Source organism: Phyllobates terribilis, unplaced genomic scaffold, assembly GCF_046119375.1.
Source record: "Phyllobates terribilis strain yellow unplaced genomic scaffold, ASM4611937v1 Scaffold_139__1_contigs__length_4784569, whole genome shotgun sequence".
In the NCBI taxonomy this organism is placed as follows: Eukaryota; Metazoa; Chordata; class Amphibia; order Anura; family Dendrobatidae; genus Phyllobates; species Phyllobates terribilis.
Window position 1 is genome coordinate 1,443,871 of NW_027362899.1, and position 72,089 is coordinate 1,515,959.

Here is a 72,089-nt window from a genome sequence, read left to right on the forward strand (position 1 = left end):
AGTCACCTCCAGAGCTGCTGTCACTATTCTGCTGTTACATCAGGTCTTATCCTCCATTCACCTCCAGAGATGCACTCACTATTCTACTGTTACATCGTGTCTTATCCTCCAGTTACCTCCAGAGCTGAATTCACCATTCTGCTGTTACATCATGTCTTATCCTCCAGTCACCTACAGAGCTGCACTCACCATTCTTCTGTTAAATCATGTCTTATCTTCCAGTCACCTCCAGAGCTGCAGTCACTATTCTGGTGTTACATCGTGTCTTGTCCTCCAGTCACCTCCAGAGCTTCACTCACTATTATGCTGTTACTTCATGTCTTATCCTCCACTCATCTCCAGAGCTGCAGTCACTATTCTGCTGTTACATCATGTCTTATCCTCCAGTCACCTCCAGAGCTGCACTCACTATTCTGCTGTTACATCGTGTCCTATCCTCCAGTCACCTCCAGAGCTGCAGTCACTATTCTGCTGTTACATGGTGTCTTATCCTCCAGCCACCTCCAGAGCTGCAGTCACTATTCTGCTGTTACATCAGGTCTTATCCTCCATTCACCTCCAGAGATGCACTCACTATTCTACTGTTACATCGTGTCTTATCCTCCAGTTACCTCCAGAGCTGAATTCACCATTCTGCTGTTACATCATGTCTTATCCTCCAGTCACCTACAGAGCTGCACTCACCATTCTGCTGTTACGTCATGTCTTATCTTCCAGTCACCTCCAGAGCTGCAGTCACTATTCTGCTGTTACATCAGGTCTTATCCTCCAGTCACCTCCAGAGCTGCAATCATTATTCTGCTGTTACATCGTGTCTTATCGTCCTGTCACCTCTAGAGCTGCAATCACTATTCCGCTGTTACATCATGTCTTATCCTCCAGTCACCTCCAGAGCTGCACTCACTATTCTGCTGTTACATCGTATCTTATCCTCCGGTCAACTCCAGAGCTGCACTCACTATTTTGCTGTTAAATCATGTCTTATCCTCTAACCACCTCCAGAGCTGCACTCACTATTCTTCTGTTACATCATGTCTTATCCTCCAGTCTCCTCCAGAGCTGCAGTCACTATTCTGCCGTTACATCGTGTCTTATCCTCCAGTCACTTCCAGAGCTGCAGTCACTATTCTGCTGTTACATCGTGTCTTATCCTCCAGCCACCTCCAGAGCTGCAGTCACTATTCTGCTGTTACATCAGGTCTTATCTTCCAGTCACCTCCAGAGCTGCTGTCACTATTCTGCTGTTACATCAGGTCTTATCCTCCAGTCACCTCCAGAGCTGCTGTCTCTATTCTGTTGTTACATCAGGTCTTATCCTCCGTTCACCTCCAGAGATGCACTCACTATTCTGCTGTTTCATCTTGTCTTATCCTCCAGTCACCTCCAGATCTGCAGTCACTATTCTGCTGTTACATCGTGTCTTATCCTCCAGTCACCTCAAGAGCTGCAGTCACTATTCTGCTGTTACATCATGTCTTATCCTCCAGTCACCTCATGAGCTGCAGTCACTATTCTGCTGTTACATCGTGTCTTGTCCTCCAGTCACCTCCAGAGCTGCACTCACTATTATGCTGTTACTTCATGTCTTATCCTCCACTCATCTCCAGAGCTGCAGTCACTATTCTGCTGTTACATCATGTCTTATCCTCCAGTCACCTCCAGAGCTGCTGTCACTATTCTGTTGTTAAATCGTTTCTTATCCTCCATTCACCTCCAGAGATGCAATCACTGTTCTGCTGTTACATGGTGTCTTATCCTCCAGTCACTTCCAGAGCTGCAGTCACTATTCTGCTGTTACATCGTGTCTTGTCCTCCAGTCACCTCCAGAGCTGCACTCACTTTTATGCTGCTACTTCATGTCTTATCCTACAGTCACCTCAAGAGCTGCACTCACTTTTCTGCTGTTACATTGTGTCTTATCCTCCAGTCACCTCAAGAACTGCACTCACTATTCTGCTGTTACCTCATGTCCTATCTACCAGTCACCTCCAGAGCTGCACTGACTATTCTGCTGTTACATCGTGTCTTATGCTCCAGTCACCTCCAGAGCTGCACTCACTATTCTGCTGTTACATCGTGTCTTATCCCCTTGTCACCTCCAGAGCTGCAATCACTATTCCACTGTTACATCATGTCTTATCCTCCAGTCACCTCCAGAGCTGCAGTCACTATTCTGCTGTTACATCATGTCTTATCCTCCAGTCACCTCCAGAGCTGCTGTCACTATTCTGCTGTTACATCAGGTCTTATCCTCCATTCACTTCCAGAGATGCACTCACTCTTCTACTGTTACATCGTGTCTTATCCTCCAGTTACCTCCAGAGCTGAATTCACCATTCTGCTGTTACATCATGTCTTATCCTCCAGTCACCTACAGAGCTGCACTCACCATTCTGCTGTTAAATCATGTCTTATCTTCCAGTCACCTCCAGAGCTGCAGTCACTATTCTGCTGTTACATCAGGTCTTATCCTCCAGTCACCTCCAGAGCTGCAATCATTATTCTGCTGTTAGATCGTGTCTTATCCCCTTGTCACCTCCAGAGCTGCAATCATTATTCTGCTGTTACATCGTGTCTTATCCCCTTGTCACCTCCAGAGCTGCAATCACTATTCCACTGTTACATCATGTCTTATCCTCCAGTCACCTCCAGAGCTGCACTCACTATTCTGCTGTTACATCGTATCTTATCCTCCAGTCAACTCCAGAGCTGCACTCACTATTCTGCTTTTAAATCATGTCTTATCCTCCAGCCACCTCCAGAGCTGCACTCACTATTCTGCTGTTACATAATGTCTTATCCTCCACTCACCTCCAGAGCTGCAGTCACTATTCTGATGTTACATTAGGTCTTATCCTCCAGTCACCTCCAGAGCTGCTGTCACTATTCTGTTGTTACATCAGGTCTTATCCTCCGTTCACCTCCAGAGATGCACTCACTATTCTGCTGTTACATCTTGTCTTATCCTCCAGTCACCTCCAGAGCTGCAGTCACTATTCTGCTGTTACATCATGTCTTATCCTCCAGTCACCTCATGAGCTGCACTCACTATTCTCCTGTTACATCGGGTCTTGTCCTCCAGTCACCTCCAGAGCTGCACTCACTATTATGCTGTTACTTCATGTCTTATCCTCCACTCATCTCCAGAGCTGCAGTCACTATTCTGCTGTTACATCATGTCCTATCCTCCAGCCACCTCCAGAGCTGCACTCACTATTCTGCTGTTACATCATGTCTTATCCTCCAGTCACCTCCAGAGCTGCAGTCATTATTCTGCCGTTACATCGTGTCTTATCCTCCAGTCACCTCCAGAGCTGCAGTCACTATTCTGCTGTTACATCGTGTCTTATCCTCCAGCCACCTCCAGAGCTGCAGTCACTATTCCACTGTTACATCATGTCTTATCCTCCAGTCACCTCCAGAGCTGCACTCACTATTCTGCTGTTACATCGTATCTTGTCCTCCAGTCAACTCCAGAGCTGCACTCACTATTCTGCTTTTAAATCATGTCTTATCCTCCAGCCACCTCCAGAGCTGCACTCACTATTCTGCTGTTACATCATGTCTTATCTTCCACTCACCTCCAGAGCTGCAGTCACTATTCTGATGTTACATCAGGTCTTATCCTCCAGTCACCTCCAGAGCTGCTGTCACTATTCTGTTGTTACATCAGGTCTTATCCTCCGTTCACCTCCAGAGATGCACTCACTATTCTGCTGTTACATCTTGTCTTATCCTCCAGTCACCTCCAGAGCTGCAGTCACTATTCTGCTGCTACATCGTGTGTTATCCTCCAGTCACCTCAAGAGATGCAGTCACTATTCTGCTGTTACATCATGTCTTATCCTCCAGTCACCTCATGAGCTGCAGTCACTATTCTCCTGTTACATCGTGTCTTGTTCTCCAGTCACCTCCAGAGCTGCACTCACTATTATGCTGTTACTTCATGTCTTATCCTCCACTCATCTCCAGAGCTGCAGTCACTATTCTGCTGTTACATCATGTCCTATCCTCCAGTCAACTCCAGAGCTGAAGTCACTATTCTGCTGTTACATCATGTCTTATCCTCCAGTCACCTCCAGAGCTGCTGTCACTATTCTGTTGTTACATCATGTCTTATCCTCCATTCACCTCCAGAGATGCAATCACTGTTCTGCTGTTACATGGTGTCTTATCCTCCAGTCACCTCCAGAGCTGCAGTCACTATTCTGCTGTTACATCGTGTCTTGTCCTCCAGTCACCTCCAGAGCTGCACTCACTAGTATGCTGCTACTTCATGTCTTATCCTCCAGTCACCTCAAGAACTGCACTCACTATTCTGCTGTTACATCATGTCTTATCCTCCAGTCACCTCCAGAGCTGAACTCACTATTCTGCTGTTACCTCATGTCCTATCTACCAGTCACCTCCAGAGCTGCACTGACTATTCTGCTGTTACATCGTGTCTTATGCTCCAGTCACCTCCAGAGCTGCATTCACTATTCTGCTGTTACATCGTGTCTTATACTCCAGTTACCTCCAGAGCTGCTGTCACTATTCTGCTGTTACATCATGTCTTATCCTCCAGTCACCTCCAGAGCTGCACTCACTATTCTGCTGTTACATCATGTCTTATCCTCCAGTCACCTCCAGAGCTGCAATCACTATTCTGCTGTTACATCATCTATTATCCTCCAGCCACCTCCAGAGCTACAGTCACTATTCTACTGTTACATCGTGTATTATCCTCCAGTTACCTCCAGAGCTGAATTCACCATTCTGCTGTTACATCATGTCTTATCTTCCTGTCACCTCCAGAGCTGCAGTCACTATTCTGCTGTTACATCAGGTCTTATCCTCCAGTCACCTCCAGAGCTGCAGTCACTATTCTGCTGTTACATCATCTATATTCCTCCAATCACCTCAAGAGCTGCACTCTCTATTCTGCTGTTACATCGTATCTTATCGTCCAGTCAACTCCAGAGCTGCACTCACTATTCTGCTGTTACTTCATGTCTTATCCTTCAGTCACCTCCAGAGCTGCAGTCACTGTTCTGCTGTAACATCATGTCTTATCCTCCAGCCACCTCCAGAGCTGCACTCACTATTCTGCTGTTACATCATGTCTTATCCTCCAGCCACCTCCAGAGCTGCACTCACTATTCTGCTGTTACATCGTGTCTTATCCTCCAGTCACCTCCAGAGCTGCAGTCACTAGTCTGCCGTTACATCGTGTCTTATCCTCCAGTCACCTCCAGAGCTGCAGTCACTATTCTGCTGTTACATCGTGTCTTATCCTCCAGCCACCTCCAGAGCTGCAGTCACTATTCTGCTGTTACATCAGGTCTTATCCTCCACTCACTTCCAGAGCTGCACTCACTATTCTGCTGTTACATCATGTCTTATCCTCCAGTCACCTCCAGAGCTGCTGTCACTATTCTGCTGTTACATCAGGTCTTATCCTCCATTCACTTCCAGAGATGCACTCACTCTTCTACTGTTACATCGTGTCTTATCCTCCAGTTACCTCCAGAGCTGAATTCACCATTCTGCTGTTACATCATGTCTTATCCTCCAGTCACCTACAGAGCTGCACTCACCATTCTGCTGTTAAATCATGTCTTATCTTCCAGTCACCTCCAGAGCTGCAGTCACTATTCTGCTGTTACATCAGGTCTTATCCTCCAGTCACCTCCAGAGCTGCAATCATTATTCTGCTGTTAGATCGTGTCTTATCCCCTTGTCACCTCCAGAGCTGCAATCATTATTCTGCTGTTACATCGTGTCTTATCCCCTTGTCACCTCCAGAGCTGCAATCACTATTCCACTGTTACATCATGTCTTATCCTCCAGTCACCTCCAGAGCTGCAATCACTATTCCACTGTTACATCATGTCTTATCCTCCAGTCACCTCCAGAGCTGCACTCACTATTCTGCTGTTACATCGTATCTTATCCTCCAGTCAACTCCAGAGCTGCACTCACTATTCTGCTTTTAAATCATGTCTTATCCTCCAGCCACCTCCAGAGCTGCACTCCCTATTCTGCTGTTACATCATGTCTTATCCTCCACTCACCTCCAGAGCTGCAGTCACTATTCTGATGTTACATTAGGTCTTATCCTCCAGTCACCTCCAGAGCTGCTGTCACTATTCTGTTGTTACATCAGGTCTTATCCTCCGTTCACCTCCAGAGATGCACTCACTATTCTCCTGTTACATCGGGTCTTGTCCTCCAGTCACCTCCAGAGCTGCACTCACTATTATGCTGTTACTTCATGTCTTATCCTCCACTCATCTCCAGAGCTGCAGTCACTATTCTGCTGTTACATCATGTCCTATCCTCCAGCCACCTCCAGAGCTGCACTCACTATTCTGCTGTTACATCATGTCTTATCCTCCAGTCACCTCCAGAGCTGCAGTCACTATTCTGCCGTTACATCGTGTCTTATCCTCCAGTCACCTCCAGAGCTGCAGTCACTATTCTGCTGTTACATCGTGTCTTATCCTCCAGCCACCTCCAGAGCTGCAGTCACTATTCCACTGTTACATCATGTCTTATCCTCCAGTCACCTCCAGAGCTGCACTCACTATTCTGCTGTTACATCGTATCTTGTCCTCCAGTCAACTCCAGAGCTGCACTCACTATTCTGCTTTTAAATCATGTCTTATCCTCCAGCCACCTCCAGAGCTGCACTCACTATTCTGCTGTTACATCATGTCTTATCCTCCACTCACCTCCAGAGCTGCAGTCACTATTCTGATGTTACATCAGGTCTTATCCTCCAGTCACCTCCAGAGCTGCTGTCACTATTCTGTTGTTACATCAGGTCTTATCCTCCGTTCACCTCCAGAGATGCACTCACTATTCTGCTGTTACATCTTGTCTTATCCTCCAGTCACCTTCAGAGCTGCAGTCACTATTCTGCTGCTACATCGTGTGTTATCCTCCAGTCACCTCAAGAGATGCAGTCACTATTCTGCTGTTACATCATGTCTTATCCTCCAGTCACCTCATGAGCTGCAGTCACTATTCTCCTGTTACATCGTGTCTTGTCCTCCAGTCACCTCCAGAGCTGCACTCACTATTATGCTGTTACTTCATGTCTTATCCTCCACTCATCTCCAGAGCTGCAGTCACTATTCTGCTGTTACATCATGTCCTATCCTCCAGTCAACTCCAGAGCTGAAGTCACTATTCTGCTGTTACATCATGTCTTATCCTCCAGTCACCTCCAGAGCTGCTGTCACTATTCTGTTGTTACATCATGTCTTATCCTCCAGTCACCTCCAGAGCTGCACTCACTATTCTGCTGTTACATCATGTCTTATCCTCCAGTCACCTCCAGAGCTGCAATCACTATTCTGCTGTTACATCATCTATTATCCTCCAGCCACCTCCAGAGCTACAGTCACTATTCTACTGTTACATCGTGTATTATCCTCCAGTTACCTCCAGAGCTGAATTCACCATTCTGCTGTTACATCATGTCTTATCTTCCTGTCACCTCCAGAGCTGCAGTCACTATTCTGCTGTTACATCAGGTCTTATCCTCCAGTCACCTCCAGAGCTGCAGTCACTATTCTGCTGTTACATCATCTATATTCCTCCAATCACCTCAAGAGCTGCACTCTCTATTCTGCTGTTACATCGTATCTTATCGTCCAGTCAACTCCAGAGCTGCACTCACTATTCTGCTGTTACTTCATGTCTTATCCTTCAGTCACCTCCAGAGCTGCAGTCACTGTTCTGCTGTAACATCATGTCTTATCCTCCAGCCACCTCCAGAGCTGCACTCACTATTCTGCTGTTACATCATGTCTTATCCTCCAGCCACCTCCAGAGCTGCACTCACTATTCTGCTGTTACATCGTGTCTTATCCTCCAGTCACCTCCAGAGCTGCAGTCACTAGTCTGCCGTTACATCGTGTCTTATCCTCCAGTCACCTCCAGAGCTGCAGTCACTATTCTGCTGTTACATCGTGTCTTATCCTCCAGCCACCTCCAGAGCTGCAGTCACTATTCTGCTGTTACATCAGGTCTTATCCTCCACTCACTTCCAGAGCTGCACTCACTATTCTGCTGTTACATCATGTCTTATCCTCCAGTCACCTCCAGAGCTGCTGTCACTATTCTGCTGTTACATCAGGTCTTATCCTCCATTCACTTCCAGAGATGCACTCACTCTTCTACTGTTACATCGTGTCTTATCCTCCAGTTACCTCCAGAGCTGAATTCACCATTCTGCTGTTACATCATGTCTTATCCTCCAGTCACCTACAGAGCTGCACTCACCATTCTGCTGTTAAATCATGTCTTATCTTCCAGTCACCTCCAGAGCTGCAGTCACTATTCTGCTGTTACATCAGGTCTTATCCTCCAGTCACCTCCAGAGCTGCAATCATTATTCTGCTGTTAGATCGTGTCTTATCCCCTTGTCACCTCCAGAGCTGCAATCATTATTCTGCTGTTACATCGTGTCTTATCCCCTTGTCACCTCCAGAGCTGCAATCACTATTCCACTGTTACATCATGTCTTATCCTCCAGTCACCTCCAGAGCTGCAATCACTATTCCACTGTTACATCATGTCTTATCCTCCAGTCACCTCCAGAGCTGCACTCACTATTCTGCTGTTACATCGTATCTTATCCTCCAGTCAACTCCAGAGCTGCACTCACTATTCTGCTTTTAAATCATGTCTTATCCTCCAGCCACCTCCAGAGCTGCACTCCCTATTCTGCTGTTACATCATGTCTTATCCTCCACTCACCTCCAGAGCTGCAGTCACTATTCTGATGTTACATTAGGTCTTATCCTCCAGTCACCTCCAGAGCTGCTGTCACTATTCTGTTGTTACATCAGGTCTTATCCTCCGTTCACCTCCAGAGATGCACTCACTATTCTCCTGTTACATCGGGTCTTGTCCTCCAGTCACCTCCAGAGCTGCACTCACTATTATGCTGTTACTTCATGTCTTATCCTCCACTCATCTCCAGAGCTGCAGTCACTATTCTGCTGTTACATCATGTCCTATCCTCCAGCCACCTCCAGAGCTGCACTCACTATTCTGCTGTTACATCATGTCTTATCCTCCAGTCACCTCCAGAGCTGCAGTCACTATTCTGCCGTTACATCGTGTCTTATCCTCCAGTCACCTCCAGAGCTGCAGTCACTATTCTGCTGTTACATCGTGTCTTATCCTCCAGCCACCTCCAGAGCTGCAGTCACTATTCCACTGTTACATCATGTCTTATCCTCCAGTCACCTCCAGAGCTGCACTCACTATTCTGCTGTTACATCGTATCTTGTCCTCCAGTCAACTCCAGAGCTGCACTCACTATTCTGCTTTTAAATCATGTCTTATCCTCCAGCCACCTCCAGAGCTGCACTCACTATTCTGCTGTTACATCATGTCTTATCCTCCACTCACCTCCAGAGCTGCAGTCACTATTCTGATGTTACATCAGGTCTTATCCTCCAGTCACCTCCAGAGCTGCTGTCACTATTCTGTTGTTACATCAGGTCTTATCCTCCGTTCACCTCCAGAGATGCACTCACTATTCTGCTGTTACATCTTGTCTTATCCTCCAGTCACCTTCAGAGCTGCAGTCACTATTCTGCTGCTACATCGTGTGTTATCCTCCAGTCACCTCAAGAGATGCAGTCACTATTCTGCTGTTACATCATGTCTTATCCTCCAGTCACCTCATGAGCTGCAGTCACTATTCTCCTGTTACATCGTGTCTTGTCCTCCAGTCACCTCCAGAGCTGCACTCACTATTATGCTGTTACTTCATGTCTTATCCTCCACTCATCTCCAGAGCTGCAGTCACTATTCTGCTGTTACATCATGTCCTATCCTCCAGTCAACTCCAGAGCTGAAGTCACTATTCTGCTGTTACATCATGTCTTATCCTCCAGTCACCTCCAGAGCTGCTGTCACTATTCTGTTGTTACATCATGTCTTATCCTCCAGTCACCTCCAGAGCTGCTGTCACTATTCTGTTGTTACATCATGTCTTATCCTCCAGTCACCTCCAGAGATGCAGTCACTATTCTGCTGTTACATGGTGTCTTATCCTCCAGTCACTTCCAGAGCTGCAGTCACTATTCTGCTGTTACATCGTGTCTTGTCCTCCAGTCACCTCCAGAGCTGCACTCACTAGTATGCTGCTACTTCATGTCTTATCCTCCAGTCACCTCAAGAGCTGCACTCACTTTTCTGCTGTTACATTGTGTCTTATCCTCCAGTCACCTCAAGAACTGCACTCACTATTCTGCTGTTACATCATGTCTTATCCTCCAGTCACCTCCAGAGCTGAACTCACTATTCTGCTGTTACCTCATGTCCTATCTACCAGTCACCTCCAGAGCTGCACTGACTATTCTGCTGTTACATCGTGTCTTATGCTCCAGTCACCTCCAGAGCTGCACTCACTATTCTGCTGTTACATCGTATCTTATACTCCAGTTACCTCCAGAGCTGCTGTCACTATTCTGCTGTTACATCATGTCTTATCCTCCAGTCACCTCCAGAGCTGCACTCACTATTCTGCTGTTACATCATGTCTTATCCTCCAGTCACCTCCAGAGCTGCAATCACTATTCTGCTGTTACATCATCTATTATCCTCCAGCCACCTCCAGAGCTACAGTCACTATTCTACTGTTACATCGTGTATTATCCTCCAGTTACCTCCAGAGCTGAATTCACCATTCTGCTGTTACATCATGTCTTATCTTCCTGTCACCTCCAGAGCTGCAGTCACTATTCTGCTGTTACATCAGGTCTTATCCTCCAGTCACCTCCAGAGCTGCACTCACTATTCTGCTGTTACATCATCTATATTCCTCCAATCACCTCAAGAGCTGCACTCTCTATTCTGCTGTTACATCGTATCTTATCGTCCAGTCAACTCCAGAGCTGCACTCACTATTCTACTGTTACTTCATGTCTTATCCTTCAGTCACCTCCAGAGCTGCAGTCACTGTTCTGCTGTAACATCATGTCTTATCCTCCAGCCACCTCCAGAGCTGCACTCACTATTCTGCTGTTACATCATGTCTTATCCTCCAGTCACCTCCAGAGCTGCAGTCACTAGTCTGCCGTTACATCGTGTCTTATCCTCCAGTCACCTCCAGAGCTGCAGTCACTATTCTGCTGTTACATCGTGTCTTATCCTCCAGCCACCTCCAGAGCTGCAGTCACTATTCTGCTGTTACATCAGGTCTTATCCTCCACTCACTTCCAGAGCTGCACTCACTATTCTGCTGTTACATCATGTCTTATCCTCCAGTCACCTCCAGAGCTGCTGTCACTATTCTGCTGTTACATCAGGTCTTATCCTCCATTCACTTCCAGAGATGCACTCACTCTTCTACTGTTACATCGTGTCTTATCCTCCAGTTACCTACAGAGCTGAATTCACCATTCTGCTGTTACATCATGTCTTATCCTCCAGTCACCTACAGAGCTGCACTCACCATTCTGCTGTTAAATCATGTCTTATCTTCCAGTCACCTCCAGAGCTGCAGTCACTATTCTGCTGTTACATCAGGTTTTATCCTCCAGCCACCTCCAGAGCTGCAATCATTATTCTGCTGTTAGATCGTGTCTTATCCCCTTGTCACCTCCAGAGCTGCAATCATTATTCTGCTGTTACATCGTGTCTTATCCCCTTGTCACCTCCAGAGCTGCAATCACTATTCCACTGTTACATCATGTCTTATCCTCCAGTCACCTCCAGAGCTGCACTCACTATTCTGCTGTTACATCGTATCTTATCCTCCAGTCAACTCCAGAGCTGCACTCACTATTCTGCTTTTAAATCATGTCTTATCCTCCAGCCACCTCCAGAGCTGCACTCACTATTCTGCTGTTACATCATGTCTTATCCTCCACTCACCTCCAGAGCTGCAGTCACTATTCTGATGTTACATTAGGTCTTATCCTCCAGTCACCTCCAGAGCTGCTGTCACTATTCTGTTGTTACATCAGGTCTTATCCTCCGTTCACCTCCAGAGATGCACTCACTATTCTGCTGTTACATCTTGTCTTATCCTCCAGTCACCTCCAGAGCTGCAGTCACTATTCTGCTGTTACATCATGTCTTATCCTCCAGTCACCTCATGAGCTGCAGTCACTATTCTCCTGTTACATCGTGTCTTGTCCTCCAGTCACCTCCAGAGCTGCACTCACTATTATGCTGTTACTTCATGTCTTATCCTCCACTCATCTCCAGAGCTGCAGTCACTATTCTGCTGTTACATCATGTCCTATCCTCCAGTCACCTCCAGAGCTGCACTCACTATTCTGCTGTTACATCATATCTTATCCTCCAGTCAACTCCAGAGCTGCACTCACTATTCTGCTGTTACATCATGTCTTATCCTCCACTCACCTCCAGAGCTGCAGTCACTATTGTGATGTTACATCAGGTCTTATCCTCCAGTCACTTCCAGAGCTGCTGTCACTGTTCTGTTGTTACATCAGGTCTTATCCTCCGTTCACCTCCAGAGATGCACTCACTATTCTGCTGTTACATCTTGTCTTATCCTCCAGTCACCTCCAGAGCTGCAGTCACTATTCTGCTGCTACATCGTGTGTTATCCTCCAGTCACCTCAAGAGATGCAGTCACTATTCTGCTGTTACATCATGTCTTATCCTCCAGTCACCTCATGAGCTGCAGTCACTATTCTCCTGTTACATCGTGTCTTGTCCTCCAGTCACCTCCAGAGCTGCACTCACTATTATGCTGTTACTTCATGTCTTATCCTCCACTCATCTCCAGAGCTGCAGTCACTATTCTGCTGTTACATCATGTCCTATCCTCCAGTCACCTCCAGAGCTGAAGTCACTATTCTGCTGTTACATCATGTCTTATCCTCCAATCACCTCCAGAGCTGCTGTCACTATTCTGTTGTTACATCATGTCCTATCCTCCAGTCACCTCCAGAGCTGAAGTCACTATTATGCTGTTACTTCATGTCTTATCCTCCATTCACCTCCAGAGATGCAATCACTGTTCTGCTGTTATATGGTGTCTTATCCTCCAGTCACCTCCAGAGCTGCAGTCACTATTCTGCTGTTACATCGTGTCTTGTCCTCCAGTCACCTCCAGAGCTGCACTCACTATTATGCTGTTACTTCATGTCTTATCCTCCAGTCACCTCAAGAGCTGCATTCACTTTTCTGCTGTTACATTGTGTCTTATCCTCCAGTCACCTCCAGAGCTGCACTCACTATTCTGCTGTTACCTCATGTTCTATCTACCAGTCACCTCCAGAGCTGCACTGACTATTCTGTTACATCGTGTCTTATACTCCAGTTACCTCCAGAGCTGCTGTCACTATTCTGCTGTTACATCAGGTCTTATCCTCCAGTCACCTCCAGAGCTGCACTCACTATTCGGCTGTTACATCGTGTCTTATACTCCAGTTACCTCCAGAGCTGCTGTCACTATTCTGCTGTTACATCAGGTCTTATCCTCCAGTCACCTCCAGAGCTGCAATCATTAATCTGCTGTTACATTGTGTCTTATCCTCCTGTCACCTCCAGAGCTGCACTCACTATTCTGCTGTTTCATCGTGTCTTATCCTCCAGTCACCTCCAGAGCTGCTGTCACTATTCTGCCGTTACATCGTGTCTTATCCTCCAGTCACCTCCAGAGCTGCAGTCTTATCTACTGTTACATCCTGTCTTATACTCCATTCCCTCCAGAAATGCACTCCCTATTCTGCTGTTACATCGTGTCTTATCCTCCAGTCACCTCCAGAGCTGCTGTCACTATTCTGCCGTTACATCGTGTCTTATCCTCCAGTCACCTCCAGAGCTGCAGTCTTTTATCTACTGTTACATCCTGTCTTATCCTCCATTCACCTACAGAGATGCACTCACTATTCTGTTGTTACATCGTGTCTTATCCTCCAGTTGCCTCCAGAGCTGCAGTCACTATTCTGCTGTTACATCATGTCTTATCCTCCAGTCACCTCCAGAGCTGCACTCACTATTCTGCTGTTACATCATGTCCTATCTACCAGTTACCTCCATAGCTGCACTCACTATTCTGCTGTTACATCCAGGGCTGTGGAGTCGGAGTCGTGGAGTCAGAGTTAGTTTTGGTTGGAGTCGGAGTCGGTAGAAATGTACCGACTCCAGCTTTAAAAAAATGTATTAATATTTCATAATTGAACTTTCATATGAATTTTATAAATGTTACTTAAATATATATGTTCTATCAAACTATGAACAACAGTGATAAGCAGTTCTGCTGGAGATAGAGACATTTCTTACTTCTTGTGTGTCACTGTTCTCCACTGCCCTTATCTAATCTTATACTTGGTTAACCTCATGCTGCCACAACCCCCCTACTTACAATGTATGAAACTGAAAGTGAAAATGTGTTGCAAATTCTTAGTAGTAAAGCTCCTCCTCTAGACTAGATGTTTACTAGGTGTGCATCTTCCAAGCATCTCACAGCTGCTACTCAGAAGAGGAAGACTGTAAGAAGTATAATCCTTTCAACAAACTTTGCATCAGTTAACTGTGAGTACATGAGGAATAACAGTATTACTGACCACTATATCAGTTGTACGACCTGGCAATAATTTTGTACAATTGTTTTTAGGAAAAACAATTGTCATTTGGATTGTGAAACGCAGAATTAAAAACCTGAGAATGTCAAAGAAGCGTCACATTAAATCAGCTGTATTTGAACATTTCACCATCACTCAAGATAGAAAACATTATGTCTGTCAGTGTATGACAAATGATCCAGACGAAAACAAATGCTGTGAAGCCAAGATCAGTGCATATTCAGACAAAGATAAAAATGCTCCTACCAGAGCTTCTAATCTAAAGAGACATTTACAGTGCTTTCATCCAGAAGTACTGAAAGCAGTGGATGAGAAAGACTGCATCCAAACCAATGAACCAGTGCCCAGCTCTTCCAGCCAAACAAAGGAGCAGAGAACTTTGCAGCCATCAGTTGCAAGATATTTTGTCAGTGACAAAGTTACTGTGACAATGACAGTAGATACATTTAAAAAAACAGATCATAGAGCTTGTTGTAAAGGATAGTGTGCCTATTTCATTATTTTCACGACCAGCTTTTATGTGTCTGAATGGGGAAATTGCCCGCAAGCTTGGTGTTTCTCTGGAGAGAGAGAGTATTAGAAAATTAGTAATCGAAGAAGCTTTTAAACAAAAGGAAGAACTTAAAAAAACTCTCAAGGGACGCTTTCTGCTTCTTAAAATGGATGCCTGCACACGTCACAGAGTGAACTATTTTGCCATCAATGTCCGATTTGTTTGTGACAAAAATGAAATAGTTACCAAGACATTGGCAGTAAAAGACACCAAAGCGCATCACACCAGTGAGTTTCTCCAGGTCTTGGTGGAAAAGGTTCTGCAAGACTATGAACTTAAAAAAGAGCAAGTTCAATGCTTCAAATATGATAAGTACTATTAAGCTAATGAATGAGAGTAATGATGGTGACCAGCAGCTAGAAGAACATTCTGGGTCCACAGACACAGAAATGTTTGAAATAGAGGAACACAGTATTGTAACTGAGGAGCAAACTGAAGTTGCTTCAGATGAACAGCAACATGATAGTTTAGATGATCTTGTTGAAACGGTGTCAATCCGTTCTTTCATTCATCACATGTGCTGTGTTGTGCGTACGCTACAGCTGGCTATAAGAGACAGTCTGCAAGAAGGACATGCTGCTGCACTGATTGGCAAGGGGAGAAAATTGGCTACTGTTGCCAGAACCCCTAAAGTTGACTCAATTTTGAAGAGACGTGCTGGAAAAGGGGCAATTATTGATCAAGCCACACGATGGGGCAGTACTTACTTAATGATTCAGCGCTTGGTTGAACTGAAAACCTTTCTTGTAGACATGGCTAACCCTCAACTGACGCTAAATGAAAGTCAGTGGAATCAGGTGACTGAGCTGGAAAAATTGCTAGAGCACCCATTTACAGTGACTAAAAAATGACAAGCAGAGGACTTAACTCCAGGTATTTTCTTAAAGGAGTGGAAGAACCTGATGTTTCGCCTGTCCCAAAGAGGAGGGTTAATTGCAAGTGGCATTGCTACATCAATGAAACGGAGAGAGGAGCTACTATTACAAAACACCATTCTTTTGGCAGCTGTTTATGTAGACCCAATGCATCGGATTCTTCTAGATGATCAACAGCTAACTAAAGGAAAAGAAGCTCTGTTTGAAATAGCAGTAAGGATGAAAGGGTTGCAGAACAGTCAGGAGGAACAAGAAGAGCTTGGTCGTCCTGCCACATCTTCACCCTCATCATCAACTGATGAAGAATTTAATTTCGAAAAATATTTGAATCACAAGGACCGTGCAAAGCGTTCCCGTATAGAAGAAGAGTCATCCCCATCAAAGAACACAGCCAGTGCATTTCAGCAGAATTTTTCATGTGCACTAAAAGAAATTGAGAAATTTGACCGTTCATCAAAAATAACAGTGAAACAAGCGATTCCTCTGTATCCTGACATTGTCAGAGATGTTGCCCGAGTGGTTACTGCTTTGCCACCAACCCAAGTTAGTGTAGAGAGGTTGTTCTCAGCTCTCAAAATAATTAGATCAGATTTGAGGGCATCCATGAAGGAGGATCTGACAGAGGTAATACTTTTTCTGAGGACAAATTTATAGATTTCTTCTTATTAACTGCATAACAGTGTTTATTGCATATTTACTTACAAGAGTTTAGAAAAGTTTATAAAAGTTATTTGCTATATTCTAATTGTATTCTAATAAATATAGTTTTTGCTCTAAGTGGTCTGATTACTTATATGATGGTGAGAAACTGAATAAGCACGATGTTAATATTTTACAACAGTAAATTTATTGTTACGAATTGGCCATTTATGAAGGAGTCGGAACCTGATAAAATCCAGGAGTCGGAGTCGCAACTGTGGCTTACCGACTCCACAGCCCTGGTGAGCACGCAGCCTAAGTCTTCAAAGGTGTTGTCCATGATTAGAAACTTGTGTTTTTTGTCTAAAAACAGCACCACAACCTGTCTGCAGGTTCTGTGTGGTATTGCAGCTCAGCTCCATTTATTTCAGTTGAGCTGAAGTCCAATGCCAGTCACAATCTATGGACAGATGTGATATTGCTTTTGAAAGAAAACAATAATGTTTTTCTAATCCTGTATGTGAAGATCTGAGGTTGTGGGTTGCAATAATCACCTAGACAAGTTAACGATGCAACAATAGTTTATCTCTTACATCCAAGGTTTTACTATAACTCTAGGTAAATGGCCAAAATACATTGCCCCCAGTGCACAAGATACCCTTCCTGGGGCGGTAGTTCAACTGCCTTTGTACCAGGCGATACTCACTGTTTCCCAACTTTTGGTTGGCTCACAGATTTCGTATCGCCAACCAGTATAGTTTGTATTCACATTCCTCGCTCCTCCAGACGACAAGATAAAACAATAGAGACACAGGTATCCAGTAGCAACAGTCCTTAAGAAAGTTCATCAAATCCAGTCGACAGATTCCACAACTGTAGCACATTTATCCAGCCCAGTGATCAACCGATCTTCAAACTCCATAGGCCATTCATCCATGGGTCCAGGACCTCAGCCTAGATCCTTTCCCTTCAACGTCATTTCACCAACTTCCTAAACATGGGGCTTTTTTTCCTCCCTTCATGGGAGCATTTGAGGGTCATCAGAGAGGTTCACATACAGCTATTTGAATTGGTTTTAAAAATAATATTTTTCTTTCATATATTTTCACGCTTTGGGTGCAGTTTTTGTTTATGTCCTAGATCATATTTATGTCTTTTTAGCATTGTATAAATAAAGGTTACATTTTATTATTAGATCCCTTTATGATTTCTGACTTTTTGAGACCTCTATATACATTTGACCATTAACCTGCAGATTAACTGCATATCTGCAGGTTAATAGCCTTTCTTTCACGTGACAGGTTCCCTTGTAGGGTTGTCGTATGAATGCAATCCTTAATAAACCCAATCCTGTCTATGCTATATATACCCCTGTCCAGATCTATATTATAAAAGTATACAGTTGACATCTATCTGATGGATACATTTTTTTGCCAAACCTGTTTTCTAGTTCGCCCGTTATATTCATGCTGCAGCGTGGACTTACTTTACAGAGTGTTTTTTATAGCAGCGTGCTTTAGTAGAGGCATTTCCATGGGGATTTTTCACTTGATGTGATATGCATGTAACATTTTACTGTATATGCCGTGCTGCCAATGTGGTTTTCTGTAAAAAGATGTAGTAAATTAATTATTAAAACACTGCGCTACGACAGCCATCAATTAGATCCCATAATGATACAATAACCAGTACAGTTCTATTATCCTCATTAGACAGCGGTGTACACAGTTTATTGTATAGACCTTTGCTGCACAATGGGACAGTGTTCATTTATATAAAATAATCCATAGATGTGGGACAGGTCCATAGGGATATGTACAAACACCCTCCATATAAATGTGCATATATAAGCTAACACTGCCCCCTACAGCTTCAGTGGCTGATCTCAGGTGCCCACAGGGAATCAGTGCCCGTGTATTGTTAGTAGACTTCCATTGTAGTCTTTATTAACACATCTACAACCCTTTGTATTATTCTGAACCTCCATAGAAGTGAATGGAGAAAGCCTATCATGCACAGCCACTTCTATGTTCATATTAACTAGAGATACAGCCTTATCTCGATAGCTGCGGGGGGCTACAGAGGTGGAGCCAACATCTATTAGCCATTTATGGCTTATTTGGTGGATATATCTGAGAGGGAAATAACCCTTTAATTGGGTTATCCACTACTAGACACCAACTATTGATGGGCCAAGGGAGGTGAGAAAACTAAAATAAATTGATATCTCCAGACCAGCGCTGCATACCCCACTGGTTACCTGAGGTTAACAACCAGTGGGGGCAACGCATGAGTGTTGCAGCTTCTGATTGGTTGCAGCATTCATATTTCATCTAAGCCAGAAGAAGTAGTGCTCACATGACACCCCTGCCAGATGTTGATGTCAGAATAATGGCGGGATACACAACAATGAGTATAAGAGGGCACTGGTTTGGGAGGTGATTTGGGGATTTTTTAATATTTTCCCCTTCCTAGGTCCACAAATAAGACCCTACAAGTTCCAGGGAACATAGGTACACAGAACACCCTTTTTGGGCTGTGCATCTTCTCTATATACAGTGGGGAAAAAAGTAAACTGCTCAAAAAAATAAAGGGAGCACTTAAACAACTGAATATAACTCCAAGTAAATCAAACTTCTGTGAAATCAAACTGTCCACTTAGGAAGCAACACTGATTGACAATCAATTTCACATGCTGTTGTGCAAATGGAATACACAATAGATGGAAATTAATGGCAATTATTAAGACACCCTCAATAAAGGAGTGGTTCTGCAGGTGGGGACCACAGATCACATCTCAGTACCAATGCTTTCTGGCTGATGTTTTGGTCACTTTTGAATGTTGGTTGTGCTTTCACACGCGTGGTAGCATGAGACGGACTCTACAACCCACAGAAGTTGCTCAGGTAGTGCAGCTCATCCAACATGGCACATCAATGCAAGCTGTGGCAAGAAGGTTTGCTGCATCTGTCAGCATAGTGTCCAGAGGCTGGAGGCGCTGCCAGGAGACAGGCCAGTACACCAGGAGACGTGGAGGGGGCCGTAGGAGGGCAACAAACCAGCAGCAGGACCGCTACCTCCACCTTTGTGCAAGGAGGAATAGGAGGAGCACTGCCAGAGTCCTTCAAAATGACCTCCAGCAGGCCACAAATGTGCATGTCTGCACCAACGGTTTGAAACAGACTCCATGAGGGTGGTATGAGGGCCCGACGTCCACAGATGGGGGTGGTGCTCACAGCCCAACACCGTGAAGGACACTTGGCATTTTCCACAGAACACCAGGATTGGCAAAGTCGCCACTGGCGCCCTGTGCTCTTCATAGATGAAAGCAGGTTCACACTGAGCTCATGCGACAGACGAGACAGAGTCTGGAGACGCCGTGGAGAGCGCATAGTGGGTAAACAACCTTACGTGGTGAAATGAGCTGCATCTGGATCTCGTCCACCTAAAGGGACTGTCAGCACAGAATGACTGTTCAAACTAAGTCCCAACTCTCGGTGCTTCGGGGCCAATCATTTATATACACCTTCCCACCTGCTTGTTTTCCCTCTATCCACACCCTCCTCTTCTTTGATTGACAGCTCTGGCTTCATAGAATCAGAGAAGGAAGGAGACAGAGGTAAAACAAGCAGGTTGGAAGGTGTATATAAATGATTGGCCCACGCCGTGATCCATGGAGCGCTTGTACTTGGTTTCAACAGTCATTCTGTGCTGACAGTCCCTTTAAAATCAGTGTTTCCCAAACTCCAGTCCCCACGGCCCCCCACAGGTCATGTCTTCAGGATTTCTATAGTATTGCACAGGTGAGAGAATTCCTGATTCCTTGATGATACTTTCATCACATGTGTAATACTGAGGAAATCCTGAAAACCTGACCTGTTGGGGGGAAAACCTGACCTGTTGGGTGCCATGAGGACTGGAGTTTGGGAAACACTGCCTTAAATGGAGCGGTGCTGCAGTTTTATTATTCAGCGATTAGCAGGATCCCCCAACAATTTCTTAAGCAATGAGAAAATGCAGTCCCTAATGATGTCCTCTGACAATAAGCGGATCACGGACAGCAGATGCATTGGGTTCTGCATTTCTTGGAGAATGGGATGGGGCAGCTTCTGTCTTATCAGTGATACAATCAGGAAGGAGATGCAGCGTGAGACAATCCCTGTCTAGATCTTTGATCTGATCATCAATACAGAGGGCTGATTGGGGAAGATAGAGGGAAAGGCTAATAAGATTATTAAAAAAAACTTAGTTTTTCAGCTGGTACTTCCTCTGGGGTCAGTATGCCAACCTCATTGACTTCATAGCACTTGCCAGAGTGGGCAGACACGATTTATTGCCTTTATACACGTCACCTCCACACAGGGCGATGCTGGCTACGACGCCTCTGTAGTGATCAAACGTTGAGTCAAACAGCAGGGCTTTAAGAGGGCTGCCCTTTTCAATCTTGGGACTAAAACACAAAAATAAGACATCCTGTTAAGGGGTATAAAGGTAAGTAAACCGCGTTCAGTCCGGGGTGATGAATTCCAAAAGACAAAGTTTATTCTGCCATCACATAACGTTTCGACCTGTTATAGGTCTTTATCAAGTATATACAAAGACATACAGGGATACTGATCCCCCTGGTCAGTGGCCAGAACCCTGTAAATTCCCATTAAATGGTCCAAAACTGAAACTGTGGGAACAATCGAATCCACTTAGGGTTCAGCAAACTTACAGTCAAGGGTTTGATAAAGTTATCTACACCCTTGTGTCTCCGGAAAGCATGGCGTACGTTCACGTGCTGAAAATGCCGACCAGTGCTGGAGTGAGCGGAGGTCCGCAGCTTGTGAAACTACAGATCCCAGCAGGCTGACGGTCTCTCATCAAGTTATGCTGGGAGCCGCAGTTTCACAAATAGTGCTAGAGGATCCATGTCAGAAATATGAGGCTGCCACTAGGGTTTCTCCCACAAATATGTAATCGGACGTGGAGCAGATCCGCACGTGGATGAGCCATATTCTCTATCTGTGAACATACTACTCTCCTTCACTCAGATTGTAAGTGGTTCTGCAGCGCATCTGTGCAGAGCAAGCTGTCAATCAAAATCCGGGCCAGGTTTACAGCCGTCACCTCCGATATAGTGAGCGGTGCTGTGATCCAAGACTGTAGCCGCTCCGTGCACAACGATGAGTGAAGGCCGGCAGCTGCAGGGAGGAAAGAAGTTAATTTTCTCCCGGTACCTGCATTATCAATAAGGCGGCCGGGCAACATTGTAACAATATTTATCTGCAGATTAACCCTATACCTGCAGGTACATAGCATTTTTCAAGGTGACAGGTTCCCTTTAATAAAGAGAAGATGGATAGAGCCGCATTAGTCCATACTCACGGTGGAAGCCTCCTGACAACTTCTTGAAGAACACTTTCCACATTTGTTCCAAGCTTCGCCGAGATCTAATAGAAATAAACAGAGAAATTAATTTCTTAATACAGTTTAGACCTCGGCTCCAATGAATCACAAGAAATGAAACCTGTTTGAAGCTGACAAGCAATCAAGCCCCTCCGTAAGCCACACAGAACATGGCTACTTATGTCATCTGCAGGTGATTAAAGGAACCTGTCATGTTGAAATGGAATAAGATCTGTAGGGGGATGTTGTAGAGCAGAGAAGTTGATCAGACTGATAGACATATCTGTGGGAAGAGAGTCAGTAAGACTTGCATTTTATGCAGAGAAAGTCCTGCCGTATGTACACTAGTCCAGTGGGCGGTCCTAAGTGATTGACAGTTCCCTGTATGACCATGCAGGCAAAGATAGCTGTCAATCACTAGCATGACCGCCCACTGGACTCATCTATACAAACAGCAGGATTCCACTGAATAAATTGATACAGGAAAAATATCTATCTTTGTACTGTGTTAGCGAGTAGATAGAAGAGTATTTAGATTTGAGTGCCTCAGTGGTTGATACCTTTTAATGGCTAACGGAAAAGATGGTAACAAATTGCAAGCTTTCCAGACTACTCAGGTCTCAGGTCTGCCTGATGAAGAGGCCTGAGCAGTTTGGAAAGCTTGCAATTTGTTACCATCTTTTCCGTTAGCCATTAAAGGTATCAACCACTGAGGACTCTCAAATCTAATGAATGAATTACAATTTATACTGAATCTTCTCCCACAAACCTATATATCGTTCTGCTCAGTTTCTCATGGGTAAAACCTGTAAGTCTGAATGGGGCTGTAATGTTATTACAATCATGTTGTAATGGGGTTTGGGAGGTGGAACCTCTGAGCAACTATACAAGGGGGCGGTCCTTGTAAGGAAGCGGGTGGCTCCCAGGGAAGACGGGCAGGTAGTCACAGCAAGTGACAGGGACAGTCTCTGGGTAGAAGGGCAGGTAGTCACGGCAAGTGACAGGGACAGTCTCTGGGTAGAAGGGCAGGTAGTCACGGCAAGTGACTGGGACAGTCTCTGGGTAGAAGGACAGCAGGCAGGTGGCTGGTGAGCGCTCCCAGGTGAGCAGGCGAGAGTCTCTGGACAGGCAGGTGGTCACGGCAAGTGACGGCAGAGCCTCCAGGTAGACTAGCAGACAGGTAGCAGGTGGACGCTCCCAGTTGAGCGGGCAAGAGTCTCTGGACAGGCAGGTGGTCACGGCAAGTGACGGCAGAGCCTCCAGGTAGGCTAGCAGGCAGGTAGCAGGTGGACGCTCCCAGTTGAGCGGGCAAGAGTCTCTGGACCGGCAGGTGGTCACGGCAAGTGACGGCAGAGCCTCCAGGTAGGCTAGCAGGCAGGTAGCAGGTGAGCGCTCCCAGGTGAGCGGGCAAGAATCTCTGGACAGGCAGGTGGTCACGGCAAGTGACGGCAGAGCCTCCAGGTAGGCTAGCAGGCAGGTAGCAGGTGAGCGCTCCCAGGTGAGCGGGCAGGCTGGTCCATAGACAGACTGACAGGTGTCGGAAGGCAGACCGTCGGACCGCAGTCTTGCAAGCAGGTAAGCGGATATCAGGCAGGTATCAAGCAGGAATCTGGCAGGTGACTGGCAGGCAACAAGCAGGAATCTGGCAGGTAACAAGCAGGAATCTGGCAGGTGACTGGCAGGTAACTGGTAACGGGACCTGAGGGCTGAAGCAGAGTGAAGACTTTGCAACAACATTGCTCGGGCACCTCCATTTTGGAGGAGGTACCTTATATATGGTGAAGTCCTCCGGCCATTGGCCGGGGACTCCTTAGGACGACGCACGCGGCCCCTTTAAGAGAGGGGGAGCGCGCCCGCGCGCGCCCTAAGCACCGTGGCCGAGAAGCAGCGTGCGCTGCCAGCAGAGCGGGAGGAAGACGCCGGGCACGGAGCGGAGAGGTGAGGGGAACAGCGTCCCTGCCTAGCAGGAGGACTACACATGTAAACGCAGATCACAAAATCTTTGAGATGATCTTTTTTTTTTAACACTCAAATCCCCTATGGATATTTATGTTTACTAAAGGATTCCTTACCCATTCTTCTGACAGCTCTTCTTTAGGTATGGACACATACCGGCATCCGGAATAAAGACATCTGGAGACTTTTCCTTTTTCTGTGGTATTGGATAATCTTGTTCATTTCTAACGCTTTAAATCTTCCAAATTCTTTCCGAAAAATGTATCATAAAGCGACTTCCTCAGGTCAGTTTTGCTTGTGGTTGTGTTACCATTATTTGTGCCAAATGTATCAAAGAGTTGCACGATGTTTGATAAATGTTTATGCAGCACTTCCATCTTTATTTATTCATTTTACTCACTTATATAGCATCAACCTATTCCGATGCGCTTTACAGACATTATCATTGCTGTCCCCATTGGGGCTCACAATCTACATTCCCTATCAGTATGTCTTTGGAGTGTGGGAGGAAACGACACAAACATGGGGAGAACATACAAACTTCTTGCAGATGTCGTCCTTGGTGGGATTTGAAACCAGGATCCCAGTGCTGCAAAGCACCAATGTTAACCACTGAGCCACCGTGTATCTTTATCCACTGAGCCACCGTGTATCTTTATCCACTGAGCCACCGTGTATCTTTATCCACTGAGTCACCGTGTATCTTTATCCACTGAGCCACCGTGTATCTTTATCCACTTTTAACGTCACCCGTCGTTCTTAGACCTGTGTAGCTTTCCAAGCCCAATTTCTAAAAGTTGCAAGAGTGCTGTAAAATAGGAAGCTGCACATTTTTGCGCAAAAATGATGCGTCACAAAATAGTTTCGTGTTTTTTTAACACCAAAAATTGATGTAAATTCCTCGCTACATTGCCCCTTTTCCAGCCAAATTTAGTAGAAAAAAAAAAAAAGACAAGGTACAGACAGCGAAGTTAAATTTGCCTACAGGAATGATTTTGATCTGGAGCGCATTGTACCCGGATACAGTCACTAGCGGGAATGTCAACCATCTTCTCAATTTGTTTCTCCACCCTCTCCGGATCTGCATTCTTCAAGTCTATCTAAAAGCAAAAGTATAAATACTAATTATTTATCAAAGCTGGACAAAATCTAGAAACCATATAATAAAACTGGCATAAAATATAGTGCTGAACAAGAGTTTAGGGAGAGATGTACAACTGGCACTGGCCTTTAGAAGGGATTGTGTAATCGCACAAAACTAGCAAAAATGTAAAGTGCCTGTAAAACAAGGAACGTGCAATTTACCTCTTAGTAAAAATCCTATTCTTTCTCAAGAACGGGAGGAATTTTAATTTCATAATTTTTTTAATCAAATCATTTTTATTGAAAAACTCCAAATACAAATTTTCCATCTTTCAAATAACATACATGACATAGTAATTCCATAGTATAAAACATGAACAAAGTATCTGAACTTCAATTCCCTAACCCACCCTAAACCCAAATCCCAACACTCCAGAGAGAACCATTTTCAGAGCAGTTCTAGAATAATGGACTACAGCATTCGTAGAAGGGGGAAGAAGATAAAAAAGTGACTAACAAAGGGATAGCAGCGTTTTAATTTTATCATTTACTGCTTGATGCCTGAGCCGGGAAGTGCACGCTTGAAAACTGTTGCAGGCTGCTGTAATCACAGGACACAAGCAAACAGCATGGCATTTCCTATCAGCAGGGAGGAAGTAAAGGGAACAGTAATGAAAGTCTCCTCCTACTCCGCTCCATAATGAAATGAACAGTGTGCATGCTATAAATGCGATGCATACAGCAAACAATTCATTTTCCATAAACAGATTTTGAGTTGACCACTGGATATACACATGTGTATAACTAATTACCAGAACTGGAAATCGAAAAAAAAGACGAGCAAGTTTGGGGTGAATCCTGCCTTCATTACTGCACAGCCGCTCATAGAGGGATCGGTACTAGGAACAGCAGGAGTGCCGGCGATGTTCACAGATTTACCTGCTGCGGGACTGAAGGAGTCTGATAGTGTTCGGCTCTAAGCTTTTTACCTTGTTTACGACAGGAATAATTGAAAGCTGTGCTTCAAAGGCGAGGAAGAAGTTGGTCACCGTCTGCGCTTGAATACCCTTAAGGGGGGAAAAAAATATATATACATATATACAAATACTGAAACATCTAAATGCATTAGAACATCAAACCTGGTGAAGCGGTAAATGACTTGTCCTCCAGGGATACAGGCTACTGTCATTCAGTAATTATTTCATAGGAATTTTACATTTTATGTGATCACCACGCTAGAATGTAAATGATGAAAACACAACACAACTCCTCACCATATGAAGATATTTTGTGTTTTATAGAACAGCATTTCTGTGGAATAACACGACTGATTTACTGTGTATGTGTAGCACCCTGAGGACTCGGCTGCTACAGGGGTATTGCACCTCAACCCAGAGGTGTGGTATTCCACTCTCGGGTAAGGATGGAGTATGGAACTGAGCTAGTAGGCTTTTCCCCCATTTCCGGGGGACAGAACAACGGTACTCCCACCAGATATATGTGCAGGTACGACAGCGTCTGTCCCTGGCTGGAGTGGGAGGGGGGGTGGAACATCCCAGTAGTGTAGGGGCAGATAGGAGGAGCAGCCTGGGTAAAGCTAGGAGCTCATTGGGTGCTGGTCACCTGAGCTCACACATAGAGGGAGTATATAAGGTGGGCACCATCTTAGATCAGGGTCAGTCGTCAGTCAGCCAGTCAGTCGTCAGTCAGACAGTCTGTCTGAGAGCCTGAGAAGCAGAGCAGAGGAGAAGGAAGAGAGACCCAGAGGCGCAGAGGGGACCCCAAGATCCCAGAATAAGGACAAAAGGGTGAAGGGTCGGCAAGAGGGTACCGGATCCCAAGCTGGCGGAGGCTACAGCACACCTTAGCCAGGAACCGGAGGTCGTGGGCAGGATCTGCCACGACCCTCACCAAATCCACTAGAAAGGCATACCAAGCATAGGGTCAGGGAGCCCAGAGGAGGCTTGACCACCAAGAGACCCGAGGGAGCCGGCCAAAAGTGGATCCCTGGTGGGAACGGCCAGAAGAAGGGAGAGTCAGAAAGGAGCTCAGGACCATACTCAAGAATTGCCCGGGAGTTGACCGAGTCCAGGACCTGGTGGACGCAGCACGGCTTGGGTGGTCACTGCTGTACACAGTGACCCGAGCAACACCAGTAAGTAAAACCCTGAACTGCATTTCATGCCTCTGAGTCTCCTTGCTGCACCTTCACAACCACCATCCTCCACGTCTGACCCCCTGAGGCTATACCCCTCCCGTTGGGGGTTATACTACCACAGCTGCACACACACCACCAGCCTCAGCGGACCATCCTGCAGCGGCGGCCTTTTGACCGCAAATCAACGGGTGGCGTAGTCGACACTAAGAACATCTGCAAGGACTGCCGCACACTGAGTTTGACACCCTAGGCACGGACTGGGTCACAGCCACTCGGAGACTACAACCCCCATCTGATCCGGCTCCGGGTATCCCCCAAACAACACTGGCCCAGGGGGCGCGTCATATGCACCATAGCCTTCATTTGATGTCACTTACTGTCACCTGTCACCTTGCCCCAACTCTGCAATCCCCAATATCAGTCCATGACCTCAATGGGGTCACTATAAAATTCTAAAGGGGACTGGTCAAGTCTCTATTAGAAAATAGATAAACTTAGGATAGAAACAATATGAGCATATACCCTGCTATAAGTAAGTAAAAAGCAATAGTGAATATATATAATATAGGGTACTTAGTAAACATGGTTTTTGATTTAAAAAAAGCCATCCCACCCGCACCAAGGTGTACCCAGTCAGTTATGTGAAATATATAATAAAATACACTTTAGTACAATATTAGTGTTTTGTCCCTTTAAATCTGCTGCTACTTCTGTCACCATGGTAACTGCATTCATACTCAGCCAATAGGATTGCTCGGTTTGAATTTGGGAAAAAAAAAAAAGTCCTATATCGTCAGTTTGTTCCTTCTCATCTGAGTGTGAAGACAGACACCTGCGATCAGCGAGAGATTTATAGGTATAAGACGTGATATAATATAACGGACGGAGCCACATCCCATCACACGCACTCAGTGACCACAACTCACAGGAATCAGCACATTTACCAGACAATAACTTATTATTCCCCAACACATGATATGCTGAGACACCAGTGGGGGGCGCCGCACTCGTTACATCTCCCATCTGGATGGATCCAGCGACGAGATCCTGATATTTCCCCCCAGCTCCGCTCCTCCATAGGGAATGGCCCAGATGCACGCAGAACGGACCGAAGTGTAATACTGCTAGAACTCTGCATGATATCACATCCTCCATATATACCACATAATAAAGGGGTGCTCCCACTGGGACAGGTCATCACCTATCCAGAGATCAGTGATAACTTGTTCCAACTAGACATCCCCTTTAATGGAAGAGATCACATCTCTAACAGTCAATACGCTATTCATTCCCAATCTTCCCTGGCCCCAGTAATGCCCCTGAGTATATCGCCAATATGAGCCAATCATCAAACCCTCTGCTGACTGTTCCCGATGTTTTATAGAGTTTGGAGACGTTGCTACAAGAGAAGATATCAGCGGACACCATGGGGGTGGAGTATTCTGCCAGCGATGGAGCAGGTAGTATCCACCAGTCTGTGATATCTGACCTTCCTCCATATTCTGCTCTTACATGCGTTTCTTCAGCTTTACCCCTTCCCGACATAACCAACTTATGTTTTTTTTCTGTTTTTTCCTCCGCTTTTTCCAACTTTTCTAACTTTTTGATATCTGTCCACATAGTGTGAGGTCTTGTTATTTTGTAGGATGAGCTGTCCTTATAAATGACACCATTCATTTACCACATAGTCCTAGAAAACGGGAAAAACATTCCAAGTGCAGTAAAAGTGCGAAAAAAAAAGCCTGACATTGTTTTTCTGGGAACGGTTTTAACGGCGCACATTGTGTGGTAAAAATGACCTGGTAATAGGATCCTACTCCTCAGTGTGATTACAGCAAGACCAAACTTCTCCAATAGTTTTGGCAAAAGAAAAAAACTTTCTTTTGATGCTGTCACCATTTTTTCTGAGACCCGAAACATTTTCAGTTTCGGGTTGATGGAGCTGTGTGGGGGCTTATTTTTTGAAGGGCAAGAGGACTTTATTGATAACATTTTGGGACACATATGTCATGGTCATCGCTTCTTACAGGATTTTCTGCAGTATTGAGGCGAACGAAAAAATGCAATTTTGTCTTTTTGAATTTTTTTCTGTGTTCACTGATCGTTTTTTTTTTTATATTTTGATAGATTGTATTTCTCTGAAAGAGACCAAACCACAAAATGTGTATATTTTTATTATCTTTATTTTTAGTGGGAGGTGAGTTGAACGTGTGGGGTTTTAATAAATATATATATACTTTTTTTCACTGTATTTGTATACATCATCTGATTGCTTGTGCTATATACAGCGATACCACAGTAATGCTCCATATAGCAAAACCACGGTCTTCTTTACAGCCCAAATGAAGCTTTATGATGACAGGCACGGAGGCTTCAGCAGACCCCCGGATGTCATAGCAGTCCATCGGCGCCCTATGATTGTGTCACAGGAGCGCCGGTGGGCGTATGGAACGAGGCGTCCCAATGCTGGCGCGCTGTTAATGCTGCTGTTAGAGATTGACAGCAGCACTGAACAGGTTAACAGTGGTGGGCAGATCTTCGCTCCACTCGCAGCTGTTAGAGGCAGGTCCTGGTTGTTTGTCACAGCCATTATCTGCCATGTACGGGGCGAGCTGACCCTGCTCCATACACCCGCTACTGACTTATACCATACATGTACGGCAGATGTTGGTAAGGAGTTAAAGCGGTTGTCCAGCTTTGGGGCCATTTTTTTTACTTTAATGCAAGTATTTGGGGCTAAAATTGATTTCTGTAATTGAGTTTCATTAAAAATGTTGCCTTCTGTAGCATCTGTGCTGCACTGTCTATTGCTGGCTGCAAAATTAGCTAACTGAGAATCTATCAGTGAGCTCCTTAGTCTTAAGGGAGAGTTTGTAGATCTTTAATCTGTTTTTTTTTCCTGAGTGCCTATTAGCTGATCTATGCCCAAAGAAAACACAAAACTTGAATGTGCAGGGAAACAATAAGTCTGTAATAGCCGGTGAAAAACACTTAATGAAACCTAAATGTAAAAAATTACTTTTAGTAGTAAATACATGACATGAGAAAATATACACTGCTCAAAAAAAGGGAACACTTAAACAACAGAATATAACTCCAAGTAAATCAAACTGCTGTGAAATCAAACTGTCCACTTAGGAAGCAACACAGATTGACAATCAATTTCACATGCTGTTGTGCAAATGGAAGACAATAGAGGGAAATTATTGGCAATTATCAAGACACACTCAATAAAGGAGTGGTTCTGCAGGTGGAGACCACAGACCATATCTCAATACCAATGCTTTTTGGCTGATGTTTTGGTCACTTTTGAATGTTGGTTGTGCTTTCACACTCGTGGTAGCATGAAACGGACTCTACAACCCACAGAAGTTGCTCAGGTAGTGCAGCTCATCCAGGATGGCACATCAATGCGAGCTGTGGCAAGAAGGTTTGCTGCGTCTGTCAGCGTAGTTCCAGAGGCTGGAGGCGCTACCAGTAGACATGCCAGTACACCAGGAGACGTGGAGGGAGCCATAGGAGGGCAACAACCCAGCAGCAGGACCCCTACCTCCGCCTTTGTGCAAGGAGGAACAGGAGGAGCACTTCCAGAGCCATGCAAAATGACCTACAGCAGGCCACAAATGTGCATGTGTCTGCATAAACTGTTAGAAACCGACTCCATGAGAGTGGGATGAGGGCCAGACGTCCACAGATGGGGGTTGTGCCCAATGCCAGACCTCATGTGGCTGGAGAGTGTCAGCAGTTCCTGCAAGATGAAGGCATTGAAGCTATGGACTGGCCCGCCCGTTCCCCAGACCTGAATCCCATTGAGCACATCTGGGACATCATGTCTCACTCCATCCACCAACGTCACGTTGCACCACAGACTGTCCAGGAGTTGGTGGATGCTTTAGTCCAGGTCTGGGAGGAGATCCCACAGGAGACCATCCGCAACCTCATCAGAAGCATGTCCAGGCGTTGTAGGGAGGTTATACAGGCACGTGGAGGCCACACACAATACTGAGCCTCATTTTGACTTGTTTTAAGGACATTACATCAAAATTGGATCAGCCTGTAGTGTGTTTTTCCACTTTAATTTTGGGGGTGACTCCAAATCCAGGCCTCCATTGGTTAATACATTTGATTTCTATTGATGATTTTTGTGTGATTTTGTTGTCAGCACATTCAACTTTGTACAGAACAAAGTATTCAATGAGAATATTTCATTCATTCAGATCTAGGATGTGTTATTTGAGTGTTCCCTTTATTTTTTTGAGCAGTGTGTATATATAATATAAACAATTACTGCAGCTTTAATGCTATTTATTACGTCTCAGGAGGAGGACGGAAGAGGAAGAGGACGGAAGAGGCGGAGGACGGAAGAGATGGAGGACGGAAGAGGCGGAGGATGGAAGAGGAGGAGGACAGAAGAGGAGGAGGACGGAAAAGGAGGAGGACGGAAGAGGAGGAGGATGGAAGAGAAGGAGGACGGAAGAGGCGGAGGATGGAAGAGGCGGAGGATGGAAGAGGCGGAGGACAAAAGAGGCGGAGGACGGAAGAGGGGGAGGACGGAAGAGAAGGAGGACCGAAGAGGAGGAGGACGGAAGATGAGGAGGACGTAAGAGGAGGAGGACGTAAGAGGAAGAGGACGGAAGAGGAGGAGGACGGAAGAGGCGGAGGACAGAAAAGGCGGAGGAAGGAAGAGGCGGAGGACAGAAGAGGCGGAGGACGGAAGAGGCGGAGGACAGAAGAGGAGGAGGACGGAAGAGAAGGAGGACGGAAGAGGAGGAGGATGGAAGAGGAGGAGGACGGAAGAGGAGGAGGACGTAAGAGGAAGAGGACAGAAGAGGAGGAGGACGGAAGTGGAGGAGGATGGAAGAGGAGGAGGACAGAATAGGAGGAGGAGGACAGAACTGCACCTTAAGATCCCTAGGGGGAAAGGGATGGTAGTAATATAGTGGTAGTATATCCATATTAGTGTAATATGAGTAATAATACTAGTGATAATAGTAAGAAAGTAATAAAATAACAGTAGTAATAGTAGTAGGTAGAATAGCAGTGTGATCCAGGGTCCTAGAACTGATCGCCTTTTCTCGGGGTCAAGAAGGAATTTTTCCCCTGTGACACAAATTGGCTGAAGGTGTCCTGGGGTTTTTGCCTTCTTCTGGATCAACACTGTAGGTATAGGGCAGTATTAGTAGTGATAGGAAAGAAGAATAATACTGTAATAAGATAGCACAATGTAATAATAACCATATCAAATAGATTTATAAAAACAAATTAAAATAACTCCAGTAGTACAATAATTAGTGTAATATTATATAACTTCTAATAACATTATTAGGTTTGATCCAGGGTCCTAGGACTGATCGCCTTTTGCCGGGGTCAAGAAGGAATTTTTCCCCTGTGACACAAATTGGCTGAAGGTGTCCTGGGGTTTTTGCCTTCTTCTGGATCAACACTGTAGGTTTAGGGCAGTATTAGTAGTGAAAGGAAAGAAGAATAATACTGTAATAAGATAGCACAATGTAATAATAACCATATCAAATAGATTTATAAAAACAAATTAAAATAACTCCAGTAGTACAATAATTAGTGTAATATATAACTTGTAATAACATTATTAGGTTTGATCCAGGGTCCTAGGACTGATCGCCTTTTGCCGGGGTCAAGAAGGAATTTTTCCCCTATGACACAAATTGGCTGAAGGTGTCCTGGGGTTTTTGCCTTCTTCTGGATCAACAGCTTTAGGCATAGGGATTTTAGTAATACCATTATTAGAATCACAAGATTAATAAAAAAAAATTAGAATTACATTTTTTTAATTAGTTTTATAACAGTTACAATTAATTGCATTAATGCAATAATAATAAATAGTAAAAATGGTGGTAATAATAATAATACAAAAAACTAGTCCCAGTTAGTAAGTTAGTGTAATGTTAGTGTAGGGACCCATCTGAAGAGGTCGCCTTGACGTTGGCAGATGGGCTCGCACAATTTGCTCAAAATGTGCGCTAAGAACCTCATATTTCTATGTACAGGAGATCTAGCAGTAATACCATTCAGGAGATAGATATCTGTGTACACACATTTTGTTATATACTTTTGTGCAGCACACAGGGCAGGCATACAGGTACAGGGCGAGAGTGTTACAGTGATATTATAACTCGGCCTTAAGGATAAAATGCTGATAACTACAGATCTTGGAAACACATCCGAAACTAGACCTTGTAAGTAACTGGTTCCCAGCTAGTGGTAAATATGTACAGGGCAGTCCGGTACCAAGACCTGCTCTATAGGACACATTATCATCAGGCAGGTCCTTACAAGATCTGCGGCAGAAGTGTGGCTGTGTAACACAGTCCTGCTCCTGCCTCAGCTGCCCACAGTGGAGCCAACCTTGATCCTGGCAGCTTAATCCATTGTATGACACAGTAGGGGGCTTCCACAGCATTTAGGCACTTTAGACAGGAGAGGGAGGCATGAACATGGTGCCAATGAGTTTCTATGGCAGCTGAGATCTAACAATGGACCCCATGACGGCCATCTTACTGCTCCTATTAGACCCCGGCTGAGGAAAGGTCTATGAGGACACCGGTCAGACTTATGTCGCCTGCTCTGCACATATTAGAAATACCTAGGGCTGATTAGTTTGCCATTTGTAAATCTGATCCAGCAGCGCTGGGCTACCACTGACGTGATCAGGGCTGTTGAGCTCCTAGATTGCGCAGAGGAGCTCAGTATTCAGCAGGAGCTGGCCGAGGAGAGCAGAGCAACTTGCATGGGGCTGCTGCACAAGAAGCAACTCACAAGGTGGAGATTTACCCGGAGACGCTGTGCTCGGGCTGTGATCTGCTGTGCAGGCTGCATAGTAGATGCCTCGAAGGACCCTAACTTCACCCCTAACAGGCACAGCAGAGCTCGGACGGCTGCAAGTGAACGGAGAGCGGCTGATTAGTAACTGCTGCATCTCCTGCAGCTCAGATAAGAGCCGCACAGAGCGGAGGTTCAGTAATGATGAATATGGGAAGTGTCCGCCCCTCACATGCCCTATATGCGGCCTCCAGAGGTAAAGTCTCCCCTGTAACCAGCGCCTCCTCCCACCTTCTCTGCTGGCATGCTCCATTACTTAAAGGGGATGTCTGAAGAAAACAAGTTATCACTTATCCACAGGCTCGGTGATCACTTACTGATCGTGGGGTCTGACCGCTGCGAGCCATCGTCTGATCGGGAAGGAGTGGAAAGTCAGGGATCAACTGCAGCTCCATTCATTCTCTATGGGGCTCCGGAAAAGCCGAGCTCAGCGCTTGAATGCCACATAGGGAATGAATGGAGCGGATCCTGGAGTAATAACATGTCCTCCTCTCCTCAGCTTTCTGTCTGTGTAAGTGGCTCAGCCCTTGTCTCCCCTTCTGCTCCGGCTTCTGTGCTGGTCCTTGTGAGGAAGAGGAAACCCTCTGCCCTTCTGCTCCGGCTTCTGTGCTGGTCCCTGTGAGGAAGAGGAAACCCTCTGCCCTTCTGCTCCGGCTTCTGTGCTGGTCCCTGTGAGGAAGAGGAAACCCTCTGCCCTTCTGCTCTCAGTCCTCTGCGACTTTTCACAATCGCTCAGTGCACCCATTATATGTAATAAGGATCATTCTTCATCCCTTGTCCAGCTTTCATCCCCCCCAGTCTGACCAGCGGACAAGATAATAAACATGTGAGTGGAAGGTTCACAATTATTAGATGTGTTGTGAATAGTCTCCACAGCATTATCCGGAGAAAACTGCAGGGTGACCGCTTGTGAAACCAGCACAAAATCCAGCGGACTGCGCTTCCCTGCCCCCCGCCGGTCTCTGTATCCTGGCATTCAGCTATTCCATTTGGTGCTTATTCTGGAAGGAAAACAAAAATGTGATGTTCTTACACAGACGCCTGAAGACGCAGCTTTTCATCATCCATGTTGGGCTGTTGTATGACGTGTGGATTACTCTGCTTGTTGGATTCTTGCATTACCACAAACACTGCCTTTATTTTGTGATTTCTGTGCCGCTTCCCACTTCTATTGGCAGTGTGATATATCAGCACGTGAGGGCTGCCACAATCATGTGTCAATAGGTTATTGCTGGAGGCCGTGATATAGAGACCATCCTGGACCAGGGAGGAGTTGGTACAGAAGCACCTAGAGAGGGGGGTATAGGGGCTTCATTTCAATTTTAAACTTAGCTGGATTGTGTTTAGCTACAAGAATGGAAAGTAAAATAATAAAATCTTTATTTTTTTTTTCTATTTGGCAAAATCGTCCATCAGAGGTTTGGCCACTACCGAAAAGTTTTTGATGAACTTACAGTAGTAGCTGGCGAAACCCAAAAAACTTTGTAACGCCTTTAAGTCTTGAATATAATACCAATCCTGTACCGTCCGGACTTTGGCCAGATCCATGCAAAAACGGTGAATGATAAGAACTAACCCTGAATGGAGAACATACATTTCTCTGGTTTGACAAATAATTTATTATCTTTGAGTATCTGTAAGACCTGCCTGACATGTACCTGATGTGACTGGAGGTAAATAAATTAATATGTAATCAAGATTGGTTTGTTGTGATCTACCTGCCAGATGACTAAAAATGTCACTAACAGTGTTGAAAGAAAGCGGGAGCATTAGTCAACCCAAATGCCATCACAAGCTTTTCATAGTGCCCCTCAGGAGTATTGAAGGCCATCTTCCACTCATCTCCTCAATGTGAATGAGATTATAAGCCCCCCTGAGGTCTAGTTTAATCAAATCGTAGGAGCCAAATTTTTTTCTAAAGAGGTCGGGGATGAGAGGGAGAGGATATGCATCCCAGACCGTGATCCGATTAAACTCGCGAAAATCAAGGCGGGGGCGCAACCCCCAGTCTTTTTTTTTGACAAATAAAAACCCCACTGCAACGGGAGATGAAGAATGTCTTATATGGCCCAATGGTAGACTGACTGACCATGCTGTTCTGAACTGCCACCCTAAGATGGCTTCCCATTATATACCTACTGTATAAGTGCTCCCTCTAACGGCTTCCTCCACCCACACCCACTACTGGTTCCCCCTACCTTTGGGTTCCCCCCACTCCAGCCAGGGACAGGGCTCAGCAGCTGCACTCTGCATGTTGGATGCAGGTGTTTTGGGGGGTTCCGTGCAGCACTCCCATCTTACCTGAGTGAAGGGAGACACCACACCTCTGGGAGAGGTGCAGTACCGCTGTGGCGACTGAACACTCAGGGGCGCCACATTCCCCCCCCCCGGTAAAACACAGCACGTCCGCGGGCTGGAACAGAGCAAAACCAGGCATAACTGACATGCAAAATTTTTAAGATGCATCCGCATATAAGACCATAAAACAACATTTCTTCCCTTTATGGGAGGCACATTTCTTTTAATGTTACTGGTTACATTATAAAACATCATAAGAGCATTGTCATATAAAACAATTTTCAAGACAGTTCCAGCACCAGGGTGCAACGGTAGCAGCATGAGGGACCCGTCCACAAACCCTCAACGTAGGCCCTGGGCATGGCTGCAGGGCATAGACGATCCAATCCTGGACCTCGTCTTCCACCACGCCAAACGGGTTTTTGTTCTGAGGTATATTTGTAATTATAAAACCAATAGGATGCACTTTAAGAAGTGCTAAACTATGTACAATGTCAACGTCCGGCTTCTCACAGTCCTCAGCCTGTCAGTCTCTGTACCCTGACGGGTAACTGGGTAGCAAACATGAAGTCAACTGCACCCTTCCGGGCAACTTATGTACAGTCCAGTTAACTAAAACAGTTTAACAGTGGGGCCCCCTCCGGGGGAACCCCTGGTTTCTGCAGGCTGACCCAGCCTGGTCATCAGCCTCAGGCTGCAGGGGGACCAGGGATGGAGCAGCGCCAGCCGCATTTGGGAAAGGGACATCACTACTACCTGCTCCCGCGACTGCGTCAGCTCGGCCTGACACCTCCCGGTCTTTACGCAGCTTCTCTCCACCTCCTCTCCTCTTTCGGGGGCGGTCCCATGGCACTTTGCTGTCGGTCACTCCCTGTGTCGGCCTCCCCGCTTTGACGGACACATCTATGCGGACAGTCACTGTTGCAAGGGGCAGGGCCTGCTTTTGGCGCCATTCTGGGACTCGGCCCACGACGGGAGGTTCCATTCTGTTGTTCTTTAGCACGCACATAATGGTGCCCGTTCTTCTGGGGCGGGCGCCACATTCAAGGCAGAAAACACTTCTTTAGGCGCACATTACCCGCAGATGGCGGGCTGGTCACATATCCTGTTCGTGACGCCAAGTGGTGACTCGCTGCCCCCTGGGCCGCGGGGTACACGGCAGCCGGGCCTTATGGCTGCTTTGGGGAATATCACGGTGGCTGGCCCGGGGCGGTCAGTTCAAAAGGGATTATTTATAGGATTTGTCGTGAAGCCACCTGTGGTGTCTGGTGAGGATCACCAGTGCTGCAACAGTCCTCTGAGGCAGATGTTAGGGCAGCTAGAGATGGAACGGCTCCCCACGGGTGGAGCGGGCCTCAGGGCAGTGTAAATTGATGGAGGGTGCGCTGGGCGTTATAGTGCAGGGAGGGAAATGGCACCAGTGAAGGAATAGACGGAGGCAACTCAGTGCAGTCGTCCAAGATTTTTATTCACAGTTCTTCAGGAAACACACAAGTGCACGTTACAGGTGAAGACCTCCCACGTTGCGCCGTGGTCACCCTGGCAGGGGTTCAATCCTTCCTCAGGAAGTTTAGGAATGCTTGGCAGAACCCCACTTTCCCGTGTTCCTACTTTGACCGTCTTCACACTAGGTCCTTCTCCCTGCTGCCCTGCGCTGCCCACTCTCAATCCCGCTCGGGTATGCTGAAGTCCTTCCTATACGTCGGATCCGGGACCAACCTCACCCCCTGGAGATTAGAATGCAGCAACCGATCCCTCTGTCTTCTGACAGATGCGGGGTGTACGGGTGCTGTCCTCCACGCGCCGTACCCCTGGGATCCCTTCTTAGAATGGAGTCTACTCCCTGCTCCCCTCCGGGGCCTCTATCCCGGGCCCTTCTTGTGGAGCAGAGCTCCTGCTGAGCCTCTGCTCCCAGACAGTCCTCACTGACCGTCTGTACTGTACTGACTGACCATTCTGTTCTGAACTGCCACCCTAAGATTGCTTCCCATTATATACCTACTGTGTGCTCCTTCTAACTGCTTCCTCCACCCACACCCACTACTGGTTCCCCCTACCTTTGGGTTTCCCCCACTCCAGCCAGGGACAGGGCTCAGCAGCTGCTCTCTGCATGTTGCCCTTCCAGCCGGTCTGAAGCAGTGTAATGTTGGATGCAGGTGTTTTGGGGGGTTCTCTGCAGCACTCCCATCTTACCTGAGTGAAGGGAGACACCACACCTCTGGGTGAGGTGCAATACCTCTGTGGCGACTGAACCCTCAGGGGCTCCACATGCCCACGATGCAGAAATGCTCCGGATTTTTCCTGAGTGTTTCTGCATCTCCCTGGCAGAAAAAACGCATGCAGATTTTACATGCGTTTTTCCTGCCAGGGACAAACGTAAGTGAAGCGTTTTTCACATGCATGTCCGCATGCGGGTTGTCAACTGCTTTCCAAGCGATTTTAGCATCACTTGGAAAGTGCTTGACAACTTGGTCACGCTATATAAATCCTTGCAACCGGCATGTATTTATATAGTGTGACCAAGTTAATAGTTGAAAAAAAGAATAAAAATGGTAAAAAAAGAAAAATAGAATTAGACTTACCGGTAATTCTGTTTCTAAGACCCTCCACGACAGCACACCTGGAGGTAGCCTCCCCATCCTAATTAGGGACAGGAAAACAAGATGTTAAATAGCCCCTCTCTGCTACAATCCCCAGTGTTTTCAAAGGACCACACAGTATGAATGCTCTAAATATTTATTAACACTAAGGATTTTTCCAATCAATAAAGAGATGGAGGGAACTACCCATGCTGTTGTGGAGGGTCTTAGAAACCGAATTACTGGTAAGTCTAATTCTATTTTCTCCAATCCCCTCCATGACAGCACACCTGGAGTAATACCAAAGAATGAATTTTAGGGAGCGACAACAGCCTGAAGGACTTTCCTTCCAAATGCTAAGTCTCTATTAGATATTACATCTAGTCTATAATGCTTAGCAAAGGTATGGACAGACGACCATGTAGCTGCCCGGCAAATCTGCTCAATGGATGCACTAGCTTTTTCCGCCCAGGAGACCGACATAGCACTAGTAGAAAGAGCTTTCAAGGATTCCAGAGGAGGCAAATCTTGAACTATGTATGTTTCACAAATTGCTTTCTTAATCCAATTTGCTAGCGTATTTTTGCAATTTGCTTTCCTTTATTGGGGCTTCCATATTGGACAAATAGGTTCTGATCCTTCCTCCAGGTTTCAGTCTGCCTCAAATAGCGGATTATAGTCCTTCTTACATCCAACGCGTGGAATTCTTCTTCCTTGCTATTTGATGGATTTTGACAGAATGACGGAAGAATTATGGGCTGAGACATATGAAAATTAGACGACACTTTAGGTAGAAAAGAAGGATCCAACTGGAGGATGATCCTGTCCTCCAAAATACGACAATAAGTCTCTCTGATAGACAGGGCTTGGATTTCACTCACTCTTATGGCTGTAGTCAGAGCTACAAGCAATGCCGCTTTCCAAGACAATTTGTCTATGTGTGCCTCGGCTATTGGCTCGAAAGGATGCATAGTTAGACCTCTAAGAACTACGTTGAGATCCCAAGGTGGAACTATTTTAGCTCTTGTTGGATTAATCCGAGAAGCAGCTATCATGAACCTCTTAATCCATCTGTTTTGGGCCAAATCAGCATCAAAATAGGAACATAAAGGCGAGACTTGGACCTTCAGCGTGCTTGGTCTTAATCCTTTAGACAGACCGTTCTGTAGGAAATCCAAGATTCTGGCCACGTCAGGCCGAAAGGGATCTAATGGACGAGGCTCATACCATAGCTTGAAAGCTTTCTAGATTTTTCCATAGATGGAATTTGTGACTGGTTTTCTGCTTTTCTGCAGTGTATGTGACTCGCCCCCAGGGGTGTCGCGGGGCACCCGGCAGCCGGGCCTAAGACTGCCTACGGGGATTATCGCGGTGGCTGGCCCAGGGCGGTCAGTGCCAAAAGGAATTATTTGTAGGGAATTTGTCATGACGCCACCTGTGGTGTCTGGTGAGGATCACCAGCGCTGCAACAGTCCTCCGAGGCAGATGTCAGGACAGCTTGAGATGGAACGGCTCCCCACAGGTGCAGCAGGCCTCAGGGCAGTATAAATGATGCAGGTTGCGCTGAGCGTTGTGGTGCAGGGAAAGCGATGGCACAGCAGGAGTAACGGACAGAGACAGGGGATTTGCTTCATTACCTTTACTGGTACAGCTGTTAGGTACGTCCAGGGTTCTCCAGATGAAGGGCGCACTATTGGACTTCTCCCCAGGGAGCGGGTATAGGGCCTCCTGATCCGTGTCTGTCCCTATGTATGCTCCTGGCCAGCCTGCAACTGGGCATAGCTTATGTGTCCTGCTTTTACTTCACCAGATGCTCAGAAACAGGACCTCTAGTTGGTAACCACTTTCCCTGGACGTCGGGGCCTTCGTGGTTCCTGATCCTGTGTGTGTCTAGCCTTCAGGTTTGCCAGGGACTTGTAGTCCTCCTGGGATTCCGGTTATCCCCACTGGGTGTAAAGGGTCCCTGTAGGTGCGGACCCGGTGTCCGGTAGATATAATGGGGTGAGCTTATTGTGCTCCTCTGCCCCCTTGGTTTCACTCCCCTTTTTCTCCTTGCCGTCGGCCACACTCGGGGCCCTCACTACTAGGCAGCTGACGTGCTGCGTCTTCACCGCTATCTGAGAGTCGGCACGTTCTCAGGCTCTCTCTCTATCTGGGCTCCCTCTGCTGGTATGAGTTGGAAGGTAGAGGTGTTTGTATGTAGTGAGGGCCTCTTGTGGAGAAATCCATCCATGCACCCTTCTAGGTTCTGTGGCACCAATGCACAGCAGGGCGCCACATTTGGATCACCTGTACTGAGAAGCCTCTGGCTTTTCAGAGGGCGGTCTCAGAAGCCAAGCAGCTAGAGCCAAATTCTGAGGGGCCGGATGGAAAATCTGGCCCTAATGCAGCAGATCGTGGATTCGAGGAAGCATCAATGGATCATCCATTCTTAGACTGCTCAATGTTCCGAACCATGCTCTTTTTGGCCACATTGGAGCTATTAGGATAGTCTTGACCCCTTCCGACCTGATTTTTTGTAAAGTCCTTGGTATTAACAGAATCAGGGGAAAAGCATTAGCGAGCCCAACTTTCCAAGGGTGAGCGAATGCATCTATCCCTGTTGCTGAATCCTCGGGTTTCAAAGAGAAAAAGGCTCTTACTTTTGCGTTTTCCTGGTTCGCAAACAGGTCCACATCTGGGTATTCCCACTTTTGAACAATCATCTGAAATATCTTCGAGTTCATGCTCCACTCCCCTGGATGAATGTCTTTTCTGCTCAGAAGATCTGCATGATAGTTGTCGGAGCCCCTCAGATGCAGAGCCGATAAGGATAGTAGATTATGCTCCGCCCAGTGGAAGATCCTTTCGGAGATCATCTGTAACCTCCTGTTTCTTGTACTTTCCTGATGTCTCAAGTGGGCTACAGTTGTCATATTGTCCGAGTAGACTCTGACATGCGACCCCTGAAGCACAGTAGTGGCTGCCCATAGGGTTTCTTCCACCACTTTCATTTCTCTTAAGTTTGAGTACTGCTCTGCTATTTCTTGCGACCAGACCCCTTGGAAGGCCACGTGGGAGACTACTGCTCCCATCCCCTTTTGCTTGCGTCTGTTTTGACGAATAACAAGGGAAGTTGAATCCATGCTGAACTTTTCTCCAGATTTCCTGGACAGAGCCACCAATTTAAAGATGCTTTCACCTTCTCTGGCAGATGAATTCTGTTGGAGAGGGAACTTGGAGATCTGTCCCAACAGGAAAGGATGTAGTTTTGAAGGACCCTTGAATGCGCTTGAGCCCAAGGTACCGCCTGAATAGATGAGGTCATGGACCCGAGGACGGACATGGCGAATCTTAATGACACTCCGCTCTGGTTCTTTAGTGCATAAACTTTCGACCTCAACTGAATCTGCTTCTCTTTTGGCAGAAAAGAGGCTTGTTGCTGAGAATCCAGGAGAATTCCCAAGGAGGTCTTCCTGGTGGAGGGAATCAGATCTGACTTTTGGTAGTTTATCAACCATCCCAAGGATTCCAGGATCTGGAGGGTCATCTGGAGGTCTCTTTCCAAACTTGAAACCGAGGGAACCATCACCAAAAAATTGTCTAAATATGGGACGATGCAGATATTCAGTTTCCTTAGATAAACCTACTACCTCTGCCATGATCTTTGTAAACAGGCGGGGTGCTGACGAAATGCCGAAGGGGAGTACATTGAATTGAAAATGAAGTACCTCTCGGTTCTGAGTTACAGCAAATCTGAGAAATTTTCTGTAATCCGGATGAATTGGCACGTGGTAGTAAGCCTCTGGCTGGTCTACTGTTGCCACGACAAATCCTTTTCCAATCAATAAGCTGCCATTGAGGAAGGAAGCTCGCAATTCTGCCTCCTACCTTCTTGGCGTCATTGTCTGTCCTGCCTAGAACCTTGAAAGATATTCCTACCTCTTCCCCCTTTTGTGTAACTCCAGCGACCAGTTTTACCCTTGCCTCTGTACTGAAATTCTTGCTGCTGTTGTTGTTGAGGGAGAAGAAATGGTCTCTTTCTGAAACTTTTTGGATTCTTTGGCTCTGGCAGAGACTTCTTCTTGTCGGATGCTTTCTCCAACAACTCGTCTAGGACCGCCCCAAACATATACTCTCCTTTAAATGGAATGGAACAAAGCTTAGATTTTGATGCGTTGTCCCCACTCCACATCTTCAACCACAAAGCTCTTCTCGTAGAATTTGATAATGCTGCCAATCATGCCGCAATCTTGACCGACTCCGCCAAGGCATCCGCTAGGAATCCAGTGGCCTTCTGCAGAAAAGGAAGAGATGCTAGGAGGTCCTCTTGAGTGGTACCTTTCCAGAGATGTTCCTCTAGTTGTTGGAGCCAGAGGAACATGGAACGAGCTACACAAGTTGAAGCGATATTAGTCTTCAGTGAAGCCGCCGATGTTTCCCATGCCTTCCTTAGAAGGCTTTCCATCTTCCTATCCATAGGATCTTTGAGCTGTGACGAGTCTTCAAAGGGAAGGGTTGTTTTCTTCGCAACCCTTGCCACCTGTACATCAACCTTCGGGACTTCCATCCATAGCTTAGCCGCCTTTTCATCTAGAGGGAATCTATCCTTCATTTCTCCTGCCATACTAAGCCTTTTCTCAGGTGACTCCCATTCATCCAAAATAAGACTCCAAATGTTGTCATGCACAGGGAACACTACCTTCTTCTTGGATTTCAGACCGCCAAACATTTCATCCTGAACTGTACTGGTTTCCTTCTCCTCTTCCACCTGCATCGTGTCTCTCACCTGCGACAACAATTCCTCCATATTCTCAGATGAAAAGTAATATTTCCTATCTTCCTCATGATCTTCACTTAGGACCCCTTCTTCCGGTTCCTCCATAGACCCTAATTCTGAATCAGAGGTCTCCCTAACCGTATATTTTCTCCTTTTGGGGGGAGATGGACCTTCAGCTCTGGCTTGTGAGAAGGAGGCTAGGGAAGATTGTATTTCCTGCCGAACCATTCCCCTGACTTCTTCCATAAGGGAAGGCTGTTCTTCCTTCACAATGTTGTCAGTGCATTTCCAGCAGAGGGGTTTCTTATGCCCTGAAGCTAGCTTTTTTATACAGATGGCACATTTGCGAACTGTAGTGCTTTCTCCCACTGTCGGTGCAGGATCCTTGTCTCCCTAAATTAAAAATAAAAAAAGGGGAGATTTAAAATATATTTAGGATCCTGCTCAAAAGAGAGTGGTGAATAACCTAGGACCTAGTACTTACTGGGGCCGGGTTAGCGCTGGGCTCTGCAGACGCAGGCTTTGGAACAGCACCCTCCATAGTAGCAGAATATTCTGTCCTACCTTAATGGAGTCTTCTCATCTGGGTCTTTTATAGGGGAGACCGAGATCCAGTGCCAAATTTTCACCTATCTAGTGAAGGATCCTCATTTTCAGGGCAAAATGCGGCTTCTCCTTTTGAATTTCCCGCCGCAGCCCCATGCGTTCCACGGTGGAACGCACCAGAAGTGACGTCCCGCTGGCCAAAAGCCTGACTTCCGGCACGCCGCCATGGAGGACAGAGGAGACTCCGGCCGGGGAGCAACAGGAGGCCCCCAGCCCCCAAAACCCTACTCGGCTTTACACGCAGGCGAGTGTGTGTGGGGGGGGTCCCGCTCTCAAGGAGACACGGGAGCTGCAAAGGAAGGAAGGTCGGAGGCGATCGCTCCCTGCAGCCCGGCAGGTAAATTTAATAGGGCCCTGCTTGCCGGCCGCAGGCACCCCAGGTAACCTCTTCATCCCATAGGGACAGGAAAACACTGGGGATTGTTGGGGGAAGGGGCTATTTAACCTCTTGTTTTCCTGTCCCTAATTAGGATGGGGATGCTACCTCCAGGTGTGCTGTCATGGAGGGGATTGGAGAAAATAACATTATACTTACCTTCTGATGGCCCCCGGTCTTTTCTCCACTGCGTCTGGTCTCTTGTATGGCTCGCGGTGGAGTGAAAGGATCTTCCATGACGTCATTTAGTCATTGGACAGGTCACGAGACTGCCGTGACCTGTTGAACATCCGCAACAAGAGCACAGAGAAACAAATCAAGAAGAAACGTCACACTCACCGCAGTGTTGATCAGGTTCAGGAGATACTTCTTTCCCTCGTAAGTGTAAAACAGAGACGCAGTCAGGGCCTTCACCGTAATCCCGCACTCCCTCTCCACCTGCAGCTTGTCCAGAACTTGCTTATTGGAGGAGGCTTCTGGCATACAACCTGAGGGAAGGAGCGAGACACCAGAATCCACACTGTTAGATCGTAGTGGCAGTGTCTCCCTCCATACTAGTCTGTCAATGGTAGCTTGTTTCTGTGTTTTATATATGTATTTTAGGTGTGTAAACCCTCTTCATGTGTACAGCAGCCTGGAATGAACGCTGCTTAAAAAATAAATAATAGAGTAAGGCCTCATTCAGACTTTCATCAGCTTTGTTTTGCATCCGAGAAACTCTAAACTTTGATTTGGATCAAAATTCGACAGGTCAACGTGTTTCAGTGAAAAATACGCGGTCCGCAGAAATATGTGAACAGCCCTAGACTATAATAGATATGAGTTCTGTGAAAAACAAGGATCGAGCTCATGCGAAATCCAACATTTAATTCTATAAATCTACATAAATTAAGTAACGTGCCAAATTGCTTTTTTTTTGGTTTATGTTTTGCGTGTACGGAGGGAAAGTTCCCAGTGCTAGTGTCTAGCTCACTGATTTTCCTTGCTTGGTGCCTGACGTCCCAAAAAACTGACAGTGAGCTATCAATCAAGATACAGAGGCTGGTGCTGGGCAGGGAAGCAACCTTGGAAGGCTGAGGCTTGGTTAGTGCTCCGTTACACCCAGAGCACTCAGAAATGCAGCAACAGATAAAAGATATAGAGGTGTCTATGGATTTAGCTTTCCAAATCCTGCATGGTCATGAATGGGAATTGGAGGGAGGGGTATATCTGATGGATTCCCTTAAATTGTTAATTGGCAATTGCAGTTCACATAGTTGCATATTACTTAATCATTAGAGCTACAAAAAATTGCACTTCAAGCACCAGTAAAACAGAGGCCAAAAAAGATTCCTTAGAGGCATCTGGTCACTATTAGTGATGATCGAGCGTGTTCTATCAACCCCTTCGGCAAGCACGCTCGGGTGCTCACCGAGTATTTTGGCATGCTCGGCATTTCTTTTAAGGTCGCCGTGCCTGCAAGTGTCACGGCTGTTAGCGTGCTCGCTGAATGGGTTCATAGAACACGCTCGATCATCACTAGTCACTATACATTAGTATACAATAAAAAAACACATATCACATAGTGAATAACACAGACACTATTCAATACAGCAGGGTTGAGGTGTACTTTGTGGGACAAAATTACAGCATTTTTGAAAGACGCCATTCACTTTACTGTGCAACATATAGAAAAAAAAGGGCAATGAATTCCAAATAAAGTGAAATGGTGCAGAAGAAAACGAAAACATTTTACTGCTTTTAAAAAATTCTAAACTTTGCAAACAAATTGTTTGGCTTGTGTTTCAATTTTCTAAGACCGTTTTTAATACCATTTTGGGGTACAACTTTTTGATTGCTCCATCAAATGAATAGTCGTAAGTTACTTACCGGTAACGGGATTTTTCAGAGACCATGACAGCACCACGAGAGAGGGGATCCGCCCACCAAGGAGAGGAAACCTACAGGCTTAAAAGGGCGCCACCTCTCTCCCGCCTCAGTTTGGATTACAGAGCATTGAGAGGACCGCCAGGTTAATAAACACAGCAAACAATCACAAAATTGCCATACCAGACGAAACCTACTGAGTGTGAGATTATAATTAATAAAACGGGAGTGTTCCCACAAACGTGGAAGGAGGGAATATAAGGGTGCTGTCATGGTCTCCGAAAAATCCCATTACCGGTATGTAATTTAATATTTTATCGGTCGACCATGACAGCACCACGAGAGAATTACAGAGATGAAGTAATCTATTGAAGGACCACAGCCTGGAACACTCTTCTCCCAAAGGTGAGGTCAGCCGATACACCTATATCTAACCTATCGTGTCTATGGAATGTAGAGGGACAGGACCAGGTAGCAGCCTTAAATATGTCTTCTATCGAGACACCTGTCTTCTCAGCCCAGGAGGTCGCCACAGCACGGGTGGAATGAGCCTTCAGCCCTTCTGGCCCTTCCTCGCCGCTAGATGTACAGACCAAAAGTTTGGACACACCTTCTCATTTAAAGATTTTTCTGTATTTTCATGACTATGAAAATTGTACATTCACACTGAAGGCATCAAAACTATGAATTAACACATGTGGAATTATATACTTAACAAAAAAGTGTGAAACAGCTGAAAATATGTCTTATATTCTAGGTTCTTCAAAATAGCCACCTTTTGCTTTGATGATTGCTTTGCACACTCTTGGCATTCTCTTGATGAGCTTCAAGAGATAGTCACTGGAAATGGTTTTCACTTCACAGGTATGTCTTGTCAGGTTTAATAAGTGGGATTTCTTGCCTTATAAATGGGGTTGGGACCATCAGTTGTGTTGTGCAGAAATCTGGTGGATACACAGCTGATAGTCCTACTGAACAGACTGTTAGAATGTGTATTATGGCAAGAAAAAAGCAGCTAAGTAAAGAAAAACGAGTGTCCATCATTACTTTAAGAAATGAAGGTCAGTCAGTCCGAAAAATTGGGAAAACTTTGAAAGTGTCCCCAAGTGCAGTTGCAAAAACCATCAAGCGCTACAAAGAAACTGGCTCACATCAGGACCGCCCCAGGAAAGGAAGACCAAGAGTCACCTCTGCTTCTGAGGATAAGTTTATCCGCGTCACCAGCCTCAGAAATCGCAGTTTAACAGCAGCTCAGATTAGAGACCAGGTCAATGCCACACAGAGTTCTAGCAGCAGACACATCTCTTCAACAACTGTTAAGAGGAGACTTTGTACAGCAGGCCTTCATATATAGCTGCTAGGAAACCACTGCTAAGGACAGGCAACAAGCAGAAGAGACTTGTTTGGGCTAAAGAACACAAGGAATGGACATTAGACCAGTGGAAATCTGTGCTTTGGTCTGATGAGTCCAAATTTGAGATCTTTGGTTCCAACCACCGTGTCTTTGTGCGACGCAGAAAAGGTGAACGGATGGACTCTACATGCCTGGTTCCCACCGTGAAGCATGGAGGAGGAGGTGTGATGGTGTGGGGGTGCTTTGCTGGTGACACTGTTGGGGATTTATTCAAAATTGAAGGCATACTGAACCAGCATGGCTACCACAGCATCTTGCAGCAGCATGCTATTCCATCCGCTTTGCGTTTAGTTGGACCATCATTTATTTTTCAACAGGACAATGACCCCAAACACACCTCCAGGCTGTGTAAGGGCTATTTGACCAAGAAGGAGAGTGATGGGGGACTACGCCAGATAACCTGGCCTCCACAGTCACCAGACCTGAACCCAATCGAGATGGTTTGGGGTGAGCTGGACCGCAGAGTGAAGGCAAAAGGGCCAACAAGTGCTAAGCATCTCTGGGAACTCCTTCAAGATTGTTGGAAGACCATTTCCGGTGACTACCTCTTGAAGCTCATCAAGAGAATGCCAAGAGTGTGCAAAGCAATCATTAAAGCAAAAGGTGGCTACTTTGAAGAACCTAGAATATAAGACATATTTTCAGTTGTTTCACACTTTTTTGTTAAGTATATAATTCCACATGTGTTAATTCATAGTTTTGATGCCTTCAGTGTGAATGTACAATTTCCATAGTCAAGAAAATACAGAAAAATCTTTAAATGCGAAGGTGTGTCCAAACTTTTGGTCTATACTGTATATGATAGAGAAATGGCCTCCCAATTCCATCTAGCTATGGTGGACTTCGTGACCTTAGACCGTTCCTAGTCCCTTGGTAGGATATAAACAACGAGTTATCTTTCCTAAAGCTTTTGGTAACTGAATGTTACCTAACCAGACATCTCCTCACTTCTAACGTATGTAACTCCACCTCTTTCTGGTTACTAGGATGTGGACAAAAGGAGGGTAGGAGGACTTCCTGAAGTCTGTTGAAACGAGTAGCTACCTTAGGGAGAGAGAGTGATTTTTAGACCAGATCCTGCCTATCATCCAGAATTTGAGTAAACGGCGAGGCCATAGACAGGGCCTGGATGTCACTAATGCTCCTGGCCGAGGTTAAAGATATTAAAGCGGTCTTAAGAGAGAGGGATTTAAGGGTTGCTGACTATTAGCTCAAACAGCGAGATAGTCAAGGCCTTTAGAACCAAATTTAAATACCAGGGAACCAAGCTGCTTTTAATAATGAGTCTAGATCTAAAAGCTGCCTTAATGAACCGAGAAACCCAGTAGTTACAAGCTACATCACAGCTATATAGGGCACCCAAGGCAGAAATCTGTACTTTAAGGGTGCTGGTGGATAACCCTAGTTCAAGACTTTTTTGTAAAAACTCCAAAGATTTGTCCTATTGGCACCCCCTCCCTATGAACCCCAGAACCAGAGAAAGACAAAAACTTTCTCCAACTTGTGGCTTAAATCTGGGTTGTAACAGGTTTTCTCCTGTGCAGGATGGTTACTAGACCTTTGGAAAAACCTTTCTGATTTGGCAGTGTCCTTTCAAGTTCCACACCGTCAAGTGGAGGCCAGTTGCTTGAGGATGGAATATCGGACCCCGGAGAAGGAGATATGGAATCTCTGGAAGAACCCAAGGATCGTAGATGGACACCCTCCTGGGCCAAAAGGGTGCGATCAGCAGAACCCTGGCCTTGTCCTCCCTGATCTTTCTTATTACCATGAGAAGAACAGCCAACCAGGGGGGGAGGAGTCATACGCCAGGCTGAAATACCAACGAATCAGGAAAGCGTCCACAGCTAGGGGATTTAGGGAACACAAGATCTTTGTCTTCCGATTTAGTTTTGTGGCAAACGGATCTACCTGACCGGAGGCCCCCCCCCATCTTCGGCTATTTGGGTAAAAATTCCTTGATTTAGTTCCCATTCCCCTTGCATCAGAGGATAGCAGCTTGGGAAATCTGCTCTCATGTTTTCTTTTTCCCTTATATAGAGGGCCATCAGGGAAAGGAGGTGACTTTCTGTAATCTGGAAGAGATGATCTGTCACTCTCATCAGCGATCTTGACCATGTATCCCCCTGGTGGTTCACATATGCTACCACAACTAGATTATCCAAGAGGATCTTTACATTCTGGCCCTGAAGGAAAGGTAAGAAATTATTCACCGCCTTGTCTACCGCCAGAAGTTCTTTTGCATTGGAGGAGAGACCCTTTTCGATATCTGACCAGGTCCCCTGGGCTACCATATCTCCCAGATGGGCTCCCCACCCTCTCAGACTCGCATCTGTGGTAATTGTTCTAGTGACCCTAAGTACCCAGGGAACCCCTCGAGATAGGTTAGGCTCATCCTGCCACCACTATAAAGATTTTACTGACCGGGGTGATAAGGACATCTTCCCTTCCAAGTGCCCCTTAAGAGAAACTTCATTATGTAGCACATCCCACTGTAGAACTGTGGCGCCCCTGAAGATTCGACCGCCACAGGGATGCTGCACTTCTGTAATGGAGTGTAGTGTTCCTCCTCCGAGGTAAGAACAGCGTGATGGTCGGGACCCAACCTTTGCATCCAACACCACATTTCTCCACCAGAGGGGGCTAGTATGCACCAGGTGCTGCCCTCCTGGTTACAGGGAGACTGGGGAACCAAGAGTGAGGGGAACCAGTTAGTGGGTGAGGGTGGAGGACTTACAATTTAGTGACACTTTAAATTTCATATTTAATAAAAAGCCATCTTTGGTTTTGGTCTTTGTGCTGTTAATTACTGTGAGGTATTGTGATCTCCCACCCTGAACGTGGATCCTGTGTGAACCTACAGTGGATGGAGACACAGCCCTCATACCCCAGCCTTGGAACGAGGGGCAGGTTGCAGACGAGGAATGTCTCAACCCGGTCAAGGACCACGACCAAGAAGGCCCGGAGCTAAAGAGTGTAGCTCCACAGCAAATGGATCCCGGGGAGGATGCAGACGGAGCAGTGTACGCCACCTGTCCTCACCACCTGATATATTCAGAGGGAGTCCAGCTGCAAGAGGGGTACCGGCCCCCGACACCCGACCTTGCTACTCCATGTCCTGGTTGGTAAAGCCCGGTAGGCCCAGAGGATCCCATCGGGTATCGGAAGGAGCAGAGCTGCCACCCGTGCCCTTGTTCTGAGAGGAGTTCAGAGGGAGATCCGGCCTATCTACACACACACAGACAGGAGAGGATACGGTCTGTAGTTCAGGAACACTCAGGTGCGGGGTCCCGATTGAATGCTGGACTTGCTCGGAGGTTGTCGGACCCCGGTCCCTGGTGACCGCAGGACTCCGTGGGGAGCAGGGAGTCGCCTTCCTTCTGCCATCTCTAATGTGAGTAAAGCCTTGGAAATTCATCCCTATGGCCTCCGGACTGTTCATTACGCGCCATTCCGTGCCACGCCGCGTCCCTACTGCCGCACTACTACCCCCCCTTTATCCTGCTTTACCGGCCCTGAGGCCGCACTCCGCCTGTAGGGAGCGGCGAGAACTTTAGCCGCCATGACTCCAGGCCTCAGCGGACTGTAGTTGCGCTGGTGGCGCATCACCAGACACCACAGGTGGCGTAGTCGACAATTACCACTCAACCCGGAAAGCCCTAGCATCATTTTCAATGTGACGGCCCTGGGCAAGGAACGGGTCCAGGCCACGACTGCACCCCCGTTCTCAACATCTGACCCGACTCCGAGTACCCCCATCTTCCCAGGGCAGGGCTGAGAGCGTCACATCACCATGTGTAGGGGTGGATTCAGTGAGGAGAAGTGAGAGGAGCAGGGGCTCTGCAGGAGCTCTGCTCGGTAGGCAGGCTCGGCCTGTCATGCCCAAGAAGGAGAGAGGAGTGGGAGCTAGGGAGGAAGGCTCCAGTAACTTAAGGGATCCCAGGGGGTACGGTGAGTGCAGGACGGCACCCGTACGCCCGAATCTGCCAGGTGTCAGAGGGATCAGGCTGCAAGAAGGGAACCGGTCCCTGGACTAGCCGAGTTACTTCAGGTCTCGGCTGGAAAACTTTCATTGTGCAGTTGCCACAACCTCACCTAAGCCGCCGTGAAGGGCACCAAGCAAGGTCCGGGAACTTCAAGTTGCCCAGAGGGATCTCAAGGTAACAGATCGGCACTTTGTGTGGCGGGGCGCATGGCAGGAGGGAGAAGACCCACCGCGGGAAGTCAGCTAAGAAAGGAACATACAGAAAGGGGGTCTCGTTAAGTGCTCTTGAAGTACGTGGGAGAGTGCTGAGCCCCTGCCTGGTAAACGCAGCGCGACATGGGAGGCTGACACCTGTACAGTGCACCTGAGGAAGCTAAAGAACTATGAGTAAACTCGGATGACTGCACCCCACTGTTTCTGTCAGTTATTTCTACAACGCTATCGCTCCTGCACTACAACGCCCAGCATCACCATCTGCATCTACACTGCCCTGGAGCTGTGCTCTGCCTGTGGAGAGCCATGCCTACCCAGCTGCCCTAACATCTGCTTCAGAGGTCTGCAGCAGCGCCGGTACTCATTACCGGGAACCACAGGTGGCGTCACGAGACAAAACTGTTAACAAACCCTTTTTTTTTAAAGAGTGACCCCAGGGTACGGGCCCGTGACATCCGAAGAAGGTAAAGGCCCGGGTACCGAGTCACCCATATTCCCCCTGGGCGAGTCATACTACACCACACAGGAGAGCCGACAGATCCTCTATATACTACACCACACAGGAGAGCTGACAGATCCTCTATATACTACACAATACAGGAGAGCCGACAGATCCTCTATATACTACACAATACAGGAGAGCTGACACATCCTCTATATACTACACAATACAGGAGAGCTGACAGATCCTCTATATACTACACCACACAGGAGAGCTGACAGATCCTCTATATACTACACAATACAGGAGAGCTGACAGATCCTCTATATACTACACCACACAGGAGAGCTGACAGATCCTCTATATACTACACCACACAGGAGAGCTGACAGATCCTCTATATACTACACCACACAGGAGAGCTGACAGATCCACTATATACTACACCACACAGGAGAGCTGACAGATCCTCTATATACTACACCACACAGGAGAGCTGACAGATCCTCTATATACTACACCACACAGGAGAGCTGACACATCCTCTATATACTACACCACACAGGAGAGCCGACAGATCCTCTATATACTACACCACACAGGAGAGCTGTCAGATCCTCTATATACTACACCACACAGGAGAGCTGACACATCCTCTATATACTACACCACACAGGAGAGCCGACACATCCTCTATATACTACACCACACAGGAGAGCCGACAGATCCTCTATATACTACACCACACAGGAGAGCCGACAGATCCTCTATATACTACACCACACAGGAGAGCTGACACATCCTCTATATACTACACCACACAGGAGAGCTGACAGATCCTCTATATACTACACAATACAGGAGAGCTGACAGATCCTCTATATACTACACCACACAGGAGAGCCGACAGATCCTCTATATACTACACCACACAGGAGAGCTGACAGATCCACTATATACTACACCACACAGGAGAGCTGACAGATCCTCTATATACTACACCACATAGGAGAGCCGACAGATCCTCTATATACTACACCACACAGGAGAGCTGACAGATCCTCTATATACTACACCACACAGGAGAGCTGACAGATCCTCTATATACTACACCACACAGGAGAGCTGACAGATCCACTATATACTACACCACACAGGAGAGCTGACACATCCTCTATATACTACACAATACAGGAGAGCTGACAGATCCACTATATACTACACCACACAGGAGAGTTGACACATCCTCTATATACTACACCACACAGGAGAGCCGACAGATCCTCTATATACTACACCACACAGGAGAGCTGACACATCCTCTATGTACTACACAATACAGGAGAGCTGACAGATCCACTATATACTACACCACACAGGAGAGCTGACAGATCCTCTATATACTACACCACACAGGAGAGCTGACAGATCCTCTATATACTACACCACACAGGAGAGCTGACAGATCCTCTATATACTACACCACACAGGAGAGCCGACAGATCCTCTATATACTACACCACACAGGAGAGCTGACAGATCCTCTATATACTACACCACCCAGGAGAGCTGACAGATCCTCTATACACTACACCACACAGGAGAGCTGACACATCCTCTATATACTACACAATACAGGAGAGCTGACAGATCCTCTATATACTACACCACACAGGAGAGCCGACACATCCTCTATATACTACACCACACAGGAGAGCTGACAGATCCTCTATATACTACACCACACAGGAGAGTCGACAGATCCACTATATACTACACCACACAGGAGAGCCGACAGATCCTCTATATACTACAACACACAGGAGAGCTGACACATCCTCTATATACTACACAATACAGGAGAGCTGACAGATCCACTATATACTACACCACACAGGAGAGCTGACAGATCCTCTATATACTACACCACACAGGAGAGCTGACAGATCCTCTATATACTACACCACACAGGAGAGCCGACAGATCCTCTATATACTACACCACACAGGAGAGCTGACATATCCTCTATATACTACACCACACAGGAGAGCTGACATATCCTCTATATACTACACCATACAGGAGAGCTGACACATCCTCTATATACTACACAATACAGGAGAGCTGACAGATCCTCTATATACTACACCACACAGGAGAGCTGACACATCCTCTATATACTACACCACACAGGAGAGCCGACAGATCCTCTATATACTACACCACACAGGAGAGCTGACACATCCTCTATATACTACACCACACAGGAGAGCCGACAGATCCTCTATATACTACACCACACAGGAGAGCTGACAGATCCACTATATACTACACCACACAGGAGAGCTGACAGATCCTCTATATACTACACCACATAGGAGAGCCGACAGATCCTCTATATACTACACCACACAGGAGAGCCGACAGATCCTCTATATACTACACCACACAGGAGAGCTGACAGATCCTCTATATACTACACCACACAGGAGAGCTGACAGATCCTCTATATACTACACCACACAGGAGAGCTGACAGATCCTCTATATACTACACCACACAGGAGAGCTGACAGATCCTCTATATACTACACCACACAGGAGAGCTGACAGATCCTCCATATACTACACAATACAGGAGAGCTGACAGATCCACTATATACTACACCACACAGGAGAGCTGACACATCCTCTATATACTACACAATACAGGAGAGCTGACAGATCCACTATATACTACACCACACAGGAGAGCTGACAGATCATCCATATACTACACCACACAGGAGAGCTGACACATCCTCTATATACTACACCACACAGGAGAGCTGACAGATCCTCTATATACTACACCACACAGGAGAGCTGACACATCCTCTATATACTACACAATACAGGAGAGCTGACAGATCCACTATATACTACACCACACAGGAGAGCTGACAGATCCTCTATATACTACACCACACAGGAGAGCTGACAGATTCTCTATATACTACACCACACAGGACAGATCCTCTATATACTACACCACACAGGAGAGCTGACAGATCCTCTATATACTACACCACACAGGAGAGCTGACAGATCCTCTATATACTACACCACACAGGAGAGCTGACAGATCCTCTATATACTACACCACACAGGAGAGCTGACAGATCCTCCATATACTACACAATACAGGAGAGCTGACAGATCCACTATATACTACACCACACAGGAGAGCTGACACATCCTCTATATACTACACAATACAGGAGAGCTGACAGATCCACTATATACTACACCACACAGGAGAGCTGACACATCCTCTATATACTACACCACACAGGAGAGCTGACAGATCCTCTATATACTACACCACACAGGAGAGCTGACACATCCTCTATATACTACACAATACAGGAGAGCTGACAGATCCACTATATACTACACCACACAGGAGAGCTGACAGATCCTCTATATACTACACCACACAGGAGAGCTGACAGATCCTCTATATACTACACCACACAGGACAGATCCTCTATATACTACACCACACAGGAGAGCTGACAGATCCTCTATATACTACACCACACAGGAGAGCTGACAGATCCTCTATATACTACACCACACAGGAGAGCTGACAGATCCTCCATATACTACACAATACAGGAGAGCTGACAGATCCACTATATACTACACCACACAGGAGAGCTGACACATCCTCTATATACTACACAATACAGGAGAGCTGACAGATCCACTATATACTACACCACACAGGAGAGCTGACACATCCTCTATATACTACACCACACAGGAGAGCCGACAGATCCTCTATATACTACACCACACAGGAGAGCTGACACATCCTCTATATACTACATAATACAGGAGAGCTGACAGATCCACTATATACTACACCACACAGGAGAGCTGACAGATCCTCTATATACTACACCACACAGGAGAGCTGACAGATCCTCTATATACTACACCACACAGGACAGATCCTCTATATACTACACCACACAGGAGAGCTGACAGATCCTCTATATACTACACCACACAGGAGAGCTGACAGATCCTCTATACACTACACCACACAGGAAAGCTGACAGATCCTCTATATGCTACATCACATAGGAGAGTTGACAGATCCTCAATATACTACACCACACAGGAGAGCTGACACATCCTCTATATACTACACCACACAGGAGAGCTGACACATCCTCTATATACTACACAATACAGGAGAGCTGACAGATCCACTATATACTACACCACACAGGAGAGCTGACAGATCCTCTATATACTACACCACACAGGAGAGCTGACACATCTGTAGCACCCTGAGGACTCGGCTGCTACAGGGGTATTGCACCTCAAGCCAGAGGTGTGGTATTCCACTCCCGGGTAAGGATGGAGTGTGGGACTGAGCTCAGATAGCTGCATACACTACACACATCCCATTTCCGGGGGACAGACCGACGGTACTCCCACCAGTATATGTGCAGGTACGACAGTGTCTGTCCCTGGCTGGAGTGGGAGGGGGTGGAACATCCCAGTAGTGTAGGGGCAGATAGGGGGAGCAGTCTGGGTAAGGCTAGGAGCTCATTGGGTGCTGGTCACCTGAGCTCACACATAGAGGGAGTATATAAGGTGGGCACCATCTTAGATCAGGGTCAGTCTTCTGTAGAGGGTCAGTCAGTCCTGAGAGAGGTCCAGGAGCGCCTGCAGAGAGAAGAGAGAGAGGAGAAGAGAAGGACCCAGAGGGGGAGAAGAAGGAACCCCAAGAACCCAGTATACAACCAGAAGGGTGAAGGGTTGGCACGCAAGGGAACCGGATCCCAAATTAGTGGAGGAGAGAAACAACCCTCAACTAAGAACCGGAGGCTGCGACATTACATGTGGAGCAGCCCCTCACCAAGTCCACTAAGAAGGCACACCGAGCATAGGGTCAGGGAAGCCAAAGAAGGTTCACCCAATAGGAGACCCGAGGGAGCCGGACATAAGTGGACCCCTGGTGGGAACGGCCAGTAGAGAGGACAGTCAGAAAGGGAGCTCAGGACCACGCTCCAGAATTGCTTGGGGGTTGGCCGAGTCCAGGACCTGGTGGACGCAGCACGGCTCGGGCGGTCACTCAAGGCCAGAGTGACCAACAGAACAGCAGTAAGTAAAAACCCTGAACTGCACAGCCCGACTCTGAGTCTTCTTACCATCCACACTGCACCACCACTACCACCATCCTCTACACCTGACCCCCTGAGGCTATACCCCTCCCGTTGGGGGTTATACTACCACAGCTGCACGTATACCACCAGCCTCAGCGGACCCTGCTGCAGCGGCGGCCTTTTGACCGCAAATCAACGGGTGGCGTAGTCGACACTAAGAACAACTAATAACATCTGTAAAGACTGCCACACACTGAGTTTGACACCCTGGGCACGGACCGGGTCGCCGCCACTCGGAGACTACAACCCCCATCAGATCCGGCTCCGGGTAATCCCCAAACAGCACTGGCCCAGGGGGCGCGTCAACTTTGGCGTAGTCGGCAGGATTTCGTGCCCGCAACCACCGGGTACTGCGTGCCTGAAGAAAAGTTCAAATTTACCTCAAGAAGAAGTCTCCCGCCGGTTCCAGAGGGTCCCCGCCATGGGACGCCATCACGGATCGTTTCCCGCCGGTTGCCCGCCATCTGCAGCTTTTTCCCGCCATCCACGGAGTTTCCCGCCACTTGGAGACGATTCCCGCCATTTCCAGAAGATTTCCCGCCTTGGAAGAGCGGACGCCATTATGGGCGTGCCAGAGGATGGCAAGAGGTCACCTCCCATCGTGGGCCAGGCCAAGAAATGGCGCCAAAAGCGGAAACCGCCCCCACCAACGGAGACTGTGATGCTAGAGATGTCCATCAGCGTGAGAGAACTGCCCCTGGAACTGACAATCACAAAGTTGCCCCGGGACCACCTTCAATGTGGGCGGAGACAGAACAAGAGAGCGAAGATGGGTGCAGCCTGGAGGAGTCTGGAGGAGCCGTACCCGGAGATGGAGGGAGAGGCAGGCAGCACCGACCCAGTGGTCAGGAGCCTGTTGCAAGCGACAACCCCAGAAGGCCTGGTGGAGATCCTGGCACAGCTCCCCCGAGACCGGGAGCGTGCACAGACCGCACTGGAGGGCTTGGCTCAGAGGATGGCCCGAGTGCAGCGGGACGTACTGGCCGCATGGAGCAGAGAGATGGCCCAGCAGGCTGGAACCCGCCAGCGAATGCACGCCACCCGAGACGAGGAGACAGACCGCCTCTGAGGATGGTGCAGGAGGAGTGAAGGCCGGAGACGGCGCCGAAGAGGGAGCTGAACAGATGGAGGCAGGTAAAGGGGACGTCACTACCCCGAGCCGAGAAACCGCGTGCCTGCCCCAGCTCCCCGTCGCAGAGCCCGAAATTCCCCCTGCCGTGCCCGTCGCTGCATCGTCACCGCTCCAGACAAGGCCTCAAGCAGAAGCCGCGGCCACGACCCCTGTGACGTCACGCGCCTCAACCCTGAGCGCGGCAAAGCAGGAAACACCACCGGCCTGGTCGCAAGGTCTAGTACCCCCGGGCGCCGCAGTACCAACAGCGCCCTCTACCTCCACTGAGCCACCGGCCTGGTTGCTGGGCCAAGTAACCCCGGGCGCCGCCGTCTTCACGGTGCCCTTTACGTTCAGGGTACCCCAGGCCTGGTCGCAAGGCCTGGCGAACCCGGGCGCCGCTTCCACCACCGCGCCCTCAACATCTGGAGTGCCGCACCTGGGTGAAGACTTGTTTGCCCAGCACACTTGCCCGGATGGGCAGCCCTTTATATGGCCACCGGAGTACTACCAACTGGAACTCCAAAAAGCAAGGCCCCTGTGCGAGCCCCTGATTCCGGCTCCGAAGCCCGTTAAGAGGACCCCGCTCCCGCTGGAAGAAGCGCAGTTCGAGTGGGACCCCACCGGAGGAGACCTCATGGGGTTCACTCAGGAAACTCGGGCAGCCGCAGCGGAGCGTGTGGAGTGCTGCCGCCAGCAGTTGGCAGTCTTCGAGCAAGAACGGAGAGAGAGGCGGGTCCGTGAGCAGCGGCTGCAGGAACAGAGCGCACGGCAGAAGAGCAGGACCAGGAGGAACCCCCGTGCAGCTCATGGTCCCCGTGCCACCGGGACTGTGATTAAATTCCAAATGCAGCACGGGTGGGGCTTCATAAGAGATCACCACACCCCCGGCGACGTCTTTGTGACCAGAAGAGACGTGGAGTCCCATCTGCCGGAGGGACACAGAGGTCGTGACCTATATGTAGGGGACGAGGTCACGTTCACCCGGCACAAGTGTGCCAAAGGACCCTACGCCCTCCATGTACACCGGCTGACGGAGGAGGAGCTACGGTGTGAAGAGGAGCAAGAGGACGCGGACGGGTCTGAAGGAGGAGCAGGAGTACGCCGTCATTAAAGTACGGTAAAGAGACTGTACATAGTTACCCGTCAGGGTATAAGAACTGTTACTGCTGCTAGTTAAAATATAGTCCCCGTTGGGACCAGCAAATTGAACTGAAACCCGTGTGTCCCTATTCCCACTGACCGAGGACTGAGAGCGGTCATTCCTTTCCTAATACCTGGCCGAGGACTGAGAGCGGACATATTTCCCCTTGTATATAGTTGCGCTTTTTAAGGCGCCCCCTACTGGTTTTATAGGAAAGCTGTGTTATTCTACAGGAGACTGTCGCACTTTACCCGGTCACAAGTTGCACCGTGGCCGGAGGAACAAGAAAGTTTACAAGAATGTTTATTATGAAAAAGTTTTATGCTGCAGAAATATATATATAATGTTTTATATGTTTATGTTGTTATGAAAAAAAATTGTATGTTTATGGATGTTTTATTCTCTTACAGCCCGAGGACGTGCTGTGATTTACCAGGGGGGAATGTAGCACCCTGAGGACTCGGCTGCTACAGGGGTATTGCACCTCAAGCCAGAGGTGTGGTATTCCACTCCCGGGTAAGGATGGAGTGTGGGACTGAGCTCAGATAGCTGCATACACTACACACATCCCATTTCCGGGGGACAGACCGACGGTACTCCCACCAGTATATGTGCAGGTACGACAGTGTCTGTCCCTGGCTGGAGTGGGAGGGGGGTGGAACATCCCAGTAGTGTAGGGGCAGATAGGGGGAGCAGTCTGGGTAAGGCTAGGAGCTCATTGGGTGCTGGTCACCTGAGCTCACACATAGAGGGAGTATATAAGGTGGGCACCATCTTAGATCAGGGTCAGTCTTCTGTAGAGGGTCAGTCAGTCCTGAGAGAGGTCCAGGAGCGCCTGCAGAGAGAAGAGAGAGAGGAGAAGAGAAGGACCCAGAGGGGGAGAAGAAGGAACCCCAAGAACCCAGTATACAACCAGAAGGGTGAAGGGTTGGCACGCAAGGGAACCGGATCCCAAATTAGTGGAGGAGAGAAACAACCCTCAACTAAGAACCGGAGGCTGCGACATTACATGTGGAGCAGCCCCTCACCAAGTCCACTAAGAAGGCACACCGAGCATAGGGTCAGGGAAGCCAAAGAAGGTTCACCCAATAGGAGACCCGAGGGAGCCGGACATAAGTGGACCCCTGGTGGGAACGGCCAGTAGAGAGGACAGTCAGAAAGGGAGCTCAGGACCACGCTCCAGAATTGCTTGGGGGTTGGCCGAGTCCAGGACCTGGTGGACGCAGCACGGCTCGGGCGGTCACTCAAGGCCAGAGTGACCAACAGAACAGCAGTAAGTAAAAACCCTGAACTGCACAGCCCGACTCTGAGTCTTCTTACCATCCACACTGCACCACCACTACCACCATCCTCTACACCTGACCCCCTGAGGCTATACCCCTCCCGTTGGGGGTTATACTACCACAGCTGCACGTATACCACCAGCCTCAGCGGACCCTGCTGCAGCGGCGGCCTTTTGACCGCAAATCAACGGGTGGCGTAGTCGACACTAAGAACAACTAATAACATCTGTAAAGACTGCCACACACTGAGTTTGACACCCTGGGCACGGACCGGGTCGCCGCCACTCGGAGACTACAACCCCCATCAGATCCGGCTCCGGGTAATCCCCAAACAGCACTGGCCCAGGGGGCGCGTCACATCCTCTATATACTACACCACACAGGAGAGCTGACACATCCTCTATATACTACACCACACAGGAGAGCCGAGAGATCCTCTATATACTACACCACACAGGAGAGCCGAGAGATCCTCTATATACTACACCACACAGGAGAGCTGACAGATCCTCTATATGCTACACCACACAGGAGAGCTGACAGATCCTCTATATACTACACCACACAGGAGAGCTGACAGATCCTCTATATACTACACCACACAGGAGAGCTGACACATCCTCTATATACTACACCACACAGGAGAGCCGAGAGATCCTCTATATACTACACCACACAGGAGAGCCGAGAGATCCTCTATATACTACACCACACAGGAGAGCTGACACATCCTCTATATACTACACCACACAGGAGAGCTGACAGATCCTCTATATACTACACCACACAGGAGAGCTGACACATCCTCTATATACTACACCACACAGGAGAGCTGACAGATCCTCTATATACTACACCACACAGGAGAGCTGACACATCCTCTATATACTACACCACACAGGAGAGCTGACAGATCCTCTATATACTACACCACACAGGAGAGCTGACAGATCCACTATACACTACACCACACAGGAGAGCTGACAGATCCTCTATATACTACACCACACAGGAGAGCTGACAGATCCTCTATATACTACACCACACAGGAGAGCTGACAGATCCTCTATATACTACACCACACAGGAGAGCTGACAGATCCACTATATACTACACCACACAGGAGAGCTGACAGATCCACTATATACTACACCACACAGGAGAGCTGACAGATCCTCTATATACTACACCACACAGGAGAGCTGACACATCCTCTATATACTACACCACACAGGAGAGCTGACAGATCCTCTATATACTACACCACACAGGAGAGCTGACACATCCTCTATATACTACACCACACAGGAGAGCTGACAGATCCTCTATATACTACACCACACAGGAGAGCTGACAGATCCTCTATATACTACACCACACAGGAGAGCTGACAGATCCTCTATATACTACACCACACAGGAGAGCTGACAGATCCACTATATACTACACCACACAGGAGAGCTGACAGATCCACTATATACTACACCACACAGGAGAGCTGACAGATCCACTATATACTACACCACACAGGAGAGCTGACAGATCCTCTATATACTACACCACACAGGAGAGCTGACAGATCGTCTATATACTACACCACACAGGAGAGCTGACACATCCTCAATATACAACACCACACAGGAGAGCCGTCAGATCCTCTATATACTACACCACACAGGAGAGCTGACAGATCCTCTATATACTACACCACACAGGAGAGCTGACAGATCCTCTATATACTACACCACACAGGAGAGCTGACAGATCCTCTATATACTACACCAGACAGGAGAGCTGACAGATCCTCTATATACTACACCACACAGGAGAGCTGACAGATCCTCTATATACTACACCACACAGGAGAGCTGACAGATCCTCTATATACTACACCACACAGGAGAGCTGACAGATCCTCTATATACTACACCACACAGGAGAGCTGACAGATCCTCTATATACTACACCACACAGGAGAGCTGACAGATCCTCTATATACTACACCACACAGGAGAGCTGACAGATCCACTATTTACTACACCACACAGGAGAGCTGACAGATCCTCTATATACTACACCACACAGGAGAGCTGACACATCCTCTATATACTACACCACACAGGAGAGCTGACACATCCTCTATATACTACACCACACAGGAGAGCCGTCAGATCCTCTATATACTACACCACACAGGAGAGCTGACAGATCCTCTATATACTACACCACACAGGAGAGCTGACAGATCCTCTATATACTACACCACACAGGAGAGCTGACAGATCCACTATTTACTACACCACACAGGAGAGCTGACAGATCCTCTATATACTACACCACACAGGAGAGCTGACACATCCTCTATATACTACACCACACAGGAGAGCTGACAGATCCTCTATATACTACACCACACAGGAGAGCTGACACATCCTCTATATACTACACCACACAGGAGAGCTGACACATCCTCTATATACTACACCACACAGGAGAGCTGACAGATCCTCTATATACTACACCACACGGGAGAGCTGACAGATCCTCTATATACTACACCACACAGGAGAGCTGACAGATCCTCTATATACTACACCACACAGGAGAGCTGACAGATCCTCTATATACTACACCACACAGGAGAGCTGACAGATCCTCTATATACTACACCACACGGGAGAGCTGACAGATCCTCTATATACTACACCACACAGGAGAGCTGACAGATCCTCTATATACTACACCACACAGGAGAGCTGACAGATCCTCTATATACTACACCACACAGGAGAGCTGACAGATCCACTATATACTACACCACACAGGAGAACCGACAGATCCTCTATATACTACACCACACAGGAGAGCTGACAGATCCTCTATATACTACACCACACAGGAGAGCTGACAGATCCTCTATATACTACACCACACAGGAGAACCGACAGATCCTCTATATACTACACCACACAGGAGAGCTGACACATCCTCTATATACTACACCACACAGGACAGCTGACAACTCTCTGGTATCTTCCAGTCACCTCCAGAGCTGCAGTCACTATTCTGGTGTTACATCAGGTCTTATCCTCCAGAGCTGCAGTCACTATTCTGCTGTTACATCGTGTCTTATCCTCCAGTCACCTCCAGAGCTGCAGTCACTATTCTGATGTTACATCAGCTCTTATCCTCCACTCACCTCCAGAGCTACACTCACTATTCTACTGTTACATCGTGTCTTATCCTCCAGTCACCTACAGAGCTGCACTCACCATTCTGCTGTGATATTATGTCTTATCCTCCAGTCACCTCCAGAGCTGCAGTTACTATTCTGATGTTACATCAGCTCTGATCCTCCAGTCACCTCCAGAGCTGCACTCACCATTCTGCTGTTACATCGTGTCTTATCCTCCAGTCACCCACAGAGCTGCAGTCACTATTCTGCTGTTACATCATGTCTTGTCCTCCATTCACCTCCAGAACTGCAGTCACTATTCTGCTGTTACATCATGTCTTATCCTCCAGTCATCTCCAGAGCTGCAGTCTCTATTCTGCTGTTATATCAGGTCTTATCCTCCAGTCACCTGCAGATCTGCACTCTCTATTCTGCTGTTACATCATGTCTTACCCTCCAGTCACCTCCAGAGCTGCAGTCTCTATTCTGCTGTTACATCATATCTTATCCTCCAGTCACCTCCAGAGCTGCAGTCACTATTCTGCTATTACATCGTGTCTTATCCTCCAGTCACCTCAAGAGCTGCAGTCAATATTCTGCTGTTACATCATGTCTTGTCCTCCAGTTACCTCCAGAGCTGCACTCACTATTATGCTGTTACTTCATGTCTTATCCTCCAGTCACCTCCAGAGCTGCACTCACTATTCTGCTGTTACATCGTGTCTTATCCTCCAGTCACCTCCAGAGCTGCAGTCACTATTCTGCTGTTACATCGTGTCTTCTCCTCCAGTCACCTCCAGAGCTGCAGTCACTATTCTGCTGTTAGTTCGTGTCTTATCCTCCAGTCACCTCAAGAGCTGTAGTCACTGTTCTGCTGTTACATAGTGTCTTAACCTCCAGACACCTCCAGAGCTGCACTCACTATTCTGCTGTTACACCATGTATTATCCTCCAGTCACCTCCACAGCTGCACTCACTATTCTGCTGTTATATCATGTTTTATCCGCCAGTCACCTCCAGAGCTGCACTCAATATTCTGCTGTTTCATCGTGTCTTATCCTCCTGTCACCTCCAGAGCTGCAATCACTATTCTGCTGTTACATCAGGTCTTATCCTCCAGTCACCTCCAGAGCTGTAGTTTCTATTCTGCTATTACATCAAGTCTTATTCTCCAGTCACCTCCAGAGCTGCACTCATTGTTCTGCTGTTACATCATGTCTTATCCTCCAGTCACCTCCAGAGCTGCAGTCGCTTTTCAGCTGTTATATCGTGTCTTATCCTCCAGTCACCTCAAGAGCTGCAGTCACTTTTCAGCTGTTACATCGTGTCTTATCCTCCAGTTACCTCCAGAGCTGCAGTCACTATTCTGCTGTTACATCGTGTCTTATCCTCCAGTCACCTCCAGAGCTACACTCACTATTCTGCTGTTACATCATGTCTTATCCTCCAGTCACCTCAAGTGCTGCACTCACTATTCTGCTGTTACATCGTGTCTTATCCTCCAGTCACCTCCAGAGCTGCTGTTACACCATGTCTTATCCTCCAGTCATCTCCAGAGCTGCAGTCACTATTCTGCTGTTACATCGTGTGTTATCCTCCAGTCACCTCTAAAGCTGCACTCAATATTCTTCTTTTACATCATGTCTTATCCTCCAGTCACCTCCAGAGCTGCAGTCACTCTTCTGCTGTTGCAACCTGTCTTATCCTCCAGCCACCTCCAGAGCTGCAGTCACTATTCTGCTGTTACATCAAGTCTTATCCTCCAGTCACCTCCAGAGCTGCAGTCACTATTCTGCTGTTACATCGTGTCTTATCCTCCAGTCACATCCAGAGCTGCACTCACTATTCTGCTATTATTTCATGTCTTATCCTCCAGTCACCTCCAGAGCTGCAGTCACTATTCTGCTGTTACAACACGTCTTATCCTCCAGTTTCCTCCAGAGCTGCACTCACTATTCTGCTGTTACATCGTGTCTTATCCTCCAGTCACCTCCAGAGCTGCAGTCACTATTCTGCTGTTTCATGACATCTTATCCTCCAGTCACCTCCAGACCTGAACGCACTATTCTGCTTTTACATCGTGTCTTATCCTCCAGTCACCTCCAGAGCTGCACTCACTATTCTGCTGTTATATCGTGTCTTATCCTCCAGTCACCTCCCGAGCTGCAGTCACTATTCTGCTGTTACATCGTGTCTTATCTTCCAGTCACCTCCAGAGCTGCACTCACTATTCTGCTGTAACATCGTGTCTTAACCTCCAGTCACCTCCAGAGCTGCACTTACCATACTGCTGTTACATCATGTCTTATCCCCCAGTCATCTCCAGAGCTGTAGTTACTATTCTGCTGTTACGTCATGTCTTATCCTCCAGTCACCTCAATAGCTTCGGTCAATATTCTGCTGTTACATTATGTCTTATCTTCCAGTCACCTCCAGAGCTGCACTCACTATTCTGCTGTTACAATGTGTCTTATCCGCCAGCCACCTCCAGAGCTGCACTCCCTATTCTGCTGTTACAATGTGTCTTATCCGCCAGCCACCTCCAGAGCTGCACTCCCTATTCTTCTGTTACATCGTGTCTTATCCGCCAGCCACCTCTAGAGCTGCACTCAATTTTCTGCTGTTACATCATGTCTTATCCTCCAGACACCTCCAGAGCTGCACTCACTATTCTGCCGTTACATCGTGTCTTATCTTCCAGTCACCTCCAGAGCTGCAGTCACTATTCTGCTGTTACATCGTTTCTTCTCCTCCAACCACCTCCAGAGCTGCAGTCTCTACTCTGCAGTTACATCGTGTCTTATCCTCCAGTCACCTCCTGAGCTGCAGTCACTATTCTGCTGTTACATCGTGTCTTATCCTCCAGTCATCTCCAGAGCTGTAGTCACTATTCTGCTGTTACATCGTGTCTTATCCTCCAGTCACCTCCAGAGCTGCAGTCACTATTCTGATGTTACATCATGTTTTATCCTCCAGTCACCTCCAGAGCTGCACTCACTATTCTGCTGTTACATCGTGTCTTATCCTCCAGTCACCTCCAGAGTTGCAGTCACTATTCTGCTGTTACATTGTGTCTTATCCTCCAGTCACCTCCAGAGCTGCAGTGACTATTCTGCTGTTAGTTCGTGTCTTATCCTCCAGTTACCTTCAGAGCTGTAGTCACTATTCTACTGTTACATCGTATCTTATCCTCCAGTCACCTCCAGAGCTGCAGTCACTATTCTGTTGTTACAACACGTCTTATGCTCCAGTCACCTCCAGAGCTGCACTCACTATTCTGCTGTTACATCATATCTTATCCTCCAGTCACCTCCAGAGCTGTAGTCACTATTCTGCTGTTACACCATGTATTATCCTCCAGTCACCTCCACAGCTGCACTCACTATTCTGCTGTTATATCATGTTTTATCCGCCAGTCACCTCCAGAGCTGCACTCAATATTCTGCTGTTTCATCGTGTCTTATCCTCCTGTCACCTCCAGAGCTGCAATCACTATTCTGCTGTTACATCAGGTCTTATCCTCCAGTCACCTCCAGAGCTGTAGTTTCTATTCTGCTATTACATCAAGTCTTATTCTCCAGTCACCTCCAGAGCTGCACTCATTGTTCTGCTGTTACATCATGTCTTATCCTCCTGTCACCTCCAGAGCTGCAGTCGCTTTTCAGCTGTTATATCGTGTCTTATCCTCCAGTCACCTCAAGAGCTGCAGTCACTTTTCAGCTGTTACATCGTGTCTTATCCTCCAGTTACCTCCAGAGCTGCAGTCACTATTCTGCTGTTACATCGTGTCTTATCCTTCAGTCACCTCCAGAGCTACACTCACTATTCTGCTGTTACATCATGTCTTATCCTCCAGTCACCTCAAGTGCTGCACTCACTATTCTGCTGTTACATCGTGTCTTATCCTCCTGTCACCTCCAGAGCTGCTGTTACACCATGTCTTATCCTCCAGTCATCTCCAGAGCTGCAGTCACTATTCTGCTGTTACATCGTGTGTTATCCTCCAGTCACCTCCAAAGCTGCACTCAATATTCTTCTTTTACATCATGTCTTATCCTCCAGTCACCTCCAGAGCTGCAGTCACTCTTCTGCTGTTGCAACCTGTCTTATCCTCCAGCCACCTCCAGAGCTGCAGTCACTATTCTGCTGTTACATCAAGTCTTATCCTCCAGTCACCTCCAGAGCTGCAGTCACTATTCTGCTGTTACATCGTGTCTTATCCTCCAGTCACATCCAGAGCTGCACTCACTATTCTGCTATTATTTCATGTCTTATCCTCCAGTCACCTCCAGAGCTGCAGTCACTATTCTGCTGTTACAACACGTCTTATCCTCCAGTTTCCTCCAGAGCTGCACTCACTATTCTGCTGTTACATCGTGTCTTATCCTCCAGTCACCTCCAGAGCTGCAGTCACTATTCTGCTGTTACATCGTGCCTTATCCTCCAGTCACCTCCAGATCTGCAGTCACTATTCTGCTGTTGCATCATGTCTTATCCTCCAGTCACCTCCAGAGCTGTAGTCTCTATTCTGCTGTTACATCAGGTCTTATCCTCCAGAGCTGCAGTCTCTATTCTGCTCTTACATCGTGTATTATTCTCCAGTCACCTCCAGAGCTGCACTCACTTTTCTGCTGTTACATCGTGTCTTATCCTCCTGTCACCTCCAGAGCTGCTGTTACACCATGTCTTATCCTCCAGTCATCTCCAGAGCTGCAGTCACTATTCTGCTGTTAAATCGTGTCTTTTCCTCCAGCCACCTCCAAAGCTGCACTCAGTATTCTGCTGTTACATCATGTCTTATCCTCCAGCCACCTCCACAGCTGCAGTCACTATTCTGCTGTTACATCAAGTCTTATCCTGCAGTCACCTCCAGAGCTGCAGTCACTAATCTGCTGTTAGTTCGTGTCTTATCCTCCAGTCACCTCAAGAGCTGCAGTCACTATTCTGCTGTTACATCGTGTCTTATCCTCTAGTCTCATCCAGAGCTGCACTCACTATTCTGCTATTATTTCATGTCTTATCCTCCAGTCACCTCAAGAGCTGCACTCACTATTCTGCTGTTACATCGTGTCTTATCCTCCAGTCACCTCAAGGGCTGCACTCACTACTCTGCTGTTACATCGTGTCTTATCCTCCTGTCACCTCCAGAGCTGCTGTTACACCATGTCTTATCCTCCAGTCATCTCCAGAGCTGCAGTCACTATTCTGCTGTTAAATCGTGTCTTTTCCTCCAGCCACCTCCAAAGCTGCACTCAGTATTCTGCTGTTACATCATGTCTTATCCTCCAGCCACCTCCACAGCTGCAGTCACTATTCTGCTGTTACATCAAGTCTTATCCTGCAGTCACCTCCAGAGCTGCAGTCACTAATCTGCTGTTAGTTCGTGTCTTATCCTCCAGTCACCTCAAGAGCTGCAGTCACTATTCTGCTGTTACATCGTGTCTTATCCTCTAGTCTCATCCAGAGCTGCACTCACTATTCTGCTATTATTTCATGTCTTATCCTCCAGTCACCTCAAGAGCTGCACTCACTATTCTGCTGTTACATCGTGTCTTATCCTCCAGTCACCTCCAGATCTGTAGTCACTGTTCTGCTGTTACATCTTATCTTTTCCTCCAGTCACGTCCAGAGCTGCACTCACTATTCTGCTGTTACATCATGTTTTATCCGCCTGTCTCCTCCAGAGCTGCACTCACTATTCTGCTGTTACATCGTGTCTTATACTCCACTCACCTCTAGAGTTGCAGTCACTATTCTGCTGTTACATCGTGTCTTATCCTCCTGTCACCTCCAGAGCTGCCCTCACTGTTCTGCTGTTACATCAGGTCTTATCCTCCAGTCACCTCCAGAGCTGCAGTCACTATTCTGCTGTTACATCGTGTTTTATCCTCCAGCCACCTCCAGAGCTGCAGTCACTATTCTGCTGTTACATCAGGTCTTATCCTCCAGTCACCTCCGGAGCTTCAGTCACTATTCTGATGTTACATCAGCTGTTATCCTCCACTCACCTCCAGAGCTGCACTCACTATTCTGTTACATCGTGTGTTATCCTCCAGTCACCTCCAGAGCTGCACTCAACATTCTGCTGTTACAACGTGTCTTATCCTCCAGTCACCTACAGAGCTGCTCTCACCATTCTGCTGTGATATTATGTCTTATCATCCATTCACCTCCAGAGCTGCACTCACTATTCTGCTGTTACATCGTGTCTTATCCTCCTGTCACCTCCAGAGCTGCACTCACTATTCTGCTTTTACATCCTGTCTTATCCTCCTGTCACTTCCAGAGCTGCAGTCACTATTCTGCTGTTACATCCTGTCTTAACCTCCAGTCACCTCCAGAGCTGCACTTACCATAATGCTGTTACATCGTGTCTTATCCTCCAGTCACCTCCAGAGCTGTAGTCACTATTCTGCTGTTACATCATGTCTTAGCCTCCAGACACCTCCAGAGATGCAGTCACTATTCTGCTGTTACATCGTGTCTTATCCTCCAGTCACCTCCAGAGCTGCACTCACTATTCTGCTGTAACATCGTGTCTTATCCTCCAGTCACCTCCAGAGCTGCAGTCACTACTCTGCTGTTATGTCATATCTTATCCTCCAGTCAACTCAATAGCTGCTGTCACTATTCTGCTGTTACATTATGTCTTATCCTCCAGTCACCTCCAGAGCTGCACTCACTATTCTGCTGTTACAATGTGTCTTATCCGCCAGCCACCTCCAGAGCCGCACTCCCTAATCTTCTGTTACATCGTGTCTTATCCGCCAGTCACCTCCAAAGCTGCAGTCACTATTCTGCTGTTACATCGTGTCTTATCCTCCAGTCACCTCCAGAGCTGCAGTCACTATTCTGCTGTTTCATGACATCTTATCCTCCAGTCACCTCCAGACCTGAACGCACTATTCTGCTTTTACATCGTGTCTTATCCTCCAGTCACCTCCAGAGCTGCACTCACTATTCTGCTGTTACATCGTTTCTTATCGTCCAGTCACCTCCATTGCTGCAGTCACTATTCTGCTGTTACATCGTGTCTTATCCTCCAGTCACCTCCAGAGCTGCAGTCACTATTCTGCTGTTACATCGTGTCTTATCCTCCAGTCACCTCCCGAGCTGCAGTCACTATTCTGCTGTTACATCGTGTCTTATCTTCCAGTCACCTCCAGAGCTGCACTCACTATTCTGCTGTAACATCGTGTCTTAACCTCCAGTCACCTCCAGAGCTGCACTTACCATACTGCTGTTACATCGTGTCTTATCCTCCAGCCACCTCCAGAGCTGCAGTCACTACTCTGCTGGTACATCATGTCTTATCCACCAGTCATCTCCAGAGCTGTAGTCACTATTCTGCTGTTACGTCATGTCTTATCCTCCAGTCACCTCAATAGCTGCGGTCAATATTCTGCTGTTACATTATGTCTTATCTTCCAGTCACCTCCAGAGCTGCACTCACTATTCTGCTGTTACAATGTGTCTTATCCGCCAGCCACCTCCAGAGCTGCACTCCCTATTCTGCTGTTACAATGTG